The 72,089-nt window shown below is 44.4% G+C and overlaps 3 non-coding genes across 3 annotated transcripts; all 3 read left to right on the top strand.

The window, feature by feature from the left end:
* The first annotated feature begins 18,967 nt into the window (after positions 1–18,967).
* On the top strand, positions 18,968–19,086 carry LOC138286809 (U5 spliceosomal RNA). The gene has a single exon (XR_011202084.1). It is a non-coding gene; the product is annotated as a U5 spliceosomal RNA (small nuclear RNA).
* Positions 19,087–35,165: 16,079 nt separating this feature from the next.
* LOC138286803 (U5 spliceosomal RNA) lies at positions 35,166–35,281 on the top strand. The gene has a single exon (XR_011202079.1). It is a non-coding gene; the product is annotated as a U5 spliceosomal RNA (small nuclear RNA).
* Positions 35,282–45,537: 10,256 nt separating this feature from the next.
* Positions 45,538–45,653, top strand: LOC138286794 (U5 spliceosomal RNA). The gene has a single exon (XR_011202070.1). It is a non-coding gene; the product is annotated as a U5 spliceosomal RNA (small nuclear RNA).
* The last annotated feature ends 26,436 nt before the right edge of the window (positions 45,654–72,089 follow it).

Below are 72,089 nucleotides of genomic sequence, written 5' to 3'. Positions count from 1 at the left end.
TGACCCCTAGAGAAAAGCGTTGGTCTGCCATTGAGAGGGAGGCCTTTGCTGCGGTCTGGGCTCTGAAGAAGTTGAGGCCATACTTGTTTGGCACTCACTTCATTGTTCAGACAGACCACAAACCTCTACTTTGGCTAAAACAAATGAAAGGTGAAAATCCTAAATTGTTGAGGTGGTCCATATCCCTACAGGGAATGGACTATACAGTGGAACATAGACCTGGGAGTAGCCACTCCAATGCAGATGGACTCTCCAGATATTTCCACTTAGACAATGAAGACTCATCAGGTCATGGCTAGTCTTATTGTCCTTCGTTGGGGGGGGGTTGTGTAGGAAAGTACCATCTTGCCTGGCATGTTACCCCCATTTTTCACTGTGTCACTGGGACCCTGTTCACCAGGGCCCCAGTGCTCATAAGTGTGCCTGAATGTGTTACCTGTGTAGTGACTAACTGTCTCACTGAGGCTCTGCTAATCAGAACCTCAGTGGTTATGCTCTCTCATTTTTTTTAAATTGTCACTAACAGGCTAGTGACCAATTTTACCAATTTACATTGGCTTACTGGAACACCCTTATAGTTCCCTAGTATATGGTACTGAGGTACCCAGGGTATTGGGGTTCCAGGAGATCCCTATGGGCTGCAGCATTTCTTTTGCCACCCATAGGGAGCTCTGACAATTCTTACACAGGCCTGCCACTGCAGCCTGAGTGAAATAACGTCCACGTTATTTCACAGCCATTTTACACTGCACTTAAGTAACTTATAAGTCACCTATATGTCTAACCTTTACCTGGTAAAGGTTAGGTGCAAAGTTACTTAGTGTGAGGGCACCCTGGCACTAGCCAAGGTGCCCCCACATTGTTCAGAGCCAATTCCCTGAACTTTGTGAGTGCGGGGACACCATTACACGCGTGCACTACATATAGGTCACTACCTATATGTAGCTTCACAATGGTAACTCCGAATATGGCCATGTAACATGTCTATGATCATGGAATTGCCCCCTCTATACCATCCTGGCATAGTTGGCACAATCCCATGATCCCAGTGGTCTGTAGCACAGACCCTGGTACTGCCAAACTGCCTTTCCTGGGGTTTCACTGCAGCTGCTGCTGCTGCCAACCCCTCAGACAGGCATCTGCCCTCCTGGGGTCCAGCCAGGCCTGGCCCAGGATGGCAGAACAAAGAACTTCCTCTGAGAGAGGGTGTTACACCCTCTCCCTTTGGAAAATGGTGTGAAGGCAGGGGAGGAGTAGCCTCCCCCAGCCTCTGGAAATGCTTTCTTGGGCACAGATGTGCCCAATTCTGCATAAGCCAGTCTACACCGGTTCAGGGACCCCTTAGCCCTGCTCTGGCGCGAAACTGGACAAAGGAAAGGGGAGTGACCACTCCCCTGACCTGTACCTCCCCTGGGAGGTGCCCAGAGCTCCTCCAGTGTGCTCCAGACCTCTGCCATCTTGGAAACAGAGGTGCTGCTGGCACACTGGACTGCTCTGAGTGGCCAGTGCCACCAGGTGACGTCAGAGACTCCTTGTGATAGGCTCCTTCAGGTGTTGCTAGCCTATCCTCTCTCCTAGGTAGCCAAACCCTCTTTTCTGGCTATTTAGGGTCTCTGTCTCTTGGGATTCCTTAGATAACGAATGCAAGAGCTCATCCGAGTTCCTCTGCATCTCTCTCTTCACCTTCTGATAAGGAATCGACTGCTGACCGCGCTGGAAGCCTGCAAACCTGCAACAAAGTAGCTAAGATGACTACTGCAACTCTGTAACGCTGATCCTGCCGCCTTCTCGACTGTTTTCCTGTTTGTGCATGCTGTGGGGGTAGTCTGCCTCCTCTCTGCACCAGAAGCTCCGAAGAAATCTCCCGTGGGTCGACGGAATCTTCCCCCTGCAACCGCAGGCACCAAAAAGCTGCATTACCGGTCCCTTGGGTCTCCTCTCAGCACAACGAGCGAGGTCCCTCGAATCCAGCAACTCTGTCCAAGTGGCCCCCACAGTCCAGTGACTCTTCAGTCCAAGTTTGGTGGAGGTAAGTCCTTGCCTCACCTCGCTGGGCTGCATTGCTGGGAACCGCGACTTTTGCAGCTACTCCGGGCCCTGTGCACTTCCGGCGGAAATCCTTCGTGCACAGCCAAGCCTGGGTCCACGGCACTCTAACCTGCATTGCACGACTTTCTAAGTTGGTCTCCGGCGACGTGGGACTCCTTTGTGTAACTTCGGGTGAGCACCGTTTCACGCATCCTCGTAGTGCCTGTTTCTGGCACTTCTCCGGGTGCTATCTGCTGCTGAGAGGGCTCCTTGTCTTGCTCAACGTCCCCTCTCTCTCCTGGTCCAATTTGCGACCTCCTGGTCCCTCCAGGGCCACAGCAGCATCCAAAAACGCTAACTGCACGATTTGCAGCTAGCAAGGCTTGTTGGCGTTCTTTTGGCGGAAAAACACTTCTGCACGACTCTCCACGGCGAGAGGGATCCGTCCACCAAAGGGGAAGTCTCTAGCCCTTTTCGTTCCCGCAGAAACCTCAGCTTCTTCTGTCCAGTAGAAGCTTCTTTGCACCCACAGCTGGCATTTCCTGGGCATATGCCCATCTCCGACTTGCTTGTGACTTTTGGACTTGGTCCCCTTGTTCCACAGGTACCCTAGATTTGAAATCCACAGTTGTTGCATTGTTGGTTTGTGTCTTTCCTGCATTATTCCTCTATCACGACTTCTTTGTCTTTTGGGGAACTTTAGTGCACTTTGCACTCATTTTTCAGGGTCTTGGGGAGGGCTAATTTTCTAACTCTCACTATTTTCTAATAGTCCCAGCGACCCTCTACAAGTTCACATAGGTTTGGGGTCCATTCGTGGTTCGCATTCCACTTTTGGAGTATATGGTTTGTGTTGCCCCTATCCCTATGTGTTCCCATTGCATCCTATTGTAACTATACATTGTTTGCACTGTTTTCTAAGACTATACTGCATATTTTGGCTATTGTGTATATATATCTTGTGTATATTTCCTATCCTCTCACTGAGGGTACACTCTAAGATACTTTGGCATATTGTCATAAAAATAAAGTACCTTTATTTTTAGTATAACTGTGTATTGTGTTTTCTTATGATATTGTGCAAGTGACACTTGTGGTACTGTAGTAGCTTCACACGTCTCCTAGTTCAGCCTAAGCTGCTCTGCTAAGCTACCATTATCTATCAGCCTAAGCTGCTAGACACCCTATACACTAATAAGGGATAACTGGGCCTGGTGCAAGGTGCAAGTACCCCTTGGTACTCACTACAAGCCAGTCCAGCCTCCTACACATGGGCATTACGGTTAGTGATTCCATGCAACACCCATGGCTTTTGACACATCCCCAGATTACAAGACCCTGCAAAACTGGGGATTCACTAAAACCTTACGCCTCCCCAGGGGAGGCGCAACGAGGAGAAATATCATTATTTCTGCTCAGTTTTTCCTTTTTCTATGTGTGCTGCATTCTGCAAACAGGAATGTGCTGTATGCCATAGATAGGCGGCTCACTGTCTTTTGACGCCCGCTGCGCTAACCTGCGCCAAATCCCCAGAAATATGCCCAGTGGAGTAAAAGGGTGAGTTTGCGAAAGAGCCGCAGCCTGAAACTTGTGCATTGCACAACTCAAACAGTGGAGCCCTCGTCAGCTATCTATGTGTTAATGCAACCTTACATGTAAACAGCTTATTATACAGAATTGTTTGTTTTCAGGGAAAAGCCACCCCCTAAAACGTGCATTGCGCAAATCAACCAGTGGAGCCCTCTTCAGCTGTCTATATAATATTGCAACTTTATATGTAATCAAATGATCGTTTAGAATTGTTTGTTTTCAGGTAAAAACAGTAATACTTCAAGGCAATAAATCAAGGGTGAAGCCGGTTATTTTCATCGGCCGACCCCCTTGCGTCCATATTGATGAGGCGCACCTGCTGCAGGCTCCCACATATAAGGATATTGCAAGTGATGACGCAGAAAAAGAGGGTTCGACATATATTCATGTACACTGTGTAACCGACATATATATTGAAGTGTGATTTTAAGTAAAAGAAATAATGTACGAGGGAAATTGTGCCCTCGGGGTAGTTCGCCATCATTATAAACGAGCTTTATTAATCATGAAGTATTAAAAATGTACTAATCCGTCATAATCGCAAATGTATGCCATGATTTCTTGTTTGAAAACTGTTTTGCTTAGCTTAAATTTAGTACAGGCTTTGGCCTAGTTGCTTGGTTTCAAATTCTAACTGCGTGATTCTTTTTCCTTGAATTAATGAAATATATTCTTGCTTGAAGTTGTATTTTTCCAGTAGAAACTGGCTGGTACACTTATCTCCAAGGTTTCGTGCTAGGCCGGTTACATCCCTTTTGATACAAGGTCAGTCTCTGCAGGTGCGGACAATGAAGGTACAGATAGTAAAATAATTGGCAAACCATGATACAATTTGTGTTCCAAGGCGCCAAGGACAGTGTATGCATAAATGGGCGCTAGTAAAAGACAATTTTGATTGGACAATTTGAAGCCAACCTATGAACCCTCCAATGGAAGACCCTACAGAATTTGGAATGTTTCTTACTTAAACCCACCGGACAAAGAGAAGTCAGCCATTTTTCCTCGATGCCAGTTTGAAGCCTGATGCCAGACTCCATTTTGGACGACACCCTGATGCCCTTTTCTCTATCTGAGAGAAAGAGACTTTGAGAATTCTCACCCTAGAGACTTTAACTTTGATTTGCCCCCGTCTTGCCCATGCAGTAACTTTGCCCCATTCTCCTTGCCGCTGCAAGGGAGCTTGCCCTTAACTTTGCCCCCTTTTGAAACTTGCCCCATGCTGATCAACCGGTACCTGAAGGACGAAGACTTTTCTTGAATGCTGATTGTATTTGGTAAATATGAAAGGATAAATGTATTATGCATTGTGTTTTTCCTTTTAGGTACCAACTGCTATTTTGATAGGATCCTAGCTAGAAGTTTTCCAAATTTGTGTTGACTAAATTCGTTTTGCATGAAGTCCCACATGCCAATGCTAATTAGAGGTTAGTCGAGGTATTCATTCAATGTACCATGAAGAATTGAAATCTTGTTATGCTGACCGAATGTATGCAATTAGTCAAATACAGTTAGTCACATTGGTGATCTGCATTGCTATAACAGAGTGTATCATTATTCAGATTTTACGTAGATTGCGTTTCTTCCGCCGTTATGGACAGCTAGTAATGTTCATATACATATATCAATTGGTTTTGAGACACATATATATCGTGCTAGCTTTGTTAATATAGGGAAATAAATTCACTAACTTTTAATAAACTGGTGTGGTTATTCATGACTGAAAGGTCATGGTGCGCAGAAATATCAACTGTTATTGATTTCTGATGTGTTATATTGATCTATTAATTGAGTATTGATTATCGATTACAACAGTTATTGATTATTGATTTGAGTGACTCGACTATTGAGGATGAGGAGAGCCCGACTCGGTTAAAAGATTCACCGACCTCCAACGTGTCCAGGTACGGGTAATTTATAAGGGCTGGTTGCGTTATCAGTAGATGGTAGCAGAGATTGATGGTTTAGCCCTTTGGGACCCCATCCGAAAAATAGACAGAGTCAGGTTAGAATTTTCTTTGATAAAACAAGTTGGAGAGATGATGATGCCCTAAGTCCCCGATGACTTTCCCGGGATCTCGGAGCTTGCGAATGAGGAACATGGAGGTATGAGAATGGTCTCAGCATTTCTAGTGACGGTATGAGTGAAGTTAGGGTTTCGCGCTTGCACAGCTTATCGCCGCAGATTAATTGAGAAGTTTGTGAGGATTTTAAGGGGGGTTAAAAGATATTAGAGGAGTGTTACTCCAAAGGTGTGAGAGTAGGGAAGTCGTCGAACTTCATGTGTGTGTAGCGCTTTGAGCAGAAAAAAAATTGTCCACGTGGTTGTTGATGTTGAGACGGGCCCTGCGAGGTCAAGAGACTCCGGAGTATGTTGAAAAGTGTATGTGACACTTGTTTGATGTTGTGATCTGGTCGGTTTAATAGGTTGATCGGGCGTGGTCAACAAGTTGGTATGAATGTTGCAGAGTGAAAGAAAACTTCGACTTTGAGATTTGACGAATTCTAAAGTGCACTAGAATAGTTCATTGATCAGTTGAGAGTAAAGTTTGCGGGTCAAATTTTGCTTGCGAAAGTGGGAAACCGAGAAAGATGGAATAACTGCCGAGGCTAGTGAAAAATCCCTAAGGTTTCTGAAGCGATTGTATTACCTTTCCTGTAGTAAACCGACAGATCTGTTTTATTCTTTTGGTTAAGTGCTCGCGTTATATTGCAGAAATTAGTTTATGAGTGAAGCCGAATGAAAAGAGGACAAGCCGCGGGACTTTGTCAGCCGCAGTGTGTGAGTGTGACGTCACTAGGAGCCGCGCTGGGATAGGTCGGTTGGCGAGAAGGGTCGCGCACGGATTGGACGCAGTCCGTGAAGCGCAATTGGAAGGGGAAAGGCAAGCGAAGAGTATTCCGGGAACTAAAGTCACTTATTGATTACATATTATAGAAAACAAAAGACGGAAAAATGAAATTTTTCAAAGCATTTAAGAGTGCCATGAGGGGAGATGTTTATATTAAAGCAAATGTAGGAGAAGAAACACCGCCTGAGGGTACACCAGCTTACATCGTCATTGAAGAGAAGGGTGTAGCGCCATGTCTTTGGCTAAAACAATGGTGTAAATTAACAGAAAAACATGGAAGTGTAGCGTTCCCTATCCATGGGTCGTTTAACCTAAGGGTTTTAGAAAACCTGAGATTTGCGCTATACGACATGAAAGTACCTCCAAGGCCGGCACAGTTTGAGGCATTAGCAATTTGGGAGCTAATAGCTAGAAACCAACAACAAAAGAAATTTGAGACAAGAATAAGAAAAGTAGAAAAGACACTAGCGGATGCTAGATGGGACAGTACACAAAAGGTTTGGAGATCAGACGTATTACAGGGAATTAAATTGTTTCCAGCGATTACCGAGGAAGCGGAGACGGAAGGAAGGAAAGCCACCTGTAAGACAAACAGGAGTCAGTCCAGGGAGGGAGAGAGCAATAGGAACTCAAAAAGGGGAGACGAGTCAGATGATGAGGAGTTCATTATACAATTGCTGAATGATCGCCCACCACCATATGTGGAAAGCGAAAAAGGCTTGAGCATTAGTACTGCCCCTCCAGAGCCAATACAGGGTAATGTAACACCAAATTTGAGGGTATCTCAGAGACCGAGCAGCTCTGACATGCCTTTCTCACCACGAATACCACGGATTCAGAGAATGTACCCAGACGTGCCAACATTGAAACCTGCTGATAACTATCAGCCACAGGTTCAAAGGCACTATTGCGATGAGCATAATGTGGGAATGACTTCCGATTCAATGGCGCAGGGAGGACAAAACTATCAGAGACCGACATTGATTCAAGCTGAATCAACACAGTTCTCGATGCCCCAAAAGCAGACACCAGAAGTGCGAGTGGTAGAAAGCCAGTTAGGTATGCCAGCAATGATGAACCACAATGTGGGGATTAACATGCCACAGAATTCGGGGAACAGACAGAATCCAGATGCAATATCTCTACCTATCACTGTAGGTCCACCAGTACCACTGTACATACAGGCAAATTCAAGCACCAGCGACCAAGGGTTAATGATACAGAATGGGACAGGGAGAAGATGCATAGAAACCACTCCAGAGACAACTCCGATAGCGGCACTGCCAAATGGATCTGGGTCCTTGTCGGAATTTAGTCCAATTCCAATTTGTGCTCCGTCAACCGTGGTAAGGTCACATCCACCACTATTAGTACCGTTAACCTCACAGACTGAAACATTACAGAAACCGTCGATGGCAGTTGATGTAACTGCTACATTGATGGGACTGAACGCGCAACAGTTGACACAATGGTTCAACAGCCTGAACTCCCCACAGAGTACATCAAGCGGGAAGGGAGAAGAATACCTGAATAAAATAAGGTTGGGGATGGAGGCAGATGAACTGGTAGAAGGAACAATGGGTTTGAACAGATTAGAATCATACACAGAGGAAGAACTAAGATACATGTGCCCTAGGATTACAAGAGAAGTGAGCAACATACATAAGAAGTTACAAGAAATTGCAGACAGAAACGAGATCGATATAGGTAAGACCAAACACCTGAGAAGAAGTTACAGGTTAGACTTCGAGACAAAAGATTTTGAACACATGAGATCCGCAGGGATGAAAACACACCTTAAAGAGATACTGCAGAGTGCACAGGTTTGGAGATGTTTAGACAAGTGGGAAAGCAGGTGGGTCAAGAAAAAGGATAAAAAGAAGGAAAACACTTCAGAACGAAGTGAGAAAAAACAACAGAATGACGATCTGATAACCATGTTACCAATGAGAGAGACAGCAGGGGGAAAACTTGTGCATGTACCATGGCACAGGTGCGATATTCAATCCTTTACGGATGACTTTCCCAAATTGAGAGAGAAGCCGATAGAGTGGTATCAACAAACGGATAGATTTGTGAAGCTCGCGAAGTGTCTCTGGGAAGACCTGAATACCTTATTTGAAATTGTGGTTCCGGCTGATTTGTGGGAAGATTGTAAAAGGGCTGTAGGTTGGCCGACGAGTGAACCAGAGAGAGATAGGGACACAGGTGCGCCATCACCTATGGTAATGAGTTTGTACCACAAGGTGATCGAGCACTTGAAAACCAAGGTTGCGTCGAAAAATGTGGATTGGCAAAGGATTGACAGGACCGCTCAAGAGGTTAAAGAATCTATACATGCGTATTATGAGAGGTTGTTGAAAGCGTTTAAAAATTACAGTGGCACGGAAACGATTGAGCCAAAAGACATGCTCCATTTTGTGTTCAGGTTTGTGGAAGGGCTGAGACCCGAAATCAGCCAGATGATTAAATCGCATTTGATTTGTTGGCAGTCAAAGTCGATCGATGAAGTGTTGAATTATGCAAAATACTGCAGTGATGAGATTGAGACAAAGCAGAAAAGATTGAAGGAAAAGGTGATGCTGATGCAGCTCAGAGCAGCTCAGACAGGTTTACAAGGTTTGCAAGGTTTTCAACAACAGATGCCGCAGCAGCAGCAACAGGGAAATGCTATGTTTCAGCCGCAGATGAGAGGCAGAGGTCGAGGAGGTTTTGTGAATAATGGTCCTGATTTGAATACTGTTATGATTCCAAATGGTATACAGGCAATGAAGAAGGTGATGCCATGTCACACGTGCGGAATTGTCGGGCATTGGAAGCAGGAGTGCCCAATGATGGTGCAGGAAGGTGTAGGTCAGCAAAACAATGATGTCAATGCATTTCAGACTATGAGAGGACCGAAACTGAGAGGTCCGAACCCAAATTTTCAAAACAATATGAACCAGATGCAGGGACTACAACCCATGCAACCGCAACAGGTGCAAATGCCTCGTGTGCAAATGACACAATTGCAGCCAATGCAACAGCAGTTTCCTATGGTACCTAATCAGCAAATGCAAATACCCTTAGCACCAATGAATCAGCAGCAAGCAATGCTTCCTCAACAGGTCACGGGTCAAGGAATGAATCAAAATGACACAGTACATCAGTTCCCGTTACACAGTGAGAATGGAATAAACGATACATGGGAGAGTGAAAGTTCAGATGAGGAGGGAAATTGTGTGCTTGCAGCATCCTTGGAAGTTGATCAAAAGGGCCCGTATGTGGAGGGAAGAGTTATGGGCCATCGCGTTTCATTCTTGGTTGACACAGGAGCTACACGTTCTACTGTTAGGAGCATTGAAGTACCAAATTTGCCACTTTCAGGGAGAACAGTTCAAGTAGTGGGAGTAGCAAACAGGTACCTGACGAACCCAATCACAGACCCAGTACAAGTCAGAATTGGTAATTATCAAGGGTCACATAATTTTGTGGTATGTGACTCAAGCCCGATATCACTGTTAGGGAGAGACCTATTGTGCAAATTGGGATGTTCGATTATGTGTTCAAACGATGGAATTAGAATTCAGACGAGCAGTGATGGGGAAGAAGAGGACAGTGTAGAAGGGGATGAGATGGAAACTGTCGATGAAGAGTATCCTCTGATTACCCTTTTTCCGATGATCACTGAAGCAGATATTCCAGCTGAGTTACAGGAAACAGTCGGAAAAGAAGTGTGGGACATGACAGGAAAAGAGGTGGGATTGGTGAAAGGGGTGGAACCAGTGAAAGTGACCGTAAAACCCAATGTAACCTTTCCCCAGACCCCACAGTACCATATGGCACAAGACACCCTCATGAAAGTCGCCCAACTCATTGACGAGTTTGTAAAACAGGGAGTACTGAAAGAAGTATTAAGCAGTCCATGTAATTCACCAATCATGGGACTAATAAAGCCAAGTGGAAAGGTCCGAATTGTGCAGAACTTGAGGAAAATAAATGACATCATAATTAAATGCTGCCCTGTAGTACCAAATCCAGCTGTGATAATGTTTCAAGTCCCTTGCGATGCCGAGTGGTTCTCAGTCATCGACTTGTCACAAGCATTCTTTTCGGTGCCTCTTCATGAGGACAGCCAATTTCTCTTTTGTTTCAAATTCTTAGACAGAGTTTACAGTTGGTGTCGAATTCCTCAAGGGTTTTCGGAGTCACCGTCAATTTTCAATCAGATTCTAAAGAAAGACTTGGAAGCGTTAAAATTGCCATTCGAGTCAACCCTAGTACAGTACATTGACGACTTACTGATTGCATCCAAGACAGAAAGTGACTGCACAGCCGACACCATTGCTCTATTGAACCATTTGGGAAGGAACGGACACAAAGTGTCTCCTTCAAAATTACAGTTCTGTCAGAAGAAAGTGAAATATTTGGGTCACCAAATAGAAAAAGGGTCACGAAAAATTATGAAGGAAAGAATAACAAGTGTACTTCAAATGAGTCCCCCAAAGACGAGGAGGGAGGTGAGGAAGTTTTTGGGAATGGTGAGCTACTGTCGCCAATGGATTCCCAACTTCTCAACCCTAGCAAAACCTTTGCTGAAACTGACCCAGAAGGATGCATTGGATGAAATTGAGCTGAAAGGAGAAGAAATGGATGCTTTTATTGAATTGAAAGAATGCATGTGCAGGGCTCCAGCTTTAGGTATGCCTGACTACACAAAGCCTTTCACATTGTTTTGTCATGAACGTGATGCATGTTCCTTGTCTGTCTTGACCCAAGCCCATGGTGGCGTAAACAGACCAGTAGCATATTTTTCAGCTACTTTAGATCCGGTCGCAGCAGTACTACCAGGGTGCTTGCGCACCGTAGCCGCAGTTGGTATCAGCCTCACTCAGAGTGAAGGAATAGTGATGGGACACCCTTTAACAGTCATGGTCCCTCACTCAGTTGAGATACTTTTGACATGTTCCCGAACACAGCACATGACTGGTGCTAGACTCACAAGGTACGAAACAATAATTCTGGGATCACCAAATGTGCAGCTGAAAAGGTGCACTACGTTGAATCCAGCAACCTTGTTTCCCAGTGAAAATGCTGAAATTGAGAACGCTGAAGACATCGAGCACGACTGTCTTCAGGTGACTGAATTTTGCACCAAACCAAGACCTGATATCAAAGATACCCGATTGGAAGAAAATGATCAAATTATTTTTGTTGATGGTTCATGTTTAAGAGATGCACTGGGTGTATTGAAAGCAGGGTACACTGTATGCACAGTAACAGGTGTTTTGGAAGCATCTTGGCTTCAAGGAGTTTACTCTGCACAGGTAGCAGAATTGGTAGCCCTTACTAGAGCTTGCCAACTTTCTGCATTGATGAAAGTTACCATTTATACTGACAGCCAGTACGGGTTTGGAATAGTGCATGATTTCGGACAATTGTGGTCACAGAGAGGCTTCATGACCTCTTCAGGATCGCCAGTGAAAAATGGCGAAAGAATAAAAGAATTGTTACATGCCATCCAACTACCAGGAGAAGTAGCAGTGGTAAAATGCAGTGCACACTCGAAGGGACAGGATTATGTTTCTCTGGGAAATGGATATGCGGATCAAGTCGCAAGGTTTTGCGCATTGAACTGTATATTGCTTAGGGATGAATGGAATTTGATAAGTGAACCAGAACTCGAACCAAGCGAAATATTTGCTCTAAAGGTGATAGATACGATGGACGAATTGAAATCCCTACAGAATGATGTTAGTGAGCATGAGAAACTTTCTTGGACCAAATCACAATGTGTAAAGAGACTAGATGAATTATGGGTTTCAAGTGAAGGGAAATTCGTTCTTCCAAACAGCCTTTTGACACAGATAGCCAGGTTTTACCATGGACAAGCTCATCTTGGGAGGGATGCCATGATTAGGTTGTTCAAAACTGATTGGTTTAACCCTAAATTCCGTCAAGTTGCTGAAGCAGTTTGCCACTGTTGTGTCATTTGCCTACAGATGAACGCAGGGAAGGGAACAGTAGTAAATTTGAGCCACATTGGAAGAGCAGGGGGTCCATTCAGCAGGATGCAAATGGACTTCATTGAGATGCCTGTGCATGGAGGCTTGAAGTATGTGTTGGTGGTTCTGTGCATTTTTAGTCACTGGATTGAAGAATACCCTACACGCAGAAATGACAGTCTCACAGTTGCAAAACTACTCTTGAGAGAGTTAATACCACGTTTCGGATTACCGATCTCTTTAGAATCAGATAGAGGAAGTCACTTCAATAATGAAGTAATAAAATTGCTTTGTGCAGCACTGAACATTGAGCAAAAGCTGCATTGTAGCTACCGCCCTGAAGCATCAGGTCTAGTGGAGCAAATGAATGGCACAGTTGCAAAACTACTCTGGAGAGAGTTAATACCACGTTTCGGATTCCCGATCTCTTTAGAATCAGATAGGGGAAGTCACTTCAATAATGAAGTAATAAAATTGCTTTGTGCAGCACTGAACATTGAGCAAAAGCTGCATTGTAGCTACCGCCCTGAAGCATCAGGTCTAGTGGAGCAAATGAATGGCACATTGAAATCGAGAATGGCGAAAATATGTGCATCAACAAACTTAAAATGGCCTGACGCATTGCCTTTGGTACTAATGTCAATGAGAAACACCCCTGACAGAAAGACTGGACTGTCCCCACACAAGATTCTCATGGGCAGAGCTATGAGACTTCCAGCAGTTCCTGCAAATGCGCTTTTGAATATTACAGATGATATGGTGTTAGACTACTGCAAAGGTCTAGCTGATGTGGTTCGATCTTTCTCTCACCAGGTGGAGGCAACCACCTTGCCACCGATCCAAGGTCCAGGACACACCCTGAAAGCAGGTGACTGGGTCGTGATAAAGAAGCACGTGAGGAAGTCGTGTTTGGAACCCCGTTGGAAAGGACCTTTCCAAGTGATTTTGACGACTACCACCGCTGTGAAGTGTGCGGGAGTTCCCAACTGGATTCACGCCAGTCACACAAAGAGGGTGTTGTGTCCCACAGATGAAGAAGTTGAAGCGCTGAAACTGCCAGTACCTGATAACAAAGTGCCGAGCGCTGAGGCAGAGCAAAACAGAACTAGAAGCGAACAGGCAGAAATAGAGGAGGGAGAAATATTCTCTGAGGACGAAGCAACTGATTCGCTTGGGGAAGACCAAGGAGGAGCCTCAGACAGCGACGAAGCAGCTGAAGGTAACAAAGAGCCTGAAGCAGCTGAAAGTGACAAAGAGCCTGAAGAAAGTAACGGTGACAAAGGGCTCGAAAGAGGTGAAGAAGCAGGAGAGCCTGATCAGAGGAGGGCTTTCCCAGAAGCAGACGGTACAGAAAAAGAAAAGGAAAATCTGATTGAATCCCCAGAAGGAGGGGACAAGGCAGAACAGAACGAAACTGCTCAAACTTCTTCAGAAGAGATCGCAGGTCCATCAAGTGGACCTAGTGCAAAAAGAAGACCAAGTATATCACCAGTGAAACTGAGAACTAGAGAAACGTTGAACGACAGTGAAGGGCCAAGAGTGAAAGAGAAAAGAAAGGAAGTGTCTGTCGTGGTACCAACACCAAGTGAAGAAAAGGACTTGGCCAAAGAGGAAAGTACCAGTGAGAAAGAATCAAAGAGAGATGCAAAACTGAAAAGAAAAAGGATACCGAGCAGGAGGTATTCCGGTCCGGAGTGGGCATACGTAGCCAATAACGATTGGTCAGACGAATTCGTATCCCTCAGCCTTGAGAACGAAGAGGCAGAACTTCATTTTGGAAATAAAAACTTTATGGACTCTGTTGATTGAAACCATTGATCACTTGGTTGAATTTATTTACCCGGCTAAGACATTGCTAACTTGACATTGCTAACCTGATTGACTTTTCAACCGGCTAAGACATTGCTAGCTTGATTGACTTTGAAACCGATTTTGAGACAACGCTGCTAACCGATAAGAGACTAAGCTGCTAAAGAAACTGTGTGAACATTGAACTCGTTCAGCCTTGTAAATACCTGCAACTTAGAAAAAAAAAAAAAACCTGCAAATACGCTTTGATAAAGTGTCTTCAGCTTTCTGATTCTATACAGATAATGACTAGCTTCACTACACAGGGGCGTAAAATGAAGTATTGTAAATACATGTGTATAGGCTTACTGATCGCATGCGTACTAATAATTGTAGCAATAGTTCTTGGAATGCATGGTAAAGGCGAGAGTGAGACGAATGATGCTTCTACTTCTAAACCTATTATCGTTACTGAACTAACAGCTCTGAAGAGACTCGAGCAAGACGAGAGACACTTGCATGATAAGAAGGAACTTTCATCTAACGTTTTCTATCGCTTACTGAGTGAGTATGTTGATGCGAAAGATTGTTATGTGTGTACACAAATACCTACCTCAGTAGTGGAAGGGGTAACGTATCACAGCATGCCTCTTACGTATGGAATTACATGTAGTATAGTAGCTTCTAGATTTTATGCTCAAAGAGACATTCATTCTTTCTATACTAATTACGATGTTACTTTTGCATATGTCCCCATAATAGGGCACCTAAGTAAGATAGCTAGAGATTGGTCTGCCAAATTAATGAGGGAATTTTTCGAACCAATGTCACCTTTCCACACAGCTCACACACATAGGGAGAATCTTACATGCTTGCTTTCACCAGTAGAAATAGAATTTTTAGACCGCACTGACGACAGAAAGCACGAAATGAGGGAGAAATTAGAGAAGGAATTGCACGAAAGGACGTCTGTAGATAATTATGCTTTTGCCGCAATAAAGACACAAGGGAAAATAGCCTTAGATACATTGCATGTGGGAAGATTTTGTATACATAGATTTCCATCATATTATGACACAGTTTTTGTGGGAACGAGTGAATGTAAACACACATACGCATTTCAACAAAAGTGGACGTTCATGCTGAATGGACAAGACCCAGTTATTCCTGGAATATATTATATTTGTGGACTCAACGCCTATTATCGTCTTCCTAAAGGATGGTATGGGAGGTGTTATTTGGGAATATTGTTCCCAAAGGTTTACCAGTTAGATGACTTCAAGAAATTTCCAAGGCTGTCTGAATCACATCGTGTTCAGAAAAGGGAGACAGCTGCTGGTGTGGTAGAAGATATATTTGGAGCTATGATTCCTTCAGTAGGAGTCATATTGAATTCAATCAAAATACGAAAGTTGTCTACTATTGTGGATAACATGTTAACAAAGTTTTCGGGAGCTATAATCCTGATGGATGCTGAACTCGCTGCAGAAAGAGCTATGACTCTTTAAAATCGGCTTGCCTTAGACATTCTTTTAGCAAAGGATGGCGGCGTTTGCAAAATGATTGGCACGCGTCACTGTTGTACCTATATACCCGACAACAGTGGAAAAATTAGAACAATGCTTACAAATTTAACTAGAGAAAGTGTAGATTTAAAGGAATTGAAAGAACCCGGAGTTTGGGAGAAAATTGGAAAAGGATTTGCTTCTGTGGGAAATTGGCTCAGCAACGTTTGGAACGGATTGTTACTAAAAATAGTAAAGGGAATATTAATAATATTAATTTGTCTATTAGGTTCTTGGGGAATATGGAAAGCTTTCAAAATGTTAAAAGCAAGGAACAAAAGAAAAAGAGAAGAGAAAATAGAAAACAAAATGGTGGAAATTTATAGGGAGAAGTCAAAAGGGATTAAAAGAAAAAGGGAATTGACTGAAGTGCCAAATTACTATACAGAATTTTAATGGAATAAAATTTGTGGGTAGATTTGATGTGATGACATAATTAGTCATCAGAGGAGGGATTGATGACGCAGAAAAAGAGGGTTCGACATATATTCATGTACACTGTGTAACCGACATATATATTGAAGTGTGATTTTAAGTAAAAGAAATAATGTACGAGGGAAATTGTGCCCTCGGAGTAGTTCGCCATCATTATAAACGAGCTTTATTAATCATGAAGTATTAAAAATGTACTAATCCGTCATAATCGCAAATGTATGCCATGATTTCTTGTTTGAAAACTGTTTTGCTTAGCTTAAATTTAGTACAGGCTTTGGCCTAGTTGCTTGGTTTCAAATTCTAACTGCGTGATTCTTTTTCCTTGAATTAATGAAATATATTCTTGCTTGAAGTTGTATTTTTCCAGTAGAAACTGGCTGGTACACTTATCTCCAAGGTTTCGTGCTAGGCCGGTTACATCCCTTTTGATACAAGGTCAGTCTCTGCAGGTGTGGACAATGAAGGTACAGATAGTAAAATAATTGGCAAACCATGATACAATTTGTGTTCCAAGGCGCCAAGGACAGTGTATGCATAAATGGGCGCTAGTAAAAGACAATTTTGATTGGACAATTTGAAGCCAACCTATGAACCCTCCAATGGAAGACCCTACAGAATTTGGAATGTTTCTTACTTAAACCCACCGGACAAAGAGAAGTCAGCCATTTTTCCTCGATGCCAGTTTGAAGCCTGATGCCAGACTCCATTTTGGACGACACCCTGATGCCCTTTTCTCTATCTGAGAGAAAGAGACTTTGAGAATTCTGACCCTATAGACTTTAACTTTGATTTGCCCCCGTCTTGCCCATGCAGTAACTTTGTCCCATTCTCCTTGCCGCTGCAAGGGAGCTTGCCCTTAACTTTGCCCCCTTTTGAAACTTGCCCCATGCTGATCAACCGGTACCTGAAGGACGAAGACTTTTCTTGAATGCTGATTGTATTTGGTAAATATGAAAGGATAAATGTATTATGCATTGTGTTTTTCCTTTTAGGTACCAACTGCTATTTTGATAGGATCCTAGCTAGAAGTTTTCCAAATTTGTGTTGACTAAATTCGTTTTGCATGAAGTCCCACATGCCAATGCTAATTAGAGGTTAGTCGAGGTATTCATTCAATGTACCATGAAGAATTGAAATCTTGTTATGCTGACCGAATGTATGCAATTAGTCAAATACAGTTAGTCACATTGGTGATCTGCATTGCTATAACAGAGTGTATCATTATTCAGATTTTACGTAGATTGCGTTTCTTCCGCCGTTATGGACAGCTAGTAATGTTCATATACATATATCAATTGGTTTTGAGACACATATATATTGTGCTAGCTTTGTTAATATAGGGAAATAAATTCACTAACTTTTAATAAACTGGGGTGGTTATTCATGACTGAAAGGTCATGGTGCGCAGAAATATCAACTGTTATTGATTTCTGATGTGTTATATTGATCTATTAATTGAGTATTGATTATCGATTACAACAGTTATTGATTATTGATTTGAGTGACTCGACTATTGAGGATGAGGAGAGCCCGACTCGGTTAAAAGATTCACCGACCTCCAACGTGTCCAGGTACGGGTAATTTATAAGGGCTGGACGCGTTATCACAAGTAACCTTGGATTTGCAAGATCTTAAAGAATTCGACTCTGGCCTTGGTTCTTTCCATGATCATGGAAGTCCTTCGTGATTCCCAATATCCTTATAATTTTTAACATGCAGCGATTTTACTGGGACTTTGTCGGATAAACCCACAGCACATGTCAGTAGAATTGCAGTCTTTAATCTTTCAGCGTTCCCCAGGCAGGCCACCCTAAAGAAGCGTTGGCAAAGCCACCATACCCATAATGCACCGCTTGGAGGCAAAACCCCACTAATTACAGCAAAAGACAGTTACCACGAATCTATGAATATTAATTTTGTCTTTCCCTTTAAAAACCTGTGCTAACATTCATTCACCTTTATTAGCCTCACAGCTCAAGATCACAAATCGTCTTGTGTCAATCAATATGGAGCATTCTAGGAACGAGCTACGCACCTTTTGAGTTGTTTTTGTTTTGTTTCTTCACTTTTAGTTTCTCTTTGTATAGTCCCAATGATAAACCAGAGAGACAGATTTATTATTTTTTTAATGATTTCGTTTGCTACTGAGAACGAGAGGCGCGGGACTCAATTGTACAAGAGTATGTCATTGTTTTTTGGATGAAAATCGTACGTTTTCTAACCATCCCACAATATTAGGGCCACTGACCCGATACAGTCCACTTCCGCCAGCGGCTGTCGGCGCGACCTTAGCCTTTCGAGGTCGAGTGTGTAAGTTCTTTGTCCTGGTGTGAGCTCTCAGTGGCTTTTAACCACGCCCACCGCACGCTCCTCACTATCACTCATTCATGGGCTTCCCTTTAAAAATTCTTTATCTACTTGGGGCGGTTTTGTTGCCGCCTTGCAGACAGCTGGTTACATGGATAATTAAAGGAGCAGAAATTACGATTTGACCATGGAAAATGTCTTGCAGCCTTTCCTGTCACGTGACCTGCGACTAAATTTGCATACCCATAATTCCTCTCACTGCTGGGCTCTCCGCTTGTTTCTTTCTGTGGCAACAAGTGTTTTATCAGTGTAAAGTATTACAACTATTATTATAACTTGGTTCTATTTCGAAGGGTTTTCTATGATGACCTTAGTAAACCTAGTCGCCCTGATAGTCTGTGGAACGGTGTTTCCCGGTGCAATAGTCGGCGGCTTCAATTAGCATACTCTGGTTTCTTTCGCCTTTTACTAAAGATTTCCGTGGAGAGGAACATTTAAGAGTTTCATTCAATTTTTGAAAGCCCTACCAAGAGTAGGGTTACCCTTATACTGTGAAAAAGAAGCATTGTGAGATAAAATTTCTTATTTGAGTTTTAAGTTTCATCTATCTATGGAAACAGATAAGGGAAAGTTAGTTGAGAAATAAAACATTTAACTGTCCAATTTGTGTTTTATTTCTGGATCAGCTCTTTATTTTTCTCATTGATTATTGAAATATTATTCAAATATCTTCTTTGACTTAATTGTAAAGGTCTGTTAAAATATATATTATAAACATATATATATATGTGTGTGTGTCAAATGTATGTATATTTATTTCAATTTCAATTTTTTTTTCAATTCAATTTCCAGCTTTATTTCGGTAAAACAATACCATAAAAGCATACTGGCAAAATTCTTACATTTCTAAAAGGAACAAAAACACTTTTTAAAAGAAAGAAAAAAGACAAAGGACAAAAAAAAGAGAAGAAAAAAAAAAAAAAATGCACTAAAAACAGATCGAGACCAGGGCTCCCTCAGGGCCATACAGTGCAAATAGGCAAGTTATGGGTATAGATGTTGTTAAAAATCAACAATTAATCCATAAAACACTATAAAATATACAGTACACATCATCATGCAAATCACCATATAAATATTATAAAATTTTATAAAATTCCCCTAAAATATAAACCTTTATACAAAAGACAGTTAAAAATTGGTATCTCAGTAGTAGTAGAATTAACTATGGACTAGCTCAAAAAGTGACCATTATGAAAATAGGATATATGCTTTTGAATGATTATTTGCCTCTAGTAGGTTCAAGTTGCCTCTACAATCTTAGCAGTATAGATACCATCATCACGTGAGGGGTTATTTGACTTAATTTTTAAGAAATGATTAACAATCCCTAGGGCCCAATGTTTCCTTTCTTTCTTGCGTGCCTATATTACTTAGAGGTCATATGCAATCAAGTAATACAAAAAGGCACATTGTTCTAGCAGCAGCTAATATTCACTTAACTACTAGAGACAAGTTATCTGATGTTGGTCTTAAAAACAATAGATAAAAGTCGATTACAGTATTTCATTTGTAGGACCCATAAAATTTACCTCCCGTGCCATCAGGCACTTGTTTGCCTAACTAAGAGGAGATTTTTTGGGATAAAAGTAGATAAATATCAGAATCCAGGAGCAAGTTTCATAGGTGACAATGACCATTCTAGGTAACTTAATCAACCTCCCAGTAACTACGGTCCTCCCGGGCATAGACAATGTCCCCTGGGCTAGATATATCCTTGGCTGATTGTAGGTCCCAAGGCCATTGAATTGCAGAGGGTGACTCCCAATTATCGATTTCAGGACCATAGGTTAAGTTTGGGAGTTTTGCCTGAATTAAAGCGCCTACAACCTCAGGCCCGCCTTGTCTCTGATGAATGAAATTGCTATTAAGAATCGGCTTAGACCAAAAACAACATATGGTGTCGAGCTGGATCTCAAGAATCTGGCAGCTTCATTGTGGTTCCTGATTCCAGCATCCCTGCAGATGGGTCGGATCCATTTCTTCCTTAGTTTATCGTAGGCAATGCAATTTAAAAGGACATGATCCGTCGTTTCTGGTGTCTCCATATTACATAGCTCGCAGGTCGCCTCATGATTACTCCCATTCAGGAGGCCCCATTTAACGGTAAAAGCCTTGACCTGGAGAATCCCATATCGATACTTCATAAATAAAACTTTTGCTCGTCTAGGTTGAATAGTATCGATCCATTCCTCAGCGCTCGGTAATGGTTTAAAATCCAGAAAACTTAAGGTTAGTCTACCTGAATCTTTGCTATGAAAAGGGCTATTAAAGATGAAGTCCCAAAATACTTGCTTTAGTCGGATCTTTGATTGGGTTGTGAGTATATGCGGTTCATCCCAATAGAATTTCAGCCCTAAATTGTAAAAGCTTTGCCTGATATAATGAAGCCACGGGAGGGAAATAGTCTTGTCCAAGCCCATGATCTCAATTAATGCTTGCCTGTATTGGATCAGTTCAGGGGTTGTCCAAAGTCTACACCAATAGAGCAGGGGCCTCAGGGCTGCCAATTTGCCTATTTGTTTCATATTAGTGTCATAGGCTAAGGGAATCAACGGAGTGGATGGAGGGAGGCCCAGTACCCCCCTCATGAAGTTATTTTCCTGAGTGGCCAATGGAGTTAGTTTTGTGAATCCCCAGAGTTCTGCGCCATACAGAGCAGCGGCCTGTGCTTTGCACCTATAGATCTCGAATACTTGTGACACAGTGCTCGACCTTGAACATTTGTAATTTTTACTAATTGCCATGGAGCTATGAGATAAGGAGATAGCAGCTTTGTTGATGTGCGGCGCCCATGACAATTTGGCATCAAGCAGTATCCCTAGGTAGTTGAAATTTTTAACTCGTTCCAGTACCTGCCCTCTAATCCAAATGTTTCTCTTGAGCGCTTTGTGGGGGTTAACAGTTAAGTATTTAGTCTTGTTTGCATTTATTTCTAACCCCTTCAAGCTGCAATACTCACTGAATTTATCTAGTAGAGTTTGCAGGCCCATTGGAGTTTGAGACAAGAGGATGGTGTCATCTGCAAAAAGGAGGGCGGGGACTGGATCATCATTCAGTCTTGGTGAGTCGTGGTTACTTTGTTTCAGATGATGAACCAGATCATTGATGTATAATGAGAAAAGTGTTGGGGCGAGCACACAGCCCTGTCTCACCCCCCTCTTGATAGGTATTGGGTCTGTCAGCTCTCCTTTTGGCCCCCACCGGACCTTTGCGAATGTATTTTCATGTAGCCTCTCCAGCTGGCCCAGGAGGTTCCCTGGCATGCCCTGTTTTCCTAATGCTGCCCATAAGGAGTCTCTCGGCACCAGATCAAAAGCTGCGCGCAGGTCCACAAACGCAATATACAGGTGGCCTTTCTTTAGTCTAGTGTATTTCCATATTATTGTCAATAGCCTAAAGGCCTGGTCGACTGTACTGGTCTGTAGTCTAAAGCCTGCTTGGTATATAGACATTATGCTGTTCTCTTCTATCCAGGTATTGATTCTATTCAGGATCTGTCTAGCATAAATTTTTTGTGTGACGTCTATGAGGCTAATTGGTCTATAATTCCCTGGGTCTTCCCTGGATCCTTTTTTGTGGATTGGGATTATTTCTGCCCCTGTCCATGTCTCGGGCATTAGGCCTCCCCTTGCTATGGCGTTACTTAGAAGGTTTAGATAAGGTGCCCAGATTTCCATGCTATGTTTGAACATATCCCCCGGAATCTTATCCAAACCGGGTGCTTTTCCTGGCTTGATTGCTTCAATGGCAATCACCGTCTCCTCCAGACTAAACTGTAACTCGGGTAAAATACCCCAAGTAACTGGGGTTTTATGTCTTGAGGGATAAAAATCGAAGGTGGGGGGGTCAGAGTAAAGATGTGTAAAGTAGTTAACCCATGTTTTGGGGTCTATGTGATGGTCTGTAGTAAATATCCCCTCTTTGCTACCATGGGTAACTATTTTCCAGAAGGTCCTTGCATCATTGCTTTTTGCTGCTACCAGCAGGTCTTGCCATTTTTGGTCCTCCCAGTTGCGTTGGGCAGTAGCCAGCGTTTTCTTATAACTGGCCCTTGCCTGCTGTACGGCTAATTGATTTTTTTGCTTTAGTGCCTCTACCAGTACTCTTTTCCTCTCTCTACATTTGATAGTATACCATGGACTATTAGAGGTGGTTTGGGCCTTCTCCTTTTTGTGCTTATTCTGTAGCTGTTTGGTCAGGACAGGTCTTAACATTGTGCTCAATGAATGGTGGATAGCCGTAATAGGAATGTCACTAGGTTTATTTTCTGCATAAGGCTCCAGGAGATCAGAAAATATGTTGTAAATATTTATCATAGTGACCTGATTGCCTAATATTGCTGGCCATTTTACAACCCTTCTGTTGTTACTGAGGGTGGGTTGTAACTCCACCTTGTCATGTTCTATATATTTCGAGTCCAAATCTAAGAAGTGTGCCTTGAATTCAATTATTAGCGGGAAGTGATCGCTATCCCTTCTTTTATCGATTTTAAAGGTCGCTAGTCTTTCCCATGTATTTATACTATGCAGAATGTAATCTATTTTTGAAGTTGAGTTGCCTCTCTGGAAAGTAACCAGATTAAGGCCGACTTCACCCACTCTGCCATTACATGCCCTCAGTCCATGGTTTAATGTAAGGCTCATGATTTGCAATGCGGCCACTGTGCCTGGGACAGTTTTTTCTATTGTTAGGTAAGGAATTGTTCTCATTCGGTCTTCCTCTTCTGCTAAATGTTCAAATCCAGTTATAGGTTCATAATTACAATTGAGGTCACCCCCTATCATAATTGTCTCACCTACTGGGATTTTTTTGAGCAGGTCGTCTAGTAGAGTTATTTCTGGAGACTCCACGTTTGACTTTCTAGGTCTTATATATACATTAAACAAGTGGGTTATTATCGTATTTTTTTTTCCCATTATCAACCATAAAATGTCCTCCGACTCAGTGGCTTGCATGCGTATCTCAACATTTAATGAGATCTTCGCCCATACAACCAACCCCCCAGATGGTCTCCCTCTGGCAGCTGAAGTTGCACTGATAAAGTAGGTTTTATATCCTACTTTATACGGTGGATCTTTAAACCACGTCTCTTGGAAGAGACAGACATGGTGTCGATCAATATAGTCCTGCCATTCGGGGTCTATAAGCTTATTTTTTAAGCCAGCTACATTCCATGAAATCATGGTGATAGGACCCCTTCCGTTTAGGCTTGTGGCATTGGAAGTATGGCTCGGATGAGTTGTTAAATTTTTCCTACCATACAAGAGCTCCACTGCGCTCCCTGCCCCTATAGCATGAAGATCATTCCCTTCATGGGGCTCCCCTACTATTGGGTCCCCATTGGGTTCCACTTGTGCCTGATCTATCTGGATTAGTCAATCCACTCTCTCAAGGTTTGAATCATAATTTCTCTTTTGCAGTCCCTCATTGTAATTGTGTTTATGCCTTTGTACTCGAAGTTTGGTAATTAATGGATCCAAGCTAAACCTCATGGCATTGGAATTAGGGGCGGGGTTCTCTGTTCCATGTCAATCAAACCTCTGATTAATCTTCCATCCTTGAGTGTTAATGCAATGACGTCAAGTTGGCCCCTCTGTCCAGGGATTCTTTCTGCCCCCCTAATATCTGATCGAATTATGGATAAACAGTGTCTTTTGGCCCTAATCCAATGTATAAGCTTGTTTTTTAAGGAGTCCTCATCTTCTCTGCTATTTAAGGGCAATTTTGGAACATTTAACAGATGAACAACATTTGTCCTAGTAGGAAACCTATCCTCCTCAGAGTATGGATTCCATATAGTGTTTTTGTTATAGTCATTAGATACTTGGGGATAGGAGTTCAGAGTAAGTTCCAAATTTCCTTTTTGGGGTCCTTTTACCAAACGGGCATCTCTTTGTGGTTTCCCTGTTCCTTGGCATAAGTTACTATCAATTCTTCTCTGGGAATTGCGTGAACCAATATGTTCCACATTGACCCCTATCGTGCATCCCTGTGGTTGTTGTACAATCTTAGCTGTAGCTGGGGTAAGGTTAGGGTTAGTAATCAAGTTTTGAGGATATGTGGGTCTACCTTGTAGATGGCGTGATATGGGGGGGGGACTCCCTTTCGCATTGGGCTCTATAGGTACCCCTACCCCCCTCCTTTTCCACAATATCTGTTAAGGTTCTTACTTCAAGTTTCAAATCCCTAACTTCCTGGATTAATCCGGTGATTAGATCGTAAAGGTCTGCTATAGATCTTGTTTTATTTTTTAGAGGGTTCCCTGATTCTGAATTGAGAGGAGTGGTCCTTTCACTATCTAGCTGTACAGTTGGGATAAATGGGTGTAATTCATCCACGGGTTCCCCCTCTTGTGTATTCTGTATGTTACTACTATCGAGTTCTGCCAGGACTGCATATTTATTGGAGCACCTAACTTCGCACTCCTGGATATGGCCCTTCTTCCTACCATTATCAATGGTGCATAGGTGTATGGGTCTAGTTGCAGCAACCCTAGGGCTATCGGTCCTGACATCAGATGGTGCCTCCCCCTCTTGCTGGTAAACGATCTCTATCGCTTTATCTTCCACTGGTCTGATTTTCTTCGTATAATAGGAGGTAATCTTTTTATCGGGACCGTCCCGAATGGTGGTCCTACTGCATAGTAGTGACTCTACCTCCTCGATAAGATCGTCTATTTCAGCTATTGTGCAGTTCTCACCCGCATTCCTAAGTTTTTTTACAGAATTCATCTTTCCCCTTGGGGGTTCTGATGCCTTGCGTTTTCCCATGGATTAAGCTGCCTAAATAGTGCTTTGGCTCTGTGAACCAGACCCCAATATGTAATTATAAAGGAGAGTAGGAGAAGGGCTAGTCGAGCGTCGCAACAATAGGTGGAGAATACGGTCCAAAGGCCCTCTATAAAAGGACCTATTTAGGAGTAAGTATCAACACAGTACCTTCAGGCAGCCATACGTGCCCATGCAGCTTTAGATGAATGTCAGGAGGGTGGCCCTGCCCTGCCTCTTCCTGGCAATGACGGGCAAGGACGGGCCCGCCCTTGGCCCGGGCTTCGCCCGGGCGCGTCCTGCGCGCGTCCCGCGCGATAAGAAATTTAAAGGGCTCCTGCCCTTGACACGCCTCTCGGGACCTCCTTGCGCTTCCCGCGACGGCGGGAGCGCGATAAGAAATTTAAAGGGCTCCTGCCCTTGACACGCCTCTCAGGACCTCCTTGCGCTTCCCGCGACGGCGGGAGCGCAATAAGAAATTTAAAGGGCTCCTGCCCTTGACACGCCTCTCGGGACCTCCTTGCGCTTCCCGCGACGGCGGGAGCGCGATAAGAAATTTAAAGGGCTCCTGCCCTTGACACGCCTCTCGGGACCTCCTTGCGCTTCCCGCAATTTAGATTTATTTAGATCATGCCACAACTTTGAAACTGATGAATAAAGATTGATATACTCTGTTTGCGCACCTTGCCCCATATTTAAACTCTGACGTCATTTCTTGGATGCTGGAAACTGCCTTGCATTAATGACATGCAAGGTAGGCGTTCCCGCCCCAAAAATAACTTTATGGCCTGTGCGCCTTATTTATACTCCAGCGTCATTTTGACGCACAGGAGGGGGTGGGCCTTAAAAAATGGCGCACAGCCTGATGTGCGCCGTTTTTTAACACCTGGGTCAGGGCAGGCGTTAAGGGACCTGTGTGCTCCAAAGGAGTCCAGAGGTGCCGTCCCCTGCCCTCAGGGACACCCCCTGCCACCCTCGCCCACCCCTGGAGGACACCCATGGATGGGGGGACCCATCCCAGGTAAGTACAGGTAAGTTGAGGTAAGTATTTAATTTTTTTTTTTATAGTGGCATGGGGAGGCCTAATTTGGGACCCCCTACATGCCACTGTGCCCAACGACCATGCCAACACTGTGCTTCTGCTGAAAATAATTTATATGAAGCGAGCATGCTTCCACCATTCTGTGATACCAATTTAATCCTGTGCATTGCATATTATGGAGGTACATTTACTCTGTTTAACATATTCAATTTTGTATGTTGATTCACAGGCTTCCTTTGCTGTACCAGCTGCCAGTCACTTCTTAATTTGGAATTGGAAAAAAACGAATAATATTTGCAGGGATTGAAGAGTTCTCATGCATGCAAATATGCATTCCCATACACAGATTCACATTTGTGCATGCATGCAGACAGACATACAAATACAGCACTCATTCATGCTTACACATGAGAGTTGAAAATATAACTTAACTGAAGTTGATAGGAAAAGGCATCTTTGCTCTGTACCTCAAGGGCCCACAGTTTCAAACATCCAGAAATCAGAGTGAGAGTGCCAGCTTCACGAGCTTTGGCTTAACCAGAAGCGAGGTTAGTATGTGAGTGTAAAGAAATGGCTCCCTGTTGCAGTTACCCCCCACTTTTTGCCTGATACTGATGCTGACTTGACTGAGAAGTGTGCTGGGACCCTGCTAACCAGGCCCCAGCACCAGTGTTCTTTCACCTAAAATGTACCATTGTCTCCACAATTGCCACAACCGTGGCACACAGATAAGTCCCTTGTAACTGGTACCCCTGGTACCAAGGGCCCTGATGCCAGGGAAGGTCTCTAAGGGCTGCAGCATGTCTTATGCCACCCTATGGACCCCTCACTCAGCACAGACACACTGCTTGCCAGCTTGTGTGTGCTGGTGGGGAGAAAATGACTAAGTCGACATGGCACTCCCCTCAGGGTGCCATGCCAACCTCACACTGCCTGTGGCATAGGTAAGTCACCCCTCTAGTAGGCCTTACAGCCCTAAGGCAGGGTGCACTATACCACAGGTGAGGGCATATGTGCATGAGCACTATGCCCCTACAGTGTCTAAGCAAAACCTTAGACATTGTAAGTGCAGGGTAGCCATAAGAGCATATGGGCTGAGAGTCTGTCAAAAACGAACTCCACAGCTCCATAATGGCTACACTGAAAACTGGGAAGTTTGGTATCAAACTTCTCAGAATAATAAACCCACACTGATGCCAGTGTTGGATTTATTAAAAAATGCACACAGAGGGCATCTTAGAGATGCCCCCTGTATTTTACCCAATTGTTCAGTGCAGGACTGACTGGTCTCTGCCAGCCTGCCGCTGAGAGACGAGTTTCTGACCCCATGTGGTGAGGCCCTTTGTGCTCTCTGGGGACAGAAACAAAAGCCTGCTCTGGGTGGAGGTGCTTCACACCTCCCCCCTGCAGGAACTGTAACACCTAGCAGTGAGCTTCAAAGGCTCAAGCTTCGTGTTACAATGCCCCAGGGCACTCCAGCTAGTGAAGATGCCCGCCCCCTGGACCCAGCCCCCACTTTTGGCGGTAAGTCCAGGAGAGATAATGAGAAAAACAAGGAGGAGTCACTGGCCAGTCAGGACAGCCCCTAAGGTGTCCTGAGCTGAGGTGACTCTGACTTTTAGAAATCCTCCATCTTGTAGAAGGAGGATTCCCCCAATAGGGATAGGAATGTGACCCCCCTCCCCTTGGGAGGAGGCACAAAGAGGGTGTACCCACCCTCAGGGCTAGTAGCCATTGGCTACTAACCCCCCAGACCTAAACACGCCCTTAAATTTAGTATTTAAGGGCTCCCCTGAACCTAAGAATTTAGATTCCTGCAACTACAAGAAGAAGGACTGCCGAGCTGAAAGACCCCTGCAGAGGAAGACCAGAAGACACCAACTGCCTTGGCCCCAGACTTACCGGCCTGTCTCCTGCCTTCCAAAGAACCCTGCTCCAGCGACGCTTTCCAAGGGACCAGCGACCTCTGAATCCTCTGAGGACTGCCCTGCTTCGAAAAAGACAAGAAACTCCCGAGGACAGCGGCACTGCTCCAAAAGAACTGCAACTTTGTTACAAGGAGCAGATTTAAAGACCCCTGCAATTCCCCGCAAGAAGCGTGAGACTTGCAACACTGCACCCGGCGACCCCGACTCGACTGGTGGAGAACAACCAACTCAGGGAGGACCCTCCGGCGACTCTACGACTGTGAGTAACCAAAGTTGTCCCCCCTGAGCCCCCACAGCGACGCCTGCAGAGGGAATCCCCAGGCTCCCCCTGACCGCGACTGTCTGAACTCCATTTCCCGACGGCTGGAAAAGACCCTGCACCCGCAGCCCCCAGCCCTTAAAGAAACGGAACTTCTGTGCGGGAGTGACCCCCAGGAGGCCCTCTCCCTTGCCCAGGTGGTGGCTACCCCGAGGAGCCCCCCCCCTTGCCTGCCTGCATCGCTGAAGAGACCCCTTGGTCTCCCATTGAAAACTGAAGGAAACCCGACGCATGTTTGCACACTGCACCCGGCCGCCCCGCGCTGCTGAGGGTGTACTTTCTGTGCTACTTTGTGTCCCCCCCGGTGCCCTACAAAACCCCCCTGGTCTTCCCTCCGAAGACGCGGGTACTTACCTGCTGGCAGACTGGAACCGGGGCACCCCCTTCTCTCCATTATAGCCTATGTGTTTTGGGCACCTCTTTGACCTTTGCACCTGACCGGCCCTGAGCTGCTGGTGTGATAACTTTGGGGTTGCTCTGAACCCCCAACGGTGGGCTACCTTGGACCAAAAACTGAAACCTGTAAGTGCCTTACTTACCTGTTGAAACTAACAATAACTTACCTCCCCCAGGAACTGTGAAAATTGCACTGTGTCCACTTTTAAAACAGCTTATTGTGTTTTATGTGAAAAGTATACATGCTAAAGTAATGATTCAAAGTTCCTAGAGTACTTACCTGCAATACCTTTCAAAAGAGCTATTACATGTAAAATTTGAACCTGTGGTTCTTAAAATAAACTAAGAAAAGATATTTTTCTATAACAAAACCTATTGGCTGGATTTGTCTCTGAGTGTGTGTACCTCATTTATTGTCTAGGTGTATGTACAACAAATGCTTAACACTACTCCTTGGATAAGCCTACTGCTCGACCACACTACCACAAAATAGAGCATTAGTATTATCTCTTTTTACCACTATTTTACCTCTAAGGGGAACGCTTGGACTCTGTGCATGCTATTCCTTACTTTGAAATAGCACATACAGAGCCAACTTCCTACAGTGAGGAGCTGTACCTTTTCTTTTGTCTTTGCTTCTGACCTGGCAAAAAGGCGTATGATGGAAAAGCCCAACCTAAACTTCATAAGTTGACATAATGCAATGCCATGAATAGAGCACTACGTTACCTAATGTAGGGGCCCCTCTCACCGCCGTTGCATCACATTTTGTGAAGCAACTGTGGTGCGAACCTCTAAATCATGGTCTACATTTATGGGGAATTGGCATAGAGTAATGCCGCAAGTCTTTTTGCTGCGCTACCCTACGCCAATGAGAAAGGACAGGAATGCACCGTATTTATGAAATTTGGTGCAGTCCTTTCCTTTCCCACTGTGCTGATGCACAATTGGCTGCCTAGTGCCAATCCAGGCACTCTTGCACCTTGGCGGAAGGGCGCCTGAATTGCATGCAGGATTGTCTTTGTGCAGGAAGGCCACCTTCCTGCACAAAAACAATTCTGAGAGGTGATTTCCTCTTTCATTTGAAAGAGGAAAAAATGAAGAGAAATGAAAATATTTCTCCTCTTAACGCCTGCTCTGGGGAGCCATAAGTTTATGCGATTAAGTAAATCTGGAGGAGCGTCAAAATCAATGGCTATTGCGTGGGCAAACCCACCGCAATGTCCATGGAACGCCGCCCTGGTGCAGACTAAGGCCACACAGCGACTTACGCTGCTTTCTCTTCCTCCATATCGATGAGGCCATGGAAAGCCATGCAAAGTGGATTTGCGTGGCCTCACAATATGGTTGAGAGGCTTGTGCCACCAAAGTGTCAAGAAAAGTGAGTCACCTGTGGCGCAAGCCTCTCATAAGTATGCCGCCATATTTATGAGGCCACGTAATGCCACTTTGCTTGGCTTTGAATGCCCTCATAGATATGGAGTAAGGTAAGGCAACGCAATTCGCAGTGTTGCCTTCTCTGCATTAGGGAGGCGTTCCATGGGCATTACGGTTAGTGATTACACGCAACACCCATGGCTTTTGACACATCCCCAGATTACAAGACCATGTAAAACTGGGGATTCACTAAAACCTTACGCCTCCCCAGGGGAGGCGCAACGAGGAGAAATATCATTATTTCTGCTCAGTTTTTCCTTTTTCTATGTGTGCTGCATTCTGCAAACAGGAATGTGCTGTATGCCATAGATAGGCGCATCACTGCCTTTTGACGCAAGCTGCGCTAACCTGCGCCAAATCCCCAGAAATATGCCCAGTGGAGTGAAAGGGTGAGTGTGCGAAAGAGCCGCAGCCTGAAACTTGTGCATTGCACAACTCAAACAGTGGAGCCCTCGTCAGCTATCTATGTGTTAATGCAACCTTACATGTAAACAGCTTATCATACAGAATTGTTTGTTTTCAGGTAAAAGCCACCCCCTAAAACGTGCATTGCGCAAATCAACCAGTGGAGCCCTCTTCAGCTGTCTATATAATATTGCAACTTTATATGTAATAAAATGATCGTTTAGAATTGTTTGTTTTCAGGTAAAAACAGTAATACTTCAAGGCAATAAATCAAGGGTGAAGCAGGTTATTTTCATCGGCCGACCCCCTTGCGTCCATATTGATGAGGCGCCCCTGCTGCAGGCTCCCACATATAAGGATATTGCAAGTAACCTTGGATTTGCAAGATCTTAAAGAATTCGACTCTGGCCTTGGTTCTTTCCATGATCGTGGAAGTCCTTCGTGATTCCCAATATCCTTATAATTTTTAACATGCAGCGATTTTACTGGGACTTTGTCGGATAAACCCACAGCACATGTTAGTAGAATTGCAGGGGCATATTTATACTCTGTTTGCGCCGGATTTGCATCGTTTTTTTTTACGCAAATCCGACGCGAAACTAACTCCATATTTATACTTTGGCGTTAGACCCGTCTAGCGCCAAAGATCTTGGAGTTTGCGCCATTTTTTAGCGTGGACGCCTTCCTTGCGTTAATGATATGCAAGGTAGGCGTTCCCTTCTAAAAAATGACTCCGAGGCATGTGCGCCGTATTTACACTCCCGGGCAAAAATGACGCCCGGGAGTGGGCGGGTCAAAAAAAATTACGTCCAGCCACTTTAGCGTCATTTTTTAACGCCTGGTCAGGGCAGGCGTTAGGGGACCTGTGGGCTCGGAAGGAGCCCAGAGGTGCCCTCCCATGCCCCCAGGGATACCCCCTGCCACCCTTGCCCACCCCAGGGGGACGCCCAAGGATGGAGGGACCCATCCCAGCGAACTTAAGGTAAGTTCAGGTAAGTATTATTTTATTTTTTTTGGGTGGCATAGGGGAGCCTGATTTGTGCCCCCCTACATGCCACTATGCCCAATGACCATGCCCAGGGGACATAAGTCCCCTGGGCATGGCCATTGGGCAAGGGGGCATGACTCCTGTCTTTGCTAAGACAGGAGTCATTTAAATGGGGGTTGGGAGTAAAAAAAAATGGCGCAAATCGGGTTGAGGCGAAAATTTTGCCTTAGCCTGACTTGCCCCATTTTTTTACGCCAAAGCTCCATTTTCCCCTACGCCGGCGCTGCCTGGTGTAAGTCATTTTTTTTTACGCACACCAGGCAGCTCCGCCGGCTAACATCATTCCATAAATAAGGCGCCCGCATGGCGCTTTGGAATGGCGTTAGCCGGCGTTACATTTTTTGATGCACAACTGCGTTGGCGCAGTTGTGTGCCAAAAAGTATAAATACGGCCCGCAGTCTTTAATCTTTCAGCGTTCCCCAGGCAGGCCACCGTAAAGAAGCGTTGGCAAAGCCATCATACCCATAATGCACCGCTTGGAGGCAAAACCCCACTAATTACAGCAAAAGACAGTTACCACGAATCTATGAATATTAAGGGGCATATTTATACTCTGTTTGCGCCGGAATTGCGTTGGTTTTTTTTTACGTAATTCCGACGCAAAACTAACTCCATATTTAAACTTTGGCGTTAGACGCGTCTAGCGCCAAAGTCCATGGAGTTTTCGTCATTTTTTAGCGCGGACACCTACTTTGCGTTAATGATATGCAAAAATTGACTCCGAGGCATGTGCGCCGTATTTAGACTCCTGGGCAAAATTCACGCCCAGGAGTGGGCGGGTCAAATAAAATGACGTCCGGCCGCTTTTGTGCCGTTTTTTAGCGCCTGGTCAGGGCAGGCGTTAAGGGACCTGTGGGCTCGGAAGGAGCCCAGAGGTGCCCTCCCAAGCCCCCAGGGACACCCCCTGCCACCCTTGCCAACCCCAGGAGGACACCCAAGGCTGGAGGGACCCATCCCAGGGACATTAAGGTAAGTTCAGGTAAGTTTTTTATTTTTATTTTTTTGTGGCATAGGGGGGCCTGATTTGTGCCCCCCTACATGCCACTATGCCCAATGACCATGCCCAGGGGACACAAGTCCCCTGGGCATGGCCATTGGGCAAGGGGGCATGACTCCTGTCTTTGCTAAGACAGGAGTCATTTCAATGGGGGTTGGGAGTCGAAAACAATGGCGCAAATCGGGTTGAGGCGAAAAATTTGCCTCAGCCTGACTTGCCCCATTTTTTGGCGCCCAAGCTCCATATCCCCCTACGCCGGCGCTGCCTGGTGTACGTCGTTTTTTTTCACGCACACCAGGCAGCGCCGGCGGCTAACGTCATTGAATAAATACGGCGCCCGCATGGCTCTTCAGAATGGCGTTAGCCGGCGCTAATTTTTTTGACGCAAAACTGCGTTAGCGCAGTTTTGCGGCAAAAAGTATAAATATGGCCCTCATTTTGTCTTTCCCTTTAAAAACCTGTGCTAACATTCATTCACCTTTATTAGCCTCACAGCTCAAGATCACAAATCGTCGCCCAAATCGTCTCGTGTCAATCAATATGGAGAATTCTAGGAACGAGCTACGCACCTTTTGAGTTGTTTTTGTTTTGTTTCTTCACTTTTAGTTTCTCTTTGTATAGTACTAATGATAAACCAGAGAGACAGATTTATTATTTTTTGAATGATTTCGTTTGCTACTGAGAACGAGAGGTGCGGGACTCAATTGTACAAGAGTATGTCATTGTTTTTTGGATGAAAATCGTACGTTTTCTAACCATCCCACAATATTAGGGCCACTGACCCGATACAGTCCACTTCCGCCAGCGGCTGTCGGCGCGACCTTAGCCTTTCGAGGTCGAGTGTGTAAGGGCCATATTTATACTCCGTTTGCGCCGAAATTGCGTCGTTTTTTTTGACGCAATTTCGACGCAAAACTAACGCCAACTAACGCCATATTTATACTATGGCGTTAGAGGCGAATAGCGCCAAAGTTCCCGGAATGTGCGTCATTTTTTAGCGTGAACCCCTTCCTTGCGTTAATGATATGCAAGAGAGGCGTTCCCGTCTAAAAAATGACTCCCAGGCCTTTACGTGGTATTTATACTCCCGGGCAAAAGAGACGCCCGGGAGTTGGCGTGGCTAAAAACGGCGCATTTGCGCCACTTTTTAACGCCTGCTCAGGGCAGGCGTTAAGGGGCCTGTGGGCTCAAAATGAGCCCACAGGTGCCCTCCCATGCCCCCAGGGACCCCCCCTGCCACCCTTGCCCACCCCAGGAGGACCCCCAAGGATGGAGGGACCCACCCCAGGGACATTCAGGTAAGTTCAGGTAAGTATAATTTTTTTTTTTTTTATATATTTTTTTGGTGGCATAGGGGGGGCCTGATTTGTGCCCCCCTACATGCCACTATGCCCAATGACCATGCCCAGGGGACAGAAGTCCCCTGGGCATGGCCATTGGGCAAGGGGGCATGACTCCTATCTTTACAATGATAGGAGTCATGTTGATGGGGGATGGGCGTCGAAAATAAATGGCGCAAGTCGGGTTAAGACGATTTTTTCGACGTAACCTGACTTGCCCCATTTTAAGACGCCCATGCGCCATTTTCCCCCTACGCCGGCGCTGTCTGGTCTACGTGGTTTTTTCCCACTCAAACCAGGCAGCGCCGGTCTGATTGCGCCGTCTAACGCCATTCCATAAATACGGCGCCCGCATGGCGCTTCAGAATGGCGTTAGACGGCGCAAAACTTTTTGACGCTAAACTGCGTTAGCGCAGTTTAGCGTCAAAAAGTATAAATATGGGCCTAAGTTCTTTGTCCTGGTGTGAGCTCTCAGTGGCTTTTAACCACGCCCACCGCACGCTCCTCACTATCACTCATTCATGGGCTTCCCTTTAAAAATTCTTTATCTACTTGGGGCGGTTTTGTTGCCGCCTTGCAGACAGCTGGTTACATGGATAATTAAAGGAGCAGAAATGACCATAGAAAATGTCTTGCTGGCTTTCCTGTCACGTGACCTGCGACTAAATTTGCATACCCATAATTCCTCTCACTGCTGGGCTCTCCGCTTGTTTCTTTCTGTGGCAACAAGTGTTTTATCGGTGTAAAGTATTACAACTATTATTATAACTTGGTTCTATTTCGAAGGGTTTTCTATGATGACCTTAGTAAACCTAGTCGCCCTGATAGTCTGTGGAACGGCGTTTCCCGACGCAATAGTAGGCGGCTGCCATTAGCATACTCTGGTTTCTCTTCAAATCGAATAAATCTTTCGCCTTTTACTAAAAATTTCTGTGGAGAAGAACATTTAAGAGTTTCATTCAATTTTTGAAAGCCCTACCAAGTGTAGGGTTACCCTTATACAGTTAGAAAAAAGTATTGTGTGATAGAAATTCTTTTTTAAACTTTCTATGAAAACAGATAAGGGAAAATCAGTTAAGTAATAAAACGTTTAACTGTCCAATTTGTGTTTTATTTCTGGATCAGCTCTTTATTTTTTCTCATTGATTATTGAAATATTATTCAAATATCTTCTTTGACTTAATTGTAAAGGTCTGTTAAAATATATATTATAAACATATATGTGTGTGTGTCAAATGTATGTATATTTATTTAGATCATGCCACGACTTTGAAACTGATGAATAAAGATTGAGGGGCATATTTATACTCTGTTTGCACTGAATTATCTTGACGCACATTTGGTGCAAACCTTGCCCCATATTTAGGCCCATATTTATACTTTTTGACGCTAAACTGCGCTAACGCAGTTTAGCGTCAAAAAGTTTTGCGCCGTCTAACGCCATTCTGAAGCGCCATGCGGGCGCCGTATTTATGGAATGGCGTTAGACGGCGCAATCAGACCGGCGCTGCCTGGTTTGCGTGGGAAAAAACCACGTAGACCAGACAGCGCCGGCGTAGGGGGAAAATGGCGCATGGGCGTCTTAAAATGGGGCAAGTCAGGTTACGTCGAAAAAATCGTCTTAACCCGACTTGCGCCATTTATTTTCGACGCCCATCCCCCATCAACATGACTCCTATCATTGTAAAGATAGGAGTCATGCCCCCTTGCCCAATGGCCATGCCCAGGGGACTTCTGTCCCCTGGGCATGGTCATTGGGCATAGTGGCATGTAGGGGGGCACAAATAAGGCCCCCCTATGCCACCAAAAAAATATATAAAAAAAAAAAAATTATACTTACCTGAACTTACCTGAATGTCCCTGGGGTGGGTCCCTCCATCCTTGGGTGTCCTCCTGGGGTGGGCAAGGGTGGCAGGGGGGGTCCCTGGGGGCATGGGAGGGCAACTGGGGCTCATTTTGAGCCCACAGGCCCCTTAACGCCTGCCCTGAGCAGGCGTTAAAAAGTGGCGCAAATGCGCCGTTTTTTGCCACGCCAACTCCCGGGCGTCTCTTTTGCCCGGGAGTATAAATACCACGTAAAGGCCTGGGAGTCATTTTTTAGACGGGAACGCCTCCCTTGCATATCATTAACGCAAGGAAGGGGTTCACGCTAAAAAATGACGCACATTCCGGGAACTTTGGCGCTATTCGCCTCTAACGCCATAGTATAAATATGGCGTTAGTTGGCGTTAGTTTTGCGTCGAAATTGCGTCAAAAAAAACGACGCAATTTCGGCGCAAACGGAGTATAAATATGGCCCTTAAACTCTGACGCCCGACCCTGCGGACCGTGTGCGTCATTTCTTGGATGCTTGAAACTGCCTTGCATTAATGACATGCAAGGTAGGCGTTCCCGCCCCAAAAATGACTTTATGGCCTGTGAGCCTTATTTATACTCCAGCGTCATTTTGACGCACAGGAGGGGGTGGGCCTTAAAAAATGGCGCACAGCCTGATGTGCGCCGTTTTTTAACGCCTGGGTCAGGGCAGGTGTTAAGGGACCTGTGGGCTCCAAAGGAGTCCAGAGGTGCCCTCCCCCGCCTGCCCTCAGGGACACCCCCTGCCACCCTCGCCCACCCCTGGAGGACACCCATGGATGGGGGGACCCATCCCAGGTAAGTACAGGTAAGTTGAGGTAAGTATTTAATTTTTTTTTTTATAGTGGCATGGGGAGGCCTAATTTGGGACCCCCTACATGCCACTGTGCCCAACGACCATGCTCAGGGGACAGAAGTCCCCTGGGCATGGCCCTTGGGCAAGGGGGCATGACTCCTGTCTTTGCTAAGACAGGAGTCATTTCAATGAGGGTTGTGCTTCAAAAAATGGCGTAAGTCGGTTTGAGGCATGATTTTTGCTGGCGCTGGTTTGCGTCAAAAAGTATAAATATGGGCCTGAATCTAGCATAATTGACCTCCTGTGATCCTGGGAAAATCACTTAATCAACCCTTGCCTAAAAACCACAAGTAATAGCAAAACCAGTAGGTAGTACTTATGCAAGAGCCATGTACAGCAGCGTGGCTGCTATGCAATATTGCTGAAAGTAAAAAAAAATTGCTATGGCGCAATCAACACTTGCTCCATCACAGCGCTTTTTTATTTTATTTTATTATGAACCATGCTGTACAGCAGACGCACAACATGGCAAAAAAGATTGACAAAGCCAATAGGTCTTGCATCGGTGAGACCTATTGGCTTCATCAATGCTTTTGGAAAAAAGTGATATGATTAACCTAGCGCTGGACGTGCCTAGCTTATTCATTAGGTAGAGCGCACAAGTGCTTTGACCTGTTGTAATCTATCTGTGGGCTTTTAACCACGCCCACCGCACGCCCATCACTATTACTCGTTAATGAGCTTGCCTTTCAAAAATCCTTTGTTATCATTGGTAAATGCTTTTCGTTTGTCCCTCCGTGGGGCGGTTTTGTTACTGCCTTGGACACCGACCCTGTTATATGTATAATTGCACGTTTGCCGATACGTTTGACTGCGAGCAAACATCTTTTTCCTTTTGTGTCTCTCCCTCGTGCTCATGCTCATGGGGGCTGTAGCGCTTTGAATTGGCTCGCTTATGCATCTGTTTTAATTTTCATTTTCAATTGATGTGTCAAGAAAAGTCCAGTTAAGAATTTACAATACCAATAGCTCTAACTCGTTCCTCTTTGTCAATACTTGATTTGTTACAGCAGCTGATGCAGCCTTATAGGCTTCAAGTACAAGACACACTGGTTCATTCATTGTCTCGGAAAGAATAGCAATGAGCCAGCAAGCATGCTTTGACGTAGGCATATAAAAGTCCTCTTCTTGGGTGCCACTAGTCCTCACAAAAGCCCATGTGAGGCACCATTCAAAATGTGCAGAGTTAAAGGAGCCGACATTATGACTTGAGCAGGGAAACTATTGTGGTGCAGCCTTTCCTGTCACGTGACCCATGACTTAGTGCCAGATTTATACTTTTTGACGCAAAACTGTGCAAACGCAGTTCTGCGTCAAAAAGACTAGTGCTGGATAGCACCATATTTTAACGCCACCTGGGGTTCATATTTATATTATGACGGTGGGTGGTGCTAATAATAGGTTAGAGTCAACATTTGTGAAGTTAACCATTGCGCCTTGTGGTAATGCAAAATTATGTTAACGTCGGAAAAATGACTCTAACCTGTTTTAAGACACATAAACATGTTGCAAAATGGAAATGCACCATTTTTTACAGCGATAGCGTCAACTTTAGACACCAATGCACAAAACAGTGCAAAGGAGAGGCAAAATGGAGCCAGAAAGCCAGGAGAGACCCCAGGGTGACCTAAATTAACCAGGAACCAGCCAGAAGGACAAACAACCCAGGGGAGGAAGAAGAAAAAGAGAAAGTGTTGTTTCAGTGCGGAGGAGTATGAAATACTGATGAGAGAGGTGACGGAGCATCAACATCAACTCTTCGTCACCTCAAAATTGGCAATTGGAAGGAGAGAGGCAATCTGGCAGCAGATAGTAGACAAGATTAACAGTGTGACAGAGGTGAGGAGAACCGTAACTGAGTGCAAGAAACGCTCGCAGGACTGCAAGCGAAGGAGAAAGACAAAAATGGCATCGCACAGGAAGGCAGCACTGCAAACTGGAGGTGGTAGTCCAGCACCACAAGAGGACCTGGACGAGATGGAGGAGATGGTTGCAGAAGTCATCCCGGAGGAACTGGTCATTGGAATCGCAGGACAGGGCAGACTACCAGGAAACACCACAAATGCAGGGTAAGTCGGATATGGGGAAATTAATGTTAAATTGTTAAGTGCAAGAAGGGGGAGCCACATAGGACACACTCAATGCATGTCAAAGGAGAGCAGAGGGACACATTGCACATGAAGCAAGTAGCACCATGCTGACGTAAGCTATACATGTACCTACGCCTTAGTAGTGCCATGCACCACAACACGTACACAACCTGGACATATGTCAATCACCAGGGCTAAATACCTACATGTACATATGCAGTACATGGGATGGATGGCATGTCTAATGACTGTGCCTCTGGTTGTCTCCTAACAACATACCTCGCATATAGTCAAATTAACTCTACCAACACGACCAAGACATCAGAGACTAGGAAGTCAGTCAATACCATTCCTGGGGTTACGTCATGGTGGTGTCCCTTGCAGTAACACCTTGCAACTGCCCTGCCTCATTGCCCAAACACATGTGTGCTGCATCTTACAGCGCACAATATCATTGCAACCATCCCAACAGTACCCAGACATGTGCCGGTACCACTGTTAGCGCGCCTGACCTTAATAAGTAAACTTACAAGGGGACGCGAATAGGTCGATGAACCTTTTGACTCGCAATTAAGAAGTTCTTACCATAGCTCCAGTATATAATCAATAATCAATACACAATAATCGACAATCACTAGTAATCAATAAAATCAATAATCATTGGAGTCAGTAATTGTCACGCACCATGACCTTTCAGTCATGAATAACTACACCTTTAGTAAAAGTTTAGAATGTTTATTTCCCTATATTAATAATGCTAAGGTCATGTAGATTAATCTCAACATCAAACGAAACACATACAGAAACAACACTGGTTGTCCAAAGTGGCAGAAGAAATGCAATCTAATCAAAGCTTGAACTACAACACATTCTAAAGCTACGGTGCAAATCAATAGCAAAGTCAGCTGCGTCAACGTAATGAAGTACATGAAGTTCAGCAGAGAAGGTCACCAAGCATTAGTCCCTGTTATCATAATTCAATTAGTGAGAATCCTTAACTAACATCAGATTAGCATCGGCATGTTTGGCTTCATGCTAAACAATTTAGTACCGTAAATTTGGAAAATCATCTAACTATGGTTCTATCAAAACAGCGCAGTTGGTACGTAGAAAGAAAAAGCAAATATGCATAATAATCACATTTCGATGTATACCTATGCTCGGTATGGGTCATCAAAGCAGAATCATTCTTCGTCCTCAGGACATCAGTCGATCAGCAAGGCATCAGGCTCTCAGTCAGGAAAATATGAGCCCAAGGAGCCAGAATGTCGGAATGACCCAAATGGCAGAATAATCTGTCTTCTCTAAAAATGTCGAAATGAATGTCTCTCCCAGAATTAGCGTTGTTATATTAAAGTCACTTAAACTATCCCCTAGTTCCCTATTGGTCAGTTAATCGTATGTTCACACTTTCTCCAATAAAAGTACTATACCATATCTATGAATTCTAATATTTCTCCATTCTCATATTGTTGATTGGTTCCTCTTGCAATGTCCTCATCATCCGGCTTGTGGGGTAACAATATTGTTGCAGCTTCTACTCAAGTCAGAATTCCATTGTTCTTGTCCTTCGAAAGTCAGTCTCACACACAAAAAAACTAAAATGTTGCATTAGCAAGAACATCATCTCCTAGCAGTCTGTTCTCACGAAAAGCTTCCGTTATATGCACATTTAAACAATACAATAGACTTTTACCAGTTTAATTCTCTTGGTCAGCATTTTTACTATACACTAAGAAATACAGCTTTTACACGAAGCCTGGCAAAATAGGCCAAGACACTCAGGGCCATATTTATACTCCGTTTGCGCCGAAATTGCGTCGTTTTTTTTGACGCAATTTCGACGCAAAACTAACGCCAACTAACGCCATATTTATACTATGGCGTTAGAGGCGAATAGCGCCAAAGTTCCCGGAATGTGCGTCATTTTTTAGCGTGAACCCCTTCCTTGCGTTAATGATATGCAAGGGAGGCGTTCCCGTCTAAAAAATGACTCCCAGGCCTTTACGTGGTATTTATACTCCCGGGCAAAAGAGACGCCCGGGAGTTGGCGTGGCAAAAAACGGCGCATTTGTGCCACTTTTTAACGCCTGCTCAGGGCAGGCGTTAAGGGGCCTGTGGGCTCAAAATGAGCCCACAGGTGCCCTCCCATGCCCCCAGGGACCCCCCCTGCCACCCTTGCCCACCCCAGGAGGACCCCCAAGGATGGAGGGACCCACCCCAGGGACATTCAGGTAAGTTCAGGTAAGTATAATTTTTTATTTTTTATATTTTGTTTTGGTGGCATAGGGGGGCCTTATTTGTGCCCCCCTACATGCCACTATGCCCAATGACCATGCCCAGGGGACAGAAGTCCCCTGGGCATGGCCATTGGGCAAGGGGGCATGACTCCTATCTTTACAATGATAGGAGTCATGTTGATGGGGGATGGGCGTCGTTAAAAAATGGCGCAAGTCGGGTTAAGACGATTTTTTCGACGTAACCTGACTTGCCCCATTTTAAGACGCCCATGCGCCATTTTCCCCCTACGCCGGCGCTGTCTGGTCTACGTGGTTTTTTCCCACGCAAACCAGGCAGCGCCGGTCTGATTGCGCCGTCTAACGCCATTCCATAAATACGGCGCCCGCATGGCGCTTCAGAATGGCGTTAGACGGCGCAAAACTTTTTGACGCTAAACTGCGTTAGCGCAGTTTAGCGTCAAAAAGTATAAATATGGGCCTCACTACGTTAAGGCCTACAATTAATAAAGCTAGAACATACTTCATAACTCTCAATATGGCATATTACTGCATTGGTCTAACATATATTCAATATTTCATAAGTAATAATTATTGATTAGTACATTTCATTAACATTGGTTAATGATATCTTATTGAGTTTAAGGTTGGTTCTTGATATGTGTGTGTCAATCCAAAAGCAGCCTCTGGCATTCATCATGGCCAATAAATTGTGAACCATGGTAAGGTGTAAGAGCAAGCTGGTTATTTGAGGCACTAGGAAACATCAAAAACGCAGTAGCGGATGATATATAAAACACGATATTATATATTGTTAATGCATGATATTATTATTATTGTTGATGCGTTTTCCCAGGGTTGAGAATAGGAATGCAAAGTATATTTCTTTACCAAATTTGTAGGTGGGCCTGTGTGTGCTTGATAAGGGCTCTGTCGTGAGACAACAAGTGGATTCTGCACAGATTTGAGTCTGAAAGCTGTAGGGACACAGGACAACACTGTGCTTCTGCTGAAAATAATTTATATGAAGCGAGCATGCTTCCACCATTCTGATACCAATTTAATCCTGTGCATTGCATATTATGGAGGTACATTTACTCTGTTTAACATATTTAATTTTGTATCTTGATTCACAGGCTTTCTTTGCTGTACCAGCTGCCAGTCACTTCTTAATTTGGAATTGGAAAAAAACGAATAATATTTGCAGGGATTGAAGAGTTCTCATGCATGCAAATATTCATTCCCATACACAGATTCACATTTGTGCATGCATGCAGACAGACATACAAATACAGCACTCATTCATGCATACACATGAGAGTTGAAAATATAACTTAACTGAAGTTGATCGGAAAAGGCATCTTTGCTCTGTACCTCAAGGGCCCACAGTTTCAAACTTCCAGAAATCGGAGTGAGAGTGCCAGCTTCACGAGCTTTGGCTTAACCAGAAGCGAGGTTAGTACGTGAGGAGCTGTACCTTTTCTTTTGTCTTTGCTTCTGACCTGGCAAAAGGGCGTATGATGGAAAAGCCCAACCTAAACTTCATAAGTTGACATAATGCAATGCCATGAATAGAGCACTACGTTACCTAATGTAGGGGCCCCTCTCACTGTCGTTGCATCACATTTTGTGAAGCAACTGTGGTGCGAACCTCTAAATCATGGTCTACATTTATGGGGAATTGGCATAGAGTAATGCCGCAAGTCTTTTTTGCTGTGCTACCCTACGCCAATGTGAAAGGACAGGAATGCACCGTATTTATGAAATTTGGTGCAGTCCTTTCCTTTCCCACTGTGCTGATGCACAATTGGCTGCCTAGTGCCAATCCAGGCACTCTTGCACCATGGTGGAAGGGCGCCTGAATTGCATGCAGGATTGTCTTTGTGCAGGAAGGCCACCTTCCTGCACAAAAACAATTCTGAGAGGTGATTTCCTCTTTCATTTGAAAGAGGAAAAAATGAAGAGAAATGAAAATATTTCTCCTCTTCACGCCTGCTCTGGGTAGCCATAAGTTTATGCGATTAAGTAAATCTGGAGGAGCGTCAAAATCAATGGCTATTGCGTGGGCAAACCCACCGCAATGTCCATGGAACGCCGCCCTGGTGCAGAGTAAGGCCACACAGCGACTTGCGCTGCTTTCTCTTCCTCCATATCGATGAGGCCATGGAAAGCCATGCAAAGTGGATTTGCGTGGCCTCACAATATGGTTGAGAGGCTTGTGCCACCAAACTGTCAAGAAAAGTGAGTCACCTGTGGCGCAAGCCTCTCATAAGTATGCCCCCATATTTATGAGGCCACGTAATGCCACTTTGCTTGGCTTTGAATGCCCTCATAGATATGGAGTAAGGTAAGGCAACGCAATTCGCAGTGTTGCCTTACTCTGCATTAGGGAGGCGTTCCATGGGCATTACGGTTAGTGATTCCACGCAACACCCATGGCTTTTGACACATCCCCAGATTACAAGACCCTGCAAAACTGGGGATTCACTAAAACCTTACGCCTCCCCAGGGGAGGCGCAACGAGGAGAAATATCATTATTTCTGCTCAGTTTTTCCTTTTTCTATGTGTGCTGCATTCTGCAAACAGGAATGTGCTGTATGCCATAGATAGGCGCCTCACTGCCTTTTGACGCAAGCTGCGCTAACCTGCGCCAAACCCCCAGAAATATGCCCAGTGGAGTAAAAGGGTGAGTGTGCGAAAGAGCCGCAGCCTGAAACTTGTGCATTGCACAACTCAAACAGTGGAGCCCTCGTCAGCTATCTATGTGTTAATGCAACCTTACATGTAAACAGCTTATTATACAGAATTGTTTGTTTTCAGGGAAAAGCCACCCCCTAAAACGTGCATTGAGCAAATCAACCAGTGGAGCCCTCTTCAGCTGTCTATATAATATTGCAACTTTATATGTAATCAAATGATCGTTTAGAATTGTTTGTTTTCAGGTAAAAACAGTAATACTTCAATACAATAAATCAAGGGTGAAGCAGGTTATTTTCATCGGCCGACCCCCTTGCGTCCATATTGATGAGGCGCACCTGCTGCAGGCTCCCACATATAAGGATATTGCAAGTAACCTTGGATTTGCAAGATCTTAAAGAATTCGACTCTGGCCTTGGTTCTTTCCATGATCATGGAAGTCCTTCGTGATTCCCAATATCCTTATAATTTTTAACATGCAGCGATTTTACTGGGACTTTGTCGGATAAACCCACAGCACATGTCAGTAGAATTGCAGTCTTTAATCTTTCAGCGTTCCCCAGGCAGGCCGCCGTAAAGAAGCGTTGGCAAAGCCACCATACCCATAATGCACCGCTTGGAGGCAAAACCCCACTAATTACAGCAAAAGACAGTGACCACGAATCTATGAATATTAATTTTGTCTTTCCCTTTAAAAACCTGTGCTAACATTCATTCACCTTTATTAGCCTCACAGCTCAAGATCACAAATCGTCTTGTGTCAATCAATATGGAGCATTCTAGGAACGAGCTACGCACCTTTTGAGTTGTTTTTGTTTTGTTTCTTCACTTTTAGTTTCTCTTTGTATAGTCCTAATGATAAACCAGAGAGACAGATTTATTATTTTTTGAATGATTTCGTTTGCTACTGAGAACGAGAGGTGCGGGACTCAATTGTACAAGAGTATGTCATTGTTTTTTGGATGAAAATCGTACGTTTTCTAACCATCCCACAATATTAGGGCCACTGACCCGATACAGTCCACTTCCGCCAGCGGCTGTCGGCGCGACCTTAGCCTTTCGAGGTCGAGTGTGTAAGTTCTTTGTCCTGGTGTGAGCTCTCAGTGGCTTTTAACCACGCCCACCGCACGCTCCTCACTATCACTCATTCATGGGCTTCCCTTTAAAAATTCTTTATCTACTTGGGGCGGTTTTGTTGCCGCCTTGCAGACAGCTGGTTACATGGATAATTAAAGGTGCAGAAATTACGATTTGACCATGGAAAATGTCTTTCAGGCTTTCCTGTCACGTGACCTGCGACTAAATTTGCATACCCATAATTCCTCTCACTGCTGGGCTCTCCGCTTGTTTCTTTCTGTGGCAACAAGTGTTTTATCGGTGTAAAGTATTACAACTATTATTATAACTTGGTTCTATTTCGAAGGGTTTTCTATGATGACCTTAGTAAACCTAGTCGCCCTGATAGTCTGTGGAACGGCGTTTCCCGGCCCAATAGTCGGCAGATGCCATTAGCATACTCTGGTTTCTCTTCAAATCGAATAAATCTTTCGCCTTTTACTAAAGATTTCCGTGGTGAGGAACATTTAAGAGTTTCATTCAATTTTTGAAAGCCTTACCAAGAGTAGGGTTATCCTTATACTGTTGAAAAAAAGTATTGTGTGATAAAATTTCTTATCAGATTTAAAAGTTTAATCTGTTTATGGAAACAGATAAGGGAAAGTCAGTTGAGAAATAAAACATTTAACTGTCCAATTTGTGTTTTATTTCTGGATCAGCTCTTTATTTTTCTCATTGATTATTGAAATATTATTCAAATATCTTCTTTGACTTAATTGTAAAGGTCTGTTAAAATATATATTATAAACATATATATATATGTGTGTGTGTCAAATGTATGTATATTTATTTAGATCATGCCACAACTTTGAAACTGATGAATAAAGATTGAGGGGCATATTTATACTCTGTTTGCGCTGAATGTGCGTCAAAATTGACATGCAAGGTAGGCGTTCCCGCCCAAAAAATAACTTTATGGCCTGTGCGCCTTATTTATACTCCAGCGTCATTTTGACGCACAGGAGGGGGTGGGCCTTAAAAAATGGCTCACAGCCTGATGTGCGCCGTTTTTTAACACCTGGGTCAGGGCAGGCGTTAAGGGACCTGTGGGCTCCAAAGGAGTCCAGAGGTGCCCTCCCCTGCCCTCAGGGACACCCCCTGCCACCCTCGCCCACCCCTGGAGGACACCCATGGATGGGGGGACCCATCCCAGGTAAGTACAGGTAAGTTGAGGTAAGTATTTAATTTTTTTTTTTATAGTGGCATCGGGAGGCCTAATTTGGGACCCCCTACATGCCACTGTGCCCAACGACCATGCTCAGGGGACAGAAGTCCCCTGGGCATGGCCATTGGGCAAGGGGGCATGACTCCTGCCTTTGCTAAGACAGGAGTCATTTCAATGAGGGTTGTGCTTAAAAAAATGGTGTAAGTCGGTTTGAGGCATGATTTTTGCTGGCGCTGGTTTGCGTCAAAAAGTATAAATATGGGCCTGAATCTAGCATAATTGACCTCCTGTGATCCTGGGAAAATCACTTAATCAACCCTTGCCTAAAAACCACAAGCAATAGCAAAACCAGTAGGTAGTAATTATGCAAGAGCCATGTACAGCAGCGTGGCTGCTATGCAATATTGCTGAAAGTAAAAAAAAAGTGCTATGGCGCAGTCAACACTTGCTCCATCACAGCGCTTTTTTATTTTATTTTATTATGAACCATGCTGTACAGCAGACGCACAACATGGCAAAAAAGATTGACAAAGCCAATAGGTCTTGCATCGGTGAGACCTATTGGCTTCATCAATGCTTTTGGAAAAAAAGTGATATGATGAACCTAGCGCTGGACGTGCCTAACTTATTCATTAGGTCGAGCGCACAAGTGCTTTGACCTGTTGTAATCTATCTGTGGGCTTTTAACCACGCCCACCGCACGCCCATCACTATTACTCGTTAATGAGCTTGCCTTTCAAAAATCCTTTGTTATCATTGGTAAATGCTTTTCGTTTGTCCCTCCGTGGGGCGGTTTTGTTACTGCCTTGGACACCGACCCTGTTATATGTATAATTGCACGTTTGCCGATACGTTTGACTGCGAGCAAACATCTTTTTCCTTTTGTGTCTCTCCCTCGTGCTCATGCTCATGGGGGCTGTGGCGCTTTGAATTGGCTCGCTTATGCATCTGTTTTAATTTTCATTTTCAATTGATGTGTCAAGAAAAGTCCAGTGAAGAATTTACAATACCAATAGCTCTAACTCGTTCCTCTTTGTCAATACTTGATTTGTTACAGCAGCTGATGCAGCCTTATAGGCTTCAAGTACAAGACACACTGGTTCATTCATTGTCTCGGAAAGAATAGCAATGAGCCAGCAAGCATGCTTTGACGTAGGCATATAAAAGTCCTCTTCTTGGGTGCCACTAGTCCTCACAAAAGCCCATGTGAGGCACCATTCAAAATGTGCAGAGTTAAAGAAGCCGACATTATGACTTGAGCAGGGAAACTATTGTGGTGCAGCCTTTCCTGTCACGTGACCTATGACTTAGTGCCAGATTTATACTTTTTGACGCAAAACTGTGCAAACGCAGTTCTGCGTCAAAAAGACTAGTGCTGGATAGCACCATATTTTAACGCCACCTGGGGTTCATATTTATATTATGACGGTGGGTGGTGCTAATAATAGGTTAGTGTCAACATTTGTGAAGTTAACCATTGCGCCTTGTGGTAATGCAAAATTATGTTAACGTCGAAAAAATGACTCTAACCTGTTTTAAGACACATAAACATGTTGCAAAATGGAAATGCACCATTTTTTACAGCGATAGCGTCAACTTTAGACACCAATGCACAAAACAGTGCAAAGGAGAGGCAAAATGGAGCCAGAAAGCCAGGAGAGACCCCAGGGTGACCCAAATTAACCAGGAACCAGCCAGAAGGACAAACAACACAGGGGAGGAAGAAGAAAAAGAGAAAGTGTTGTTTCAGTGCGGAGGAGTATGAAATACTGATGAGAGAGGTGACAGAGCATCAACATCAACTCTTCGTTACCTCAAAATTAGCAATTGGAAGGAGAGAGGCAATCTGGCAGCAGATAGTAGACACGATTAACAGTGTGACAGAGGTGAGGAGAACCGTAACTGAGTGCAAGAAACACTCGCAGGACTGCAAGCGAAGGACAAAGACAAAAATGGCATCGCACAGGAAGGCAGCACTGCAAACTGGAGGTGGTAGTCCAGCACCACAAGAGGACCTGGACGAGATGGAGGAGATGGTTGCAGAAGTCATCCCGGAGGAACTGGTCATTGGAATCGCAGGACAGGGCAGACTACCAGGAAACACCACAAATGCAGGGTAAGTCGGATATGGGGAAATTAATGTTAAATTGTTAAGTGCAAGAAGGGGGAGCCACATAGGACACACTCAATGCATGTCAAAGGAGAGCAGAGGGACACATTGCACATGAAGCAAGTAGCACCATGCTGACGTAAGCTATAAATGTACCTACGCCTTAGTAGTGCCATGCACCACAACACATACACAACCTGGACATATGTCAATCACCAGGGCTAAATACCTACATGTACATATGCAGTACATGGGATGGATGGCATGTCTAATGACTGTGCCTCTGGTTGTCTCCTAACAACATCCCTCGCATATAGTTAAATTAACTCTACCAACACGACCAAGACATCAGAGACTAGGAAGTCAGTCAATACCATACCTCGGGTTACGTCATGGTGGTGTCCCTTGCAGTAACACCTTGCAACTGACCTGCCTCATTGCCCAAACACATGTGTGCTGCATCTTACAGCGCACAATATCATTGCAACCATCCCAACAGTACCCAGACATGTGCCGGTACCACTGTTAGCGCGCCTGACCTTAAAAAGTAAACTTACAAGGGGACGCGAATAGGTCGATTAACCTTTTGACTCACAATTAAGAAGTTCTTACCATAGCTCCAGTACATAATCAATAATCAATACACAATAATCGACAATCACTAGTAATCAATAAAATCAATAATCATTGGAGTCAGTAATTGTCACGCACCATGACCTTTCAGTCATGAATAACTACACCTTTAGTAAAAGTTTAGAATGTTTATTTCCCTATATTAATAATGCTAAGGTCATGTAGATTAAACTCAACATCAAACGAAACACATACAGAAACAACACTGGTTGTCCAAAGTGGCGGAAGAAATGCAATCTAATCAAAGCTTGAACTACAACACATTCTAAAGCTACGGTGCAAATCAATAGCAAAGTCAGCTGCGTCAACGTAATGAAGTACATGAAGTTCAGCAGAGAAGGTCACCAAGCATTAGTCCCTGTTATCATAATTCAATTAGTGAGAATCCTTAACTAACATCAGATTAGCATCGGCATGTTGGGCTTCATGCTAAACAATTTAGTACCGTAAATTTGGAAAATCATCTAACTATGGTTCTATCAAAACAGCGCAGTTGGTACGTAGAACGAAAAAGCAAATATGCATAATAATCACATTTCGATGTATACCTATGCTCGGTATGGGTCATCAAAGCAGAATCATTCTTCGTCCTCAGGACATCAGTCGATCAGCAAGGCATCAGGCTCTCAGTCAGGAAAATATGAGCCCAAGGAGCCAGAATGTCGGAATGACCCAAATGGCAGAATAATCTGTCTTCTCTAAAAATGTCGAAATGAGGGGCATATTTATACTCCGTTTGCGCCGAATTTGCGTCGTTTTTTACGACGCAAATTCAACGCAAAACTAACTCCATATTTATACTTTGGCGTTAGACGCGTCTAGCGCCAAAGTTCATGGAGTTAGCGTCATTTTTTTGCGTGAACACCTTCCTTGCGTTAATGATATGCAAGGTAGGCGTTCCCGTCTTAAAAAATGACTCCGATGCATATGCGTGGGATTTATACTCCCGGGCAAAAATCACACCCGGGAGTGGGTGGGTCTAAAAAACCCGCATTAGTGCCGGATTTTAACGCCTGGGTCAGGGCAGGCGTTAAGGGACCTGTGGGCTCAGAATGAGCCCAGAGGTGCCCCCCCATACCCCCAGGGACACCCCCTGTCACCCATGCCCACCCCAGGAGGACACCCAAGGCAGGAGGGACCCATCCCAGGGACATTAAGGTAAGTTCAAGTAAGTATTTTTTTTTTTTTTGTGGCATAGGGGGGCCTGATTTGTGCCCCCCTACATGCCACTATGCCCAATGGCCATGCCCAGGGGACAGAAGTCCCCTGGGCATGGCCATTGGGCAAGGGGGCATGACTCCTGTCTTTGCTAAGACAGGAGTAATTTCAATGGGGGTTGGGAGTGAAAAAAAATGGCGCAAATCGGGTTGAGGCGATTTTTTTGCCTCAGCCTGACTTGCACCATTTGTGGACGCCCATACGCCATTTTCCCCCTACGCCGGCGCTGCCTGGTGTACGTGTTTTTTTTTAACGCACACCAGACAGCGCCGGCGGCTAACGCCGGCTAACGCCGGCTAACGACATTCAATAAATACGGCGCCCGCATGGCGCTTCAGAATGGCGTTAGCTGGCGCTAATTTTTTTGACGCAAAACTGCGTTGGCGCAGTTTTGCGTCAAAAAGTATAAATATGGGCCTGAATGTCTCTCCCGGAATTAGCATTGTTATATTAAAGTCACTTAAACTATCCCCTAATTCCCTATTGGTCAGTTAATCGTATGTTCACACTTTCTCCAATAAAAGTACTATACCATATCTATGAATTCTAATATTTCTCCGTTATCATATTGTTGATTGGTTCCTCTTGCAATGTCCTCATCATCCGGCTTGTCGGGTAACAATATTGTTGCAGCTTCTACTCAAGTCAGAATTCCATTGTTCTTGTCCTTGGAAAGTCAGTCTCACACACAAAAAACCTAAAATGTTGCATTAGCAAGAACATCATCTCCTAGCAGTCGGTTCTCACGAAATGCTTCCGTTATATGCACATTTAAACAATACAATAGACTTTTACCAGTTTAATTCTCTTGGTCAGCATTTTTACTAAACACTAAGAAATACAGCTTTTACACGAAGCCTGGCAAAATAGGCCAAGACACTCACTACGTTAAGGCCTACAATTAATAAAGCTAGAACATACTTCATAACTCTCAAAATGGCATATTACTGCATTGGTCTAACATATATTCAATATTTCATAAGTAATAATTATTGATTAGTACATTTCATTAACATTGGTTAATGATATCTTATTGAGTTTAAGGTTGGTTCTTGATATGTGTGTGTCAATCCAAAAGCAGCCTCTGGCATTCATCATGGCCAATAAATTGTGAACCATGGTAAGGTGTAAGAGCAAGCTGGTTATTTGAGGCACTAGGAAACATCAAAAACGCAGTAGCGAATGATATATAAAACACAATATTATATATTGTTAATGCATGATATTATTATTATTGTTGATGCGTTTTCCCAGGGTTGAGAATAGGAATGCAAAGTATATTTCTTTACCAAATTTGTAGGTGGGCCTGTGTGTGCTTGATAAGGGCTCTGTCGTGAGACAACAAGTGGATTCTGCACAGATTTGAGTCTGAAAGCTGTAGGGACACAGGACAACACTGTGCTTCTGCTGAAAATAATTTATATGAAGCGAGCATGCTTCCACCATTCTGATACCAATTTAATCCTGTGCATTGCATATTATGGAGGTACATTTACTCTGTTTAACATATTTAATTTTGTATCTTGATTCACAGGCTTCCTTTGCTGTACCAGCTGCCAGTCACTTCTTAATTTGGAATTGGAAAAAAACGAATAATATTTGCAGGGATTGAAGAGTTCTCATGCATGCAAATATTCATTCCCATACACAGATTCACATTTGTGCATGCATGCAGACAGACATACAAATACAGCACTCATTCATGCATACACATGAGAGTTGAAAATATAACTTAACTGAAGTTGATCGGAAAAGGCATCTTTGCTCTGTACCTCAAGGGCCCACAGTTTCAAACTTCCAGAAATCAGAGTGAGAGTGCCAGCTTCACGAGCTTTGGCTTAACCAGAAGCGAGGTTAGTACGTGAGGAGCTGTACCTTTTCTTTTGTCTTTGCTTCTGACCTGGCAAAAGGGCGTATGATGGAAAAGCCCAACCTAAACTTCATAAGTTGACATAATGCAATGCCATGAATAGAGCACTACGTTACCTAATGTAGGGGCCCCTCTCACTGCCGTTGCATCACATTTTGTGAAGCAACTGTGGTGCGAACCTCTAAATCATGGTCTACATTTATGGGGAATTGGCATAGAGTAATGCTGCAAGTTTTTTTTGCTGTGCTACCCTACGCCAATGTGAAAGGACAGGAATGCACCGTATTTATGAAATTTGGTGCAGTCCTTTCCTTTCCCACTGTGCTGATGCACAATTGGCTGCCTAGTGCCAATCCAGGCACTCTTGCAACATGGTGGAAGGGCGCCTGAATTGCATGCAGGATTGTCTTTGTGCAGGAAGGCCACCTTCCTGCACAAAAACAATTCTGAGAGGTGATTTCCTCTTTCATTTGAAAGAGGAAAAAATGAAGAGAAATGAAAATATTTCTCCTCTTCACGCCTGCTCTGGGGAGCCATAAGTTTATGCGATTAAGCAAATCTGGAGGAGCGTCAAAATCAATGGCTATTGCGTGGGCAAACCCACCGCAATGTCCATGGAACGCCGCCCTGGTGCAGAGTAAGGCCACACAGCGACTTGCGCTGCTTTCTCTTCCTCCATATCGATGAGGCCATGGAAAGCCATGCAAAGTGGATTTGCGTGGCCTCACAATATGGTTGAGAGGCTTGTGCCACCAAACTGTCAAGAAAAGTGAGTCACCTGTGGCGCAAGCCTCTCATAAGTATGCCCCCATATTTATGAGGCCACGTAATGCCACTTTGCTTGGCTTTGAATGCCCTCATAAATATGGAGTAAGGTAAGGCAACGCAATTCGCAGTGTTGCCTTACTCTGCATTAGGGAGGCGTTCCATGGGCATTACGGTTAGTGATTCCACGCAACACCCATGGCTTTTGACACATCCCCAGATTACAAGACCCTGCAAAACTGGGGATTCACTAAAACCTTACGCCTCCCCAGGGGAGGCGCAACGAGGAGAAATATCATTATTTCTGCTCAGTTTTTCCTTTTTCTATGTGTGCTGCATTCTGCAAACAGGAATGTGCTGTATGCCATAGATAGGCGCCTCACTGCCTTTTGACGCAAGCTGCGCTAACCTGCGTCAAATCCCCAGAAATATGCCCAGTGGAGTAAAAGGGTGAGTTTGCGAAAGAGCCGCAGCCTGAAACTTGTGCATTGCACAATTCAAACAGTGGAGCCCTCGTCAGCTATCTATGTGTTAATGCAACCTTACGTGTAAACAGCTTATTATACAGAATTGTTTGTTTTCAGGGAAAAGCCACCCCCTAAAACGTGCATTGCGCAAATCAACCAGTGGAGCCCTCTTCAGCTGTCTATATAATATTGCAACTTTATATGTAATCAAATGATCGTTTAGAATTGTTTGTTTTCAGGTAAAAACAGTAATACTTCAAGGCAATAAATCAAGGGTGAAGCAGGTTATTTTCATCGGCCGACCCCCTTGCGTCCATATTGATGAGGCTCCCCTGCTGCAGGCTCCCACATATAAGGATATTGCAAGTAACCTTGGATTTGCAAGATCTTAAAGAATTCGACTCTGGCCTTGGTTCTTTCCATGATCATGGAAGTCCTTCGTGATTCCCAATATCCTTATAATTTTTAACATGCAGCGATTTTACTGGGACTTTGTCGGATAAACCCACAGCACATGTCAGTAGAATTGCAGTCTTTAATCTTTCAGCGTTCCCTAGGCAGGCCACCGTAAAGAAGCGTTGGCAAAGCCACCATACCCATAATGCACCGCTTGGAGGCAAAACCCCACTAATTACAGCAAAAGACAGTTACCACGAATCTATGAATATTAATTTTGTCTTTCCCTTTAAAAACCTGTGCTAACATTCATTCACCTTTATTAGCCTCACAGCTCAAGATCACAAATCGTCTTGTGTCAATCAATATGGAGCATTCTAGGAACGAGCTACGCACCTTTTGAGTTGTTTTTGTTTTGTTTCTTCACTTTTAGGCCCGTATTTATACTTTTTGACGCTAAACTGCGCTAACGCAGTTTAGCGTCAAAAAATTTTGCGCCGGCTAACGCCATTCTGAAGCACCATGCGGGCGCCGTATTTATTGAATGGCGTTAGCCGGCGCAAGCAGACCGGCGCTGCCTGGTGTGCGTGGAAAAAAACCACGTACACCAGGCAGCGCCGGCGTTGGGAAAAATGGCGCTAGGGCGTCTTAAAAATGGTGCAAGTCAGGTTGACGCAAAAAATCGCCTCCACCCGATTTGCGCCATTTTTAATGACGCCCAGACGCCATTTACATGACTCCTGTCTTAGTAAAGACAGGAGTCATGCCCCCTTGCCCAATGGCCATGCCCAGGGGACTTATGTCCCCTGGGCATGGTCATTGGGCATTGAGGCATGTAGGGGGGCACAAATCAGGCCCCCCTATGCCAAAAAAAAATATTTAAAAAAAATATATATATACTTACCTGAACTTACCTGAATGTCCCTGGGGTGGGTCCCTCCAGCCTTGGGTGTCCTCCTGGGGTGGGCAAGGGTGGCAGGGGGGGTCCCTGGGGGCATGGGAGGGCAGCTGTGGGCTCATTTTGAGCCCACAGGTCCCTTAACGCCTGCCCTGACCCAGGCGCTAAAATCCGGCGCAAATGCAGGGTTTTTTGCCCCGCCCACTCCCGGGCGTGATTTTTGCCCGGGAGAATAAATACGACGCATTTGCGGCGCAGTCATTTTTTTAGACGGGAACGCCTACCTTGCATCTCATTAACGCAAGGAAGGCGTTCACGCCAAAAAATGACGCTCTTTCCTCATACTTTGGCGCTAGACGCGTCTAACGCCAAAGTATAAATATGGCGTTAGTTTTGCGCCGAATTTGCGTCGAAAAAAACTACGCTAATTCGGCGCAAACGGAGTATAAATATACTTAGGGGCATATTTATACTCCGTTTGTGCCGAATTAGCGTCGTTTTTTTCGACGCAAATTCGGCGCAAAACTAACGCCATATTTATACTTTGTCGCTAGACGCGTCTAGCGCCAAAGTATGAGTAAAGAGCGTCATTTTTTAGCGTGAACGCCTTCCTTGCGTTAATGAGATGCAAGGTAGGCGTTCCCGTCCAAAAAAATGACTGCGACGCAAATGCGTCGTATTTATACTCCCGGGCAAAAATCACGCCCGGGAGTTGGCGGGGCAGAAAACCCCGCATTTGCGCCACTTTTTATCGCCTGGGTCAGGGCAGGCGTTAAGGGACCTGTGGGCTCAAAATGAGCCCACAGCTGCCCTCCCATGCCCCCAGGGACCCCCCCTGCCACCCTTGCCCACCCCAGGAGGACACCCAAGGATGGAGGGACCCACCCCAGGGACATTCAGGTAAGTTCAGGTAAGTATAAATATATTTTTTTTTTATTTTTTTTTGGGGCATAGGGGGGCCTGATTTGTGCCCCCCTACATGCCTCAATGCCCAATGACCATGCCCAGGGGACATATGTCCCCTGGGCATGGCCATTGGGCAAGGGGGCATGACTCCTGTCTTTACTAAGACAGGAGTCATGTAAATGGCGTCTGGGCGTCGTTAAAAATGGCGCAAATCGGGTGGAGGCGAACGCCATTCAATAAATACGGCACCCGCATGGCGCTTCAGTATGGCGTTAGCCGGCGCAAAATTTTTTGACGCTAAACTGCGTTAGCGCAGTTTAGCGTCAAAAAGTATAAATACGGGCCTTAGTTTCTCTTTGTATAGTCCTAATGATAAACCAGAGAGACAGATTTATTATTTTTTGAATGATTTCGTTTGCTACTGAGAACGAGAGGTGCGGGACTCAATTGTACAAGAGTATGTCATTGTTTTTTGGATGAAAATCGTACGTTTTCTAACCATCCCACAATATTAGGGCCACTGACCCGATACAGTCCACTTCCGCCAGCGGCTGTCTGCGCTACCTTAGCCTTTCGAGGTCGAGTGTGTAAGTTCTTTGTCCTGGTGTGAGCTCTCAGTGGCTTTTAACCACGCCCACCGCACGCTCCTCACTATCACTCATTCATGGGCTTCCCTTTAAAAATTCTTTATCTACTTGGGGCGGTTTTGTTGCCGCCTTGCAGACAGCTGGTTACATGGATAATTAAAGGAGCAGAAATTACGATTTGACCACGGAAAATGTCTTGCTGGCTTTCCTGTGACGTGACCTGCGACTAAATTTGCACACCCATAATTCCTCTCACTGCTGGGCTCTCCGCTTATTTCTTTCTGTGGCAACAAGTGTTTTATCGGTGTAAAGTATTACAACTATTATTATAACTTGGTTCTATTTCGAAGGGTTTTCTATGATGACCTTAGTAAACCTAGTCGCCCTGATAGTCTGTGGAACGGCGTTTCCAGGCGCAATAGTCGGCGGCTGCCATTAGCATACTCTGGTTTCTCTTCAAATCGAATAAATCTTTCGCCTTTTACTAAAGAGTTGAAGTGGACTGCCCTTCCTAAGGGAAGAGGTACCACTCTTTAAAAACCTATGTATCGCCTACTTAAAGCACTTAATAAAGGTTTTTGAAACTTAAAAAAAATAAAAAAAATAAAAAAAAGAATTCCGTGGAGAGGAACATTTAAGAGTTTCATTCAATTTTTGAAAGCTCTACCAAAAGTAGGGTTACCCTTATACTGTCAAAAAAAAGTATTGTGTGATAAAAAAATGTATATGATTTTTAAGTTTAATCTATCTATGGAAACAGATAAGGGAAAGTCAGTTAAGAAATAAAACATTTAACTGTCCAATTTGTGTTTTATTTCTGGATCAGCTCTCTATTTTTCTCATTGATTATTGAAATATTATTCAAATATCTTTTTGACTTAATTGTAATGGTCTGTTAAAATATATATTATAAACATATATATATATATGTGTGTATCAAATGTATGTATATTTATTTAGATCATGCCACAACTTTGAAACTGATGAATAAAGATTGAGGGGCATATTTATACTCTGTTTGCGCACCTTGCCCCATATTTAAACTCTGACGCCCGACCCCGCGGACGTCAAAATTCCACTGTGTGCGTCATTTCTTGGATGCTGGAAACTGCCTTGCATTAATGACATGCAAGGTAGGCGTTCCCGCCCAAAAAATAACTTTATGGCCTGTGCGCCTTATTTATACTTCAGCGTCATTTTGACGCACAGGAGGGGGTGGGCCTTAAAAAATGGCGCACAGCCTGATGTGCGCCGTTTTTTAACACCTGGGTCAGGGCAGGAGTTAAGGGACCTGTGGGCTCCAAAGGAGTCCAGAGGTGCCCTCCCCTGCCCTCAAGGACACCCCCTGCCACCCTCGCCCACCCCTGGAGGACACCCATGGATGGGGGGACCCATCCCAGGTAAGTACAGGTAAGTTGAGGTAAGTATTTAATTTTTTTTTTTATAGTGGCATGGGGAGGCCTAATTTGGGACCCCCTACATGCCACTGTGCCCAACGACCATGCTCAGGGGACAGAAGTCCCCTGGGCATGGCCATTGGGCCAGGGGGCATGACTCCTGTCTTTGCTAAGACAGGAGTCATTTCAATGAGGGTTGTGCTTCAAAAAATGGTGTAAGTCGGTTTGAGGCATGATTTTTGCTGGCGCTGGTTTGCGTCAAAAAGTATAAATATGGGCCTGAATCTAGCATAATTGACCTCCTGTGATCCTGGGAAAATCACTTAATCAACCCTTGCCTAAAAACCACAAGCAATAGCAAAACCAGTAGGTAGTACTTATGCAAGAGCCATGTACAGCAGCGTGGCTGCTATGCAATATTGCTGAAAGTAAAAAAAAAGTGCTATGGCGCAGTCAACACTTGCTCCATCACAGCGCTTTTTTATTTTATTTTATTATGAACCATGCTGTACAGCAGACGCACAACATGGCAAAAAAGATTGACAAAGCCAATAGGTCTTGCATCAGTGAGACCTATTGGCTTCATCAATGCTTTTGGAAAAAAGTGATATGATGAACCTAGCGCTGGACGTGCCTAACTTATTCATTAGGTCGAGCGCACAAGTGCTTTGACCTGTTGTAATCTATCTGCGGGCTTTTAACCACGCCCACCGCACGCCCATCACTATTACTCGTTAATGAGCTTGCCTTACAAAAATCCTTTGTTATCATTGGTAAATGCTTTTCGTTTGTCCCTCCGTGGGGCGGTTTTGTTACTGCCTTGGACACCGACCCTGTTATATGTATAATTGCACGTTTGCCAATACGTTTGACTGCGAGCAAACATCTTTTTCCTTTTGTGTCTCTCCCTCGTGCTCATGCTCATGGGGGCTGTGGCGCTTTGAATTGGCTCGCTTATGCATCTGTTTTAATTTTCATTTTCAATTGATGTGTCAAGAAAAGTCCAGTTAAGAATTTACAATACCAATAGCTCTAACTCGTTCCTCTTTGTCAATACTTGATTTGTTACAGCAGCTGATGCAGCCTTATAGGCTTCAAGTACAAGACACACTGGTTCATTCATTGTCTCGGAAAGAATAGCAATGAGCCAGCAAGCATGCTTTGACGTAGGCATATAAAAGTCCTCTTCTTGGGTGCCACTAGTCCTCACAAAAGCCCATGTGAGGCACCATTCAAAATGTGCAGAGTTAAAGGAGCCGACATTATGACTTGAGCAGGGAAACTATTGTGGTGCAGCCTTTCCTGTCACGTGACCTATGACATAGTGCCAGATTTATACTTTTTGACGCAAAACTGTGCAAACGCAGTTCTGCGTCAAAAAGACTAGTGCTGGATAGCACCATATTTTAACGCCACCTGGGGTTCATATTTATATTATGACGGTGGGTGGTGCTAATAATAGGTTAGAGTCAACATTTGTGAAGTTAACCATTGCGCCTTGTGGTAATGCAAAATTATGTTAACGTCGAAACAATGACTCTAACCTGTTTTAAGACACATAAACATGTTGCAAAATGGAAATGCACCATTTTTTACAGCGATAGCGTCAACTTTAGACACCAATGCACAAAACAGTGCAAAGGAGAGGCAAAATGGAGCCAGAAAGCCAGGAGAGACCCCAGGGTGACCCAAATTAACCAGGAACCAGCCAGAAGGACAAACAACCCAGGGGAGGAAGAAGAAAAAGAGAAAGTGTTGTTTCAGTGCGGAGGAGTATGAAATACTGATGAGAGAGGTGACAGAGCATCAACATCAACTCTTCGTCACCTCAAAATTAGCAATTGGAAGGAGAGAGGCAATCTGGCAGCAGATAGTAGACAAGATTAACAGTGTGACAGAGGTGAGGAGAACCGTAACTGAGTGCAAGAAACACTCGCAGGACTGCAAGCGAAGGACAAAGACAAAAATGGCATCGCACAGGAAGGCAGCACTGCAAACTGGAGGTGGTAGTCCAGCACCACAAGAGGACCTGGACGAGATGGAGGAGATGGTTGCAGAAGTCATCCCGGAGGAACTGGTCATTGGAATCGCAGGACAGGGCAGACTACCAGGAAACACCACAAATGCAGGGTAAGTCGGATATGGGGAAATTAATGTTAAATTGTTAAGTGCAAGAAGGGGGAGCCACATAGGACACACTCAATGCATGTCAAAGGAGCGCAGAGGGACACATTGCACATGAAGCAAGTAGCACCATGCTGACGTAAGCTATAAATGTACCTACGCCTTAGTGGTGCCATGCACCACAACACGTACACAACCTGGACATATGTCAATCACCAGGGCTAAATACCTACATGTACATATGCAGTACATGGGATGGATGGCATGTCTAATGACTGTGCCTCTGGTTGTCTCCTAACAACATCCCTCGCATATAGTTAAATTAACTCTACCAACACGACCAAGACAACAGAGACTAGGAAGTCAGTCAATACCATACCTGGGGTTACGTCATGGTGTTGTCCCTTGCAGTAACACCTTGCAACTGCCCTGCCTCATTGCCCAAACACATGTGTGCTGCATCTTACAGCGCACAATATCATTGCAACCATCCCAACAGTACCCAGACATGTGCAGGTACCACTGTTAGCGCGCCTGACCTTAATAAGTAAACTTACAAGGGGACGCGAATAGGTCGATGAACCTTTTGACTCACAATTAAGAAGTTCTTACCATTGCTCCAGTACATAATCAATAATCAATACACAATAATCGACAATCACTAGTAATCAATAAAATCAATAATCATTGGAGTCAGTAATTGTCACGCACCATGACCTTTCAGTCATGAATAACTACACCTTTAGTAAAAGTTTAGAATGTTTATTTCCCTATATTAATAATGCTAAGGTCATGTAGATTAATCTCAACATCAAACGAAACACATACAGAAACAACACTGGTTGTCCAAAGTGGCGGAAGAAATGCAATCTAATCAAAGCTTGAACTACAACACATGCTAAAGCTACGGTGCAAATCAATAGCAAAGTCAGCTGCGTCAACGTAATGAAGTACATGAAGTTCAGCAGAGAAGGTCACCAAGCATTAGTCCCTGTTATCATAATTCAATTAGTGAGAATGCTTAACTAACATCAGATTAGCATCGGCATGTTGGGCTTCATGCTAAACAATTTAGTACCGTAAATTTGGAAAATCATCTAACTATGGTTCTATCAAAACAGCGCAGTTGGTACGTAGAAAGAAAAAGCAAATATGCATAATAATCACATTTCGATGTATACCTATGCTCGGTATGGGTCATCAAAGCAGAATCATTCTTCGTCCTCAGGACATCAGTCGATCAGCAAGGCATCAGGCTCTCAGTCAGGAAAATATGAGCCCAAGGAGCCAGAATGTCGGAATGACCCAAATGGCAGAATAATCTGTCTTCTCTAAAAATGTCGAAATGAGGGGCATATTTATACTCCGTTTGCGCCGAATTTGCGTCGTTTTTTTCGACGCAAATTCAACGCAAAACTAACTCCATATTTATACTTTGGCGTTAGACGCGTCTAGCGCCAAAGTTCATGGAGTTAGCGTCATTTTTTTGCGTGAACACCTTCCTTGCGTTAATGATATGCAAGGTAGGCGTTCCCGTCTTAAAAAATTACTCCGATGCATATGCATGGGATTTATACTCCCGGGCAAAAATCACGCCCGGGAGTGGGTGGGTCTAAAAAACCCGCATTAGCGCCGGATTTTAACGCCTGGGTCAGGGCAGGCGTTAAGGGACCTGTGGGCTCAGAATGAGCCCAGAGGTGCCCCCCCATGCCTCCAGGGACACCCCCTGTCACCCATGCCCACCCCAGGAGGACACCCAAGGCAGGAGGGACCCATCCCAGGGACATTAAGGTAAGTTCAGGTAAGTAATTTTTTTTTTTTTGTGACATAGGGGGGCCTGATTTGTGCCCCCCTACATGCCACTATGCCCAATGACCATGCCCAGGGGACAGAAGTCCCCTGGGCATGGTCATTGGGCAAGGGGGCATGACTCCTGTCTTTGCTAAGACAGGAGTCATTTCAATGGGGGTTGGGAGTGAAAACAAATGGCGCAAATCGGGTTGAGGCGATTTTTTTGCCTCAGCCTGACTTGCACCATTTGTGGACGCCCATACGCCATTTTCCCCCTACGCCGGCGCTGCCTGGTGTACGTGTTTTTTTTTAACGCACACCAGACAGCGCCGGCGGCTAACGCCGGCTAACGTCATTCAATAAATACGGCGCCCGCATGGCGCTTCAGAATGGCGTTAGCTGGCGCTAATTTTTTTGACGCAAAACTGCGTTGGCGCAGTTTTGCGTCAAAAAGTATAAATATGGGCCTGAATGTCTCTCCCAGAATTAGCATTGTTATATTAAAGTCACTTAAACTATCCCCTAATTCCCTATTGGTCAGTTAATCGTATGTTCACACTTTCTCCAATAAAAGTACTATACCATATCTATGAATTCTAATATTTCTCCGTTCTCATATTGTTGATTGGTTCCTCTTGCAATGTCCTCATCATCCGGCTTGTCGGGTAACAATATTGTTGCAGCTTCTACTCAAGTCAGAATTCTATTGTTCTTGTCCTTGGAAAGTCAGTCTCACACACAAAAAACCTAAAATGTTGCATTAGCAAGAACATCATCTCCTAGCAGTCGGTTCTCACGAAAAGCTTCCGTTATATGCACATTTAAACAATACAATAGACTTTTACCAGTTTAATTCTCTTGGTCAGCATTTTTACTAAACACTAAGAAATACAACTTTTACACGAAGCCTGGCAAAATAGGCCAAGACACTCACTACGTTAAGGCCTACAATTAATAAAGCTAGAACATACTTCATAACTCTCAATATGGCATATTACTGCATTGGTCTAACATATATTCAATATTTCATAAGTAATAATTATTGATTAGTACATTTCATTAACATTGGTTAATGATATCTTATTGAGTTTAAGGTTGGTTCTTGATATGTGTGTGTCAATCCAAAAGCAGCCTCTGGCATTCATCATGGCCAATAAATTGTGAACCATGGTAAGGTGTAAGAGCAAGCTGGTTATTTGAGGCACTAGGAAACATCAAAAACGCAGTAGCGGATGATATATAAAACACGATATTATATATTGTTAATGCATGATATTATTATTATTGTTGATGCGTTTTCCCAGGGTTGAGAATAGGAATGCAAAGTATATTTCTTTACCAAATTTGTAGGTGGGCCTGTGTGTGCTTGATAAGGGCTCTGTCGTGAGACAACAAGTGGATTCTGCACAGATTTGAGTCTGAAAGCTGTAGGGACACAGGACAACACTGTGCTTCTGCTGAAAATAATTTATATGAAGCGAGCATGCTTCCACCATTCTGTGATACCAATTTAATCCTGTGCATTGCATATTATGAGGTACATTTACTCTGTTTAACATATTTAGGGCCGTATTTATACTCTGGTTGCGCCGAATTTGCGTCGTTTTTTTCGACGCAAATTCGACGCTAAACTAACGCCAACTAACGCCATATTTATACTATGGCGTTAGACGGTTCGGGCGCCAAAGTGCCCGGAGTGTGCGTCATTTTTTAGCGTGAACCCCTTCCTTGCATTAATGATATGCAAGGGAGGCGTTCCCGTCTTAAAAAATGACTCCCAGGCCTTTACGTGGTATTTATACTCCCGGGCAAAAGAGACGCCCGGGAGTGGGCGTGGCTAAAAACGGCGCATTTGCGCCGCTTTTTAACGCCTGGGTCAGGCATGGCGTTAAGGGACAAGTGGGCTCAAAATGAGCCCAGAGTGCCCTCCCCTGCCCCCAGGGACCCCCCCTGCCACCCTTGCCCACCCCAGGAGGACACCCAAGGCTGGAGGGACCCACCCCAGGGACATTCAGGTAAGTTCAGGTAAGTATTTTTTTTTTTTTTTAATAATTTTTTTTGGCATAGGGGGGCCTGATTTGTGCCCCCCTTCATGCCACTATGCCCAATGACCATGCCCAGGGGACAGAAGTCCCCTGGGCATGGCCATTGGGCAAGGGGGCATGACTCCTATCTTTACAATGATAGGAGTCATGTTGATGGGGGATGGGCGTCGAAAAAAAATGGCGCAAGTCGGGTTAAGACGATTTTTTAGCGTCAACCGGACTTGCGCCATTTTAAGACGCCCTAACGTCATTTTTTCCCAACGCCGGAGCTGCCTGGTCTACGTGGTTTTTTTCCACGCACACCAGGCAGCGCCGGTCTGATTGCGCCGTCTAACGCCATTCCATAAATACGGCACCCGCATGGCGCTTCAGAATGGCGTTAGACGGCGCAAAATTTTTTGACGCTAAACTGCGTTAGCGCAGTTTAGCGTCAAAAAGTATAAATATGGGCCTTAGGGGCATATTTATACTCTGTTTGCACTGAATTAGTGTCATTTTTTTTAACTCTAATTCGGTGCAAAACTAACTCCTTATTTATACTTTGGTGCTAGACACCTCTAGCACCAAATTTATGGAGTTAAAGTCATTTTTGAAAGTGGAGACCTACTTTGCCTTAATGAGATGCAAGGTAGGCGTTCCCATGCAAAAAATGACTCTATGGCCTTAACGCCATATTTAGGGGCATATTTATACTCTGCAGCATATTTATACTCTGTTTGCAACGAATTAGTGTCATTTTTTTTTTACTCTAATTCGGTGCAAAACTAACTCCATATTTATACTTTGGTGCTAGACCCATCTAGCACCAAGGCCCTGATTTAAACTTTTTTTGCACTGCATTAACGTCATTTTATGACACAAAAGTGGCGCAAACTTACAAAATATTGGCCCTTATTTATACTTTTTGCTGCAAAACTGCACTAACTCAGTTTTGCACCAAAAAGTTTAGCACCGGCTTGCACCATTTCTGTGCACCAGCCGGGCACCATATTTATGGAATGGTGCAAGCCGGTGCAAAGGGTAGGCTAGAGTTTTAAAAAATTACTTTAGTCGGGTGGGGCTGGCAGTATGGAAGAAGAGGGTTTAGCATCAAAAAATGGCTTTAGGCAGGTTAGAGTAAAAAAAAATGACTCTAACCAGATTAGCGTCATTTTATGGTGCTAAACCTACCATGCCACATGACTCCTGCCTTGGAAAAGGCAGGAGTCATGCCCACCACCCCAGTGGCCAGCACAGAGGACAGGGGTCCCCTGGGCATGGCAATTGCACCCTGTGCCATGTATGGGGGCCCATTTCAGGGCCCCCTATGGCACTTTCAAAAATAAAATGCACTTACCTGTACTTACCTGGGATGGGGTCCCCCATCCTCGCAGTCCCTCTAGTGTGGGTGGGGGTGCCCATAGGGCCTAGGGAGGGCACCTCTGGGCTTATTCCATGGTGTTCCACCATGGAAATAGGACCACAGGTCCCCTAACGCCTGCCCTGACCCAGGTCTTAAAAAATGGGGCAAAGCAAGCTTTGCCCCATTTTGTTTACCCCTCCTCCCTCCCTTGCACCATTTTTACATGGGAGTATAAATATGGTGTTAAGGCCATAGAGTCATTTTTTTGCACGGGAACGCCTACCTTGCATCTCATTAAGGCAAGGTAGGTTTCCACTTCCAAAAAATGACTTTAACTCCATAAATTTGGTGCTAGACGTGTCTAGCACCAAAGTATAAATATGGAGTTAGTTTTGCACTGAATTAGAGTAAAAAAAAAATTACGCTAATTCAGTGCCAACAGAGTATAAATATGCCCCTTAGCGTAAAAAAATTATGCTAATCTGGTCAGAATCATTTAGGGCCTTATTTATACTTTTTGGTGCAAAACTGCACTAAGGCAGTTTTGCCCCAAAAAGTTTTGCACCGGCTTGCACCATTTTTTAGCACCAGCTGGGCACCATATTTATGGAATGGTGCAAGCCGGTGCAAAGGGTAGGCTAGCTTAAAAAAAAAATTACATTAGGCAGTTTTGGGTCAAAATAAATGATTCTGAGCAGATTAGCATCATTTTTTTACGCTAAGGGGCGTATTTATACTCTGTTTGCAATGAATTAGCGTCATTTTTTTTTTACTCTAATTCAGTGCAAAACTAACTCCATATTTATACTTTGGTGCTAGACCCGTCTAGCACCAAATTTATGGAGTTAAAGTCATTTTTTGGAAGTGGAAACCTACCTTGCCTTAATGAGATGCAAGGTAGGCGTTCCCGTGCAAAAAAATGACTCTATGGCCTTAACACCATATTTATACTCCCATGTAAAAATGGTGCAAAGGAGGGAGGAAGGGTCAAAAAATGGGGCAAAGCTTGCTTTGCCCCATTTTTTAAGACCTGGGTCAGGGCAGGTCTTAGAGGACCTGTGGCCCTATTTCCATGGTGGAACACCATGGAATAAGCCCAGAGGTGCCCTCCCTAGGCCCTAGGGGCACCCCCACCCACACTAGAGGGACTGCGAGGATGGGGGACCCCATCCCAGGTAAGTACAGGTAAGTGCATTTTATTTTTGAAAGTGCCATAGGGGGCCCTGAAATGGGCCCCCATATATGGCACCGGGTGAAATGGCCATGCCCAGGGGACCCCTGTCCTCTGTGCTGGCCACTGGGGTGGTGGGCATGACTCCTGCCTTTCCTAAGGCAGGAGTCATGTGGCATGGTAGGTTTAGCACCATAAAATGACGCTAATCTGGTTAGAGTCATTTATTTTTACTCTAACCTGCCTAAAGCCATTTTTTGGTGCTAAACCCTCTTCTTCTATACTGCCATCCCCACCCGACTAAAGTCATTTTTTTAAACTCTAGCCTACCCTTTGCACCGGCTTGCACCATTCCATAAATATGGTGCCCGGCTGGTGCACAGAAATGGTGCAAGCCGGTGCTCAACTTTTTGGTGCAAAACTGAGTTAGTGCAGTTTTGCAGCAAAAAGTATAAATAAGGGCCAATATTTTGTAAGTTTGCGCCACTTTTGTGTCATAAAATGACGTTAATGCAGTGCAAAAAAAGTTTAAATAAGGGCCTTGGTGCTAGATGGGTCTAGCACCAAAGTATAAATATGGAGTTAGTTTTGCACCGAATTAGAGTTAAAAAAAATGACACTAATTCGGTGCAAACAGAGTATAAATACGCCGCAGAGTATAAATATGCCCCTAAATATGGTGTTAAGGCCATAGAGTCATTTTTTGCACGGGAACGCCTACCTTGAATCTCATTAAGGCAAAGTAGGACTCCACTTTCAAAAAATGACTTTAACTCCATAAATTTGGTGCTAGAGGGGTCTAGCACCAAAGTATAAATATGGAGTTAGTTTTGCACCGAATTAGAGTAAAAAAAAATGACACTAATTTGGTGCAAACAGAGTATAAATATGCCCCTTAATTTGACTCAAAACTGCCTAACGTCATTTTTTTTTAAGCTAGCCTACCTTTTGCACCTGCTTGCACCATTCCATAAATATGGTGCCCAGCTGGTGCTAAAAAATGGTGCAAGCCGGTGCAAAACTTTTTGGGGCAAAACTGCCTTAGTGCAGTTTTGCACCAAAAAGTATAAATAAGGCCCTTAATTTTGTATCTTGATTCACAGGCTTCCTTTGCTGTACCAGCTGCCAGTCACTTCTTAATTTGGAATTGGAAAAAAACGAATAATATTTGCAGGGATTGAAGAGTTCTCATGCATGCAAATATTCATTCCCATACACAGATTCACATTTGTGCATGCATGCAGACAGACATACAAATACAGCACTCATTCATGCATACACATGAGAGTTGAAAATATAACTTAACTGAAATTGATCGGAAAAGGCATCTTTGCTCTGTACCTCAAGGGCCCACAGTTTCAAACTTCCAGAAATCAGAGTGAGAGTGCCAGCTTCACGAGCTTTGGCTTAACCAGAAGCGAGGTTAGTACGTGAGGAGCTGTACCTTTTCTTTTGTCTTTGCTTCTGACCTGGCAAAAGGGCGTATGATGGAAAAGCCCAACCTAAACTTCATAAGTTGACATAATGCAATGCCATGAATAGAGCACTACGTTACCTAATGTAGGGGCCCCTCTCACTGCCGTTGCATCACATTTTGTGAAGCAACTGTGGTGCGAACCTCTAAATCATGGTCTACATTTATGGGGAATTGCCATAGAGTAATGTCGCAAGTCTTTTTTGCTGTGCTACCCTACGCCAATGTGAAAGGACAGGAATGCAACGTATTTATGAAATTTGGTGCAGTCCTTTCCTTTCCCACTGTGCTGATGCACAATTGGCTGCCTAGTGCCAATCGAGGCACTCTTGCACCATGGTGGAAGGGCGCCTGAATTGCATGCAGGATTGTCTTTGTGCAGGAAGGCCACCTTCCTGCACAAAAACAATTCTGAGAGGTGATTTCCTCTTTCATTTGAAAGAGGAAAAAATGAAGAGAAATGAAAATATTTCTCCTCTTAACGCCTGCTCTGGGGAGCCATAAGTTTATGCGATTAAGTAAATCTGGAGGAGCGTCAACCGCAATGTCCATGGAACGCCGCCCTGGTGCAGAGTAAGGCCACACAGTGACTTGCGCTGCTTTCTCTTCCTCCATATCGATGAGGCCATGGAAAGCCATGCAAAGTGGATTTGCGTGGCCTCACAATATGGTTGAGAGGCTTGTGCCACCAAACTGTCAAGAAAAGTGAGTCACCTGTGGCGCAAGCCTCTCATAAGTATGCCCCCATATTTATGAGGCCACGTAATGCCACTTTGCTTGGCTTTGAATGCCCTCATAGATATGGAGTAAGGTAAGGCAACGCAATTCGCAGTGTTGCCTTACTCTGCATTAGGGAGGCGTTCCATGGGCATTACGGTTAGTGATTCCACGCAACACCCATGGCTTTTGACACATCCCCAGATTACAAGACCCTGCAAAACTGGGGATTCACTAAAACCTTACGCCTCCCCAGGGGAGGCGCAACGAGGAGAAATAGCATTATTTCTGCTCAGTTTTTCCTTTTTCTATGTGTGCTGCATTCTGCAAACAGGAATGTGCTGTATGCCATAGATAGGCGCCTCACTGCCTTTTGACGCAAGCTGCGCTAACCTGCGCCAAATCCCCAGAAATATGCCCAGTGGAGTAAAAGGGTGAGTGTGCGAAAGAGCCGCAGCCTGAAACTTGTGCATTGCACAACTCAAACAGTGGAGCCCTCGTCAGCTATCTATGTGTTAATGCAACCTTACATGTAAACAGCTTATTATACAGAATTGTTTGTTTTCAGGGAAAAGCCACCCCCTAAAACGTGCATTGCGCAAATCAACCAGTGGAGCCCTCTTCAGCTGTCTATATAATATTGCAACTTTATATGTAATCAAATGATCGTTTAGAATTGTTTGTTTTCAGGTAAAAACAGTAATACTTCAAGGCAATAAATCAAGGGTGAAGCAGGTTATTTTCATCGGCCGACCCCCTTGCGTCCATATTGATGAGGCGCACCTGCTGATGGCTCCCACATATAAGGATATTGCAAGTAACCTTGGATTTGCAAGATCTTAAAGAATTCGACTCTGGCCTTGGTTCTTTCCATGATCATGGAAGTCCTTCGTGATTCCCAATATCCTTATAATTTTTAACATGCAGCGATTTTACTGGGACTTTGTCGGATAAACCCACAGCACATGTCAGTAGAATTGCAGTCTTTAATCTTTCAGCGTTCCCCAGGCAGGCCACCGTAAAGAAGCGTTGGCAAAGCCACCATACCCATAATGCACCGCTTGGAGGCAAAACCCCACTAATTACAGCAAAAGACAGTGACCACGAATCTATGAATATTAATTTTGTCTTTCCCTTTAAAAACCTGTGCTAACATTCATTCACCTTTATTAGCCTCACAGCTCAAGATCACAAATCGTCTTGTGTCAATCAATATGGAGCATTCTAGGAACGAGCTACGCACCTTTTGAGTTGTTTTTGTTTTGTTTCTTCACTTTTAGTTTCTCTTTGTATAGTCCTAATGATAAACCAGAGAGACAGATTTATCATTTTTTGAATGATTTCGTTTGCTACTGAGAACGAGAGGTGCGGGACTCAATTGTACAAGAGTATGTCATTGTTTTTTGGATGAAAATCGTACGTTTTCTAACCATCCCACAATATTAGGGCCACTGACCCGATACAGTCCACTTCCGCCAGCGGCTGTCGGCGCGACCTTAGCCTTTCGAGGTCGAGTGTGTAAGTTCTTTGTCCTGGTGTGAGCTCTCAGTGGCTTTTAACCACGCCCACCGCACGCTCCTCACTATCACTCATTCATGGGCTTCCCTTTAAAAATTCTTTATCTACTTGGGGCGGTTTTGTTGCCGCCTTGCAGACAGCTGGTTACATGGATAATTAAAGGAGCAGAAATTACCATAGAAAATGTCTTGCTGGATTCACATTTGTGCATGCATGCAGACAGACATACAAATACAGCACTCATTCATACATACACATGAGAGCTGAAAATATAACTTAACTGAAGTTGATCGGAAAAGGCATCTTTGCTCTGTACCTCAAGGGCCCACAGTTTCAAACTTCCAGAATACAGAGTGAGAGTGCCAGGTTCACGAGCTTTGGCTTAACCAGAAGCGAGGTTAGTACGTGAGGAGCTGTACCTTTTCTTTTGTCTTTGCTTCTGACCTGGCAAAAGGGCGTATGATGGACAAGCCCAACCTAAACTTCATAAGTTGACATAATGCAATGCCATGAATAGAGCACTACGTTACCTAATGTAGGGGCCCCTCTCACCGCCGTTGCATCACTTTTTGTGAAGCAACTGTGGTGCGAACCTTTCAATCATGGTCTATATTTATGGGGAATTGGCATAGAGTAATGCCGCAAGTCTTTTTGCTTTGCTACCCTACGCCATTGCGAAAGCACAGGAATGCACCATATTTATAAAATTTGGTGCATTCCTGTCTTTTCCCACTGTGCTGATGCACAATTGGCTGCCTAGTGCCAATCCAGGCACCCTTGCACCGTGGTGGAATGGCGCCTGCATTGCATGCCGGATTGTCTTTGTGCACTGAGTCACCTTCATGCACAAAAACAATCCTGAGAGGTGTTTTCCTCTTTCAATGTGTGCTGTAGAATGCAGCAAACATGGGAAGAGGAAAAATGAAGCAAAATTAAAATATTTCTCCACTTTACGTCTGCTCTGGGGAGGCATAAGGTTTATGTGATTAAGTAAATCTGGAGCATGGTCAAAATCCATGTATGCTGCGTGGGAAAACCTAGCGTAATGTCCGTGGAACGCTGCCCTGGCGCAGAGTAAGGCCACACAGCGACTTGCACTGCTTTGTCTCACTCCAAATCAATAAGGCCATGCAAAGTGGATTTGTGTGGCCTCATAGATATGGTTGAGAGGCTTGTGCCACCAAAGTGTCAAGAAAAGTGAGTCATTAGTGGCGCAAGCCTCTCATAAATATGCCCCCCATATTTATGGGGCCACGTGATGACACTTTGCCTGACTTTGAATACCCACGTAGATATAGAGTAAGGCAAGGCAACGCAAATCGCTGTGTTACCATACTCTGCATTAGGGCGGCGTTCCATGGGTACTACAGTGGGTGTTTCCACGCAACACCCATGGATTTTGACACATCCCCAGATTACAAGACCATGTAAACCTTGGGTTTCGCCAAAATCTTCCATCTTCCCAGGGCAGGTGCAACAAGGAGAAATATCTTTATTTCTGCTCAGTTTTTCCTCTTTCTATGTGTGCTGCGTTCTGTGGCACTCATAGAAAGAGGAACACACCTGTTAGGATTGTTTTTGTGCAGGAAGGTGTGCCTTGCTGCACAAACATAAATCCTGCATGCAATGCAGGCACCCTTGCAACATGGTGCAAGAGTGTCTGCTTAAACAGCACCAGCTCAGGGGAAAAGAACAGGAATGTGCTGTATGCCATAGATAGGCGCCTCACTGCCTTTTGACGCAAGCTGCGCTAACCTGCGCCAAACCCCCAGAAATATGCCCAGTGGAGTGAAAGGGTGAGTGTGCGAAAGTGCCGCAGCCTGAAACTTGTGCATTGCACAACTCAAACAGTGGAGCCCTCGTCAGCTATCTATGTGTTAATGCAACCTTACATGTAAACAGCTTATCATACAGAATTGTTTGTTTTCAGGTAAAAGCCACCCCCTAAAACGTGCATTGCGCAAATCAACCAGTGGAGCCCTCTTCAGCTGTCTATATGATATTGCATCTTTATATGTAAACAAATGATCGTTTAGAATTGTTTGTTTTCAGGTAAAAACAGTAATACTTCGAGGCAATAAATCAAGGGTGAAGCAGGTTATTTTCATCGGCCGACCCCCTTGCGTCCATATTGATGAGGCGCCCCTGCTGCAAGTTCCCACATATAAGGATATTGCAAGTAACCTTGGATTTGCAAGATCTAAAAGAATTCGACTGTGGCCCTGGTTCTTTCCATGATCATGGAAGTCCTTCGTGATTCCCAATATCCTTATAATTTTAAACGTGCGGCGCTTTTACTGACTTTGTCGGATAAACCCACAGCACATGTCTGACCTCTGTTGGCATTCAGTAGAA

The sequence above is a fragment of the Pleurodeles waltl genome, chromosome 3_2, assembly GCF_031143425.1.
Source record: "Pleurodeles waltl isolate 20211129_DDA chromosome 3_2, aPleWal1.hap1.20221129, whole genome shotgun sequence".
In the NCBI taxonomy this organism is placed as follows: domain Eukaryota; kingdom Metazoa; phylum Chordata; class Amphibia; order Caudata; family Salamandridae; genus Pleurodeles; species Pleurodeles waltl.
This window is presented reverse-complemented; position numbering and strand designations above follow the sequence as displayed.